This window comes from Manis javanica, chromosome 2 (genome assembly GCF_040802235.1).
Source record: "Manis javanica isolate MJ-LG chromosome 2, MJ_LKY, whole genome shotgun sequence".
Classification (NCBI taxonomy): domain Eukaryota; kingdom Metazoa; phylum Chordata; class Mammalia; order Pholidota; family Manidae; genus Manis; species Manis javanica.
Window position 1 is genome coordinate 67,362,102 of NC_133157.1, and position 72,089 is coordinate 67,434,190.

Sequence of the window (72,089 nt, forward strand, 5' to 3'; positions counted from 1 at the left end):
GATAAATACAAATGATAAAAGGTTTATTACATTTAAAACTTTTAATTAGCTACTATACCACCCTGCCTGTTACTGTAAATCTTTCATTTCAAGAAGCAACCTTTTAAGCAAAGAATTTTCCAGGAAAGCACTTTGCTAATATTAATTGTTGTCAAACTTCTTATATAATCTGTTTAGTAATTCTAATCAAGACTGTCTTTTAGTAAGCTAGTTCCCTTCCCTAGAGTATCAAAGTAAAATACTGGTTTGAGACACCGTTTGTGGTACTTCAGGATAGTGCAAAATAAATTTTGTGTCTTGTTTCCTACCAAAAATAGACATAGATAACAGTACTGCATTATTTAAAATATAATCCTAAATAGTCATGGGACAAAGTAATAAAGGCCTTTCCCATCAAATATTCTTTTGAAATACTTAAATTTGAGTAAAAAAGTGTCCGCTTTATCAGTCAGTCTACTTATGTATTATACCATTTAGTAACTCTGCTCTACCTGGCTGATTAATATACAGAAGTGAGACTCAAGCTTAAGAAAACAAGCGATAAAACACTGAAATAACCAAGGAATTCCCTGCTTGGGGAATTTATTTGAAATATATGGGAAAAGCTTTTATCTAGTCAAAATGACTTTCATACATCAGACAGTCATTGCTAATGCACTCTAACGACAACCGTGAGTTTCTCTAATTTGTTGACTTTTTTTTCCTACAAATCTAGGTAATCAAATCATTGGTTTCACTTAGACAATACCTCTCACCTCCACCCCACTACCACCATCACAGCAATTAAACAGAACAGCTTGGCAGATTGGAGCTGGCTGAGTTTAAAATCACCACAGCAAAAATAAATTCACACTTCCTTAACAGTCATTGTAGGAAATGAAAAGTTTACTTAGAAACTGCAAACATTTAGCAAAGACATAAACATTATTTTCCATATTATACAGTAATACAGTAATTTATAGCTAGCTTGGTCCATGGTCACATGATAAAAACAAATCTAATGGAAAAAAGAATGGTCCATTATACTTTCTGCCACATCTTAGTAAGTGCACCAGTAAGTTCTGGAAACAGCTGCATAGGAAGATTAGAATCCTAGGATTGTTAATACATGTTATTATTATCATAATGTAAAAAACAAAATAGGTACAGATAGGCAAATAACATGCAATTTAAGTTATTATTTTGAAAAAATGGGAAAGAATTTAGTGAACACATTGAACAATGTGTTGTTGGTAATGTGTCGGTATAACCAGTTTATCATGGTATCTTATGCCATGGAATTTCTTCCTCCTCTAAAAATGCTTGGCAAATTAGAACAGGTTGAGCCTACTTCTAGAACAAATTTAAAATGAAAACAAAGGAAAATGAGTGGATAATTCTATCAGTTATTTTTCTAAGTATACTAAATAATAAAGTACAATAATTTCATGCTTACCTCACTCATTTCCCAGTTTAAAATAAGTCATACTTTGTACCCTATGAATTTGCAGTCCAATACAGGCATACCTCATTTTATTACACTTCACGTCATTGCACTTTGCAGATACTGCATTTTTAGCAAATTGAAGGTTTCTGGCATCTCTGCATCAAGCAAGTATATTGGGGCAGTTTCCAATAGCATTTGCTCATTTTGTGTCTCTGTGTCACATTTTGCTGATTCTTACAATATTTCAAAGTTTTTAAAAATTATATTTGTTATGGTGATCTGTGATCAGTGATTATGACTCATTGAAAGCTCAAATGATGGTTAGCACTTTTTAGCAAAGTATTTTTTAATTAAGGTAGGTATAGATATAGTGCTATCACTATCATACACTTAATATACCATGCTATTGGGTAAACAAACATACTTTTACATGCACTGGGAAAGCAAAAAACTCACTCGACTGTCTTTGTTGTGATATTCACTTAATTGTAGCACCCTGGGACTGAACCTACAATATCTCCTTAGTATCCCTGTATAGCAGCCATCAGTCACATGGTTATTTGAGCACTTGGAATGTTGCTAGTCAGAATTGACTGAGATGCACTCTAAGTGCAAAATACACACTGAATTTTGAAATCTTACTATGGGAAAAAAAGTAAAATATAGCTATAATTCTGTATATTAGAAATGGTATTTTTAATATATATGGTTAACTAAAATTTATTACTAAAGTTAACTTCACTTTTTTTTAATGTGACTACTAGAGAATTAAATTACATCTGTAGCTCACATTTATTCTTTATTATTACTAGACAGTGCTGATATAGGAAGTCTATAGTCATTATATTAGCCTTAGAATTGAGCATCATACTTTAAGCATTCTTGGAGTACTAACTCCTAGAACACCACAGCCCACTCTGCACATTACTTACTGCAAAATTTATTTTTATCCCTCTGCAAAGTATACATTTTAAATGTAAGAAGAATTCACAATGTATTTAATCCTTAAAAAATATCAATTAGTAAATAGTAAGAATGAAAGGAACTTCAATGCAGACTGTTACACTGGGGCAGGCAGTTTAAGAAAAACAGCAGTGTAATCAGAGTGAAGACAATTAGTATCTTCAGTAAAATAAGTTAGCCAAACTTGTCTTTAATGTCTAGGATCTGACCCTTGCATCACAGTTCATGTATGGAACTTTTCCATTTAACCATAACCTACAAGAAAATCTTAAAACGACACTGACTTAAATACTCCATTTTTGGGGAAATTTTCAAGCCATGTAAAATTAACACACATGTAAATTCTAACAGTAGAATATATATCTGAGAACTATCCCTTAAACTAGTCTCTCAGTGTTAAAGTATGCAACTTCCTAGTGTCTAAGAGACTTAGATTTTAAAACAAATTTTTTAGAAGCTATTAAAAAAATTACTGACTTTTAATGATCTTCCCTTCCTCCTTTTCTCTGTTTTGGTAGTAAATATCTGGCATACTTATAATACCTCATCTTTTATTTTGTCCAACTCAAAACCAAGGTAATCTAGTACACTGCTGTTCTCCTGGGAACAACACACACTAAAATACAGTGCTGATGGTGGGCACCTCAGTCAGCAGCCAACATCATAGTCATGCATCAAGCACCTCGCCAGGAGACCATGCCTAATTACACGTGTACTACACAATCTGCTCCTCACAGGTTGGAATGTTTGTTTTTAAACTGTTTAAATCTTTTTACATTAGGTAAACTGTCAAAAATAAAAGCCACAAATTAACAGATTCTGAACCTACCATATCATTCAGAAAATTTTTTCCTCACATTAAAGATGTTCTGAGAAAACAAGTAAATGTAAGTTATTTAATTAACTTCATATTATGTTATTACCACCTTTAAGACACTAGAAAACAACCAAGATTTATGGAGAAATAAACAGAACATAAGCAGGATAACATGAGATATACCAACATAGAAACTGATGGCAGAAAATTACAGCAGTTCTCTCTAGAGTTCAGCAGCCTATTAAGACATTTAATTACATTTATAATGTGCTTTGCACAAAAAAATGCTTAAACTTCTCACATCTCCTATCTTCATACCATGTTCTACGTAAATATTTTATTGTTACAAACTCCAGCCTAATAAAGTTAATAATTCAAGTGTTACAATTTCTCAGTTTCAAACACATATTACTCAAAAAAGATACTCCTCAGTGAAAAGATGAGAACAGTCTCCTTTCTGATAGCTGTTAGTTTGATGTTATATCAAAAATCAATTAAGTATTTATTGAGCACCTACCATGACTGCACTCAGTCTACACTCATTCTTTAACCAATAAGAAAAAACACCTGCTTCAAATGGAAGATGACATTTGTGAGAGAGAGGATAATCGATGAGCATTAGCATAGAATGCTGATTCATGAGTTAATATCTGGACATGTGAAATTGTTCATCCCCACGATGTTAAAAGAAATCTCAAATTTATTACTGATCATTTTATAAAGATAAACATTTGAAGTATGCTGCATAGTACTTTGAGGAAAGTAATTACCACACATAAAATTAAGGCTGATTCTCTCAGCTATGGAAGAAAAGCCAGAATGTTATGGTTCATAAGCAACCAAAAACTTAACAGTTTACACAAGTATCTGGTTAATTCAGGAAAGTGGGCACTTGTGTTAGGTTTCCAACTTTGCTTGAGGGGGTTGCTTTAACAAAGAAAACTGCCTTTAAATAGGAGCAATTGAAGCAAATATGAAAATAAAAATCCTCTAGATAAAATTCCTTGTAAAAACACTATATAAATCCAAGTCCCAAATCTAATTGAAATGTATATACATGCATATATGTGAATACAGACATATATATATGCCTTAAAAGTATCTAAACTTCACCTAGTGTTGTACAGTTACAGATCTTTGCCTTGTATGTTTGAATCTGATTATGTATCTTATGCACAATACTGCATTTCATTTGAAGCTAAGCATGTGGACAACAATGGTGGTAAGAAAGACAGAGATAAGCTAGTTTTCACTTTCTAGACTTTAAGAACCCTGATCTCTTGGTCAAGGTACAAGGCATTATGCAAAGCACTGAATATGTACAGGACAGGCACATAAAACCTTCAGGGAAACTGAAATTTTAAGAAGCCAAAACAGTTGTTTGAAAACTGACAGTTATCATTTTTTCAATAGGATTTCCAAAAACAGAATGATGTCAACTAAAACACCCCCTCCTCTGCCAAACACGGAAAATACACTGTCGAAATAATTTCCAGAGAAGATGTATGTGAGAGAACATTCCTAATAGAGCCATACGGGGATTGAAGCAGCAGAGTGAACAGAGGCAGACACAGAGCACCTACAAGCTACTGCACTGGTAGTGGTTTATAAAAAATATTATCTATACTAAAATCTTAAGAGCTAGTAATATATTTAGAATATTTGCCTTTTCTTTTTTGCCACTGACTATAAAATTTTGTCCTAATTTTACTAAATCTTTTACACCCTGAGGAATAACAACAGATTAATAAAAGAAATACCAGGATTAGCTTTGTGGACTGTATTATTGTCCAGAAAGCACCAACTGTATAAAGCTAATATTTTGGAAGCACATGTTTCATTAGCAGACTAAGCTACTAATCTCTCTCTCTTTTTTTTAAAGCAATTTGGTTTTACAATGTTAAAAGAACAACAGTCAAAAGTTGGGAGTCAGAGGTTCTCCCTACCCTTACCCCAGATCCACAAGTGACACAATGGTTTTCTGTCTTCACTATGAATAGGACATATTGCAGCTGTTTAGGAATATATTATTTGACAGTCCTCTGAAAAGCATTTTGGAATCTTTATGTATTTTTATGAAATTACAGTAAAAAAATTGTTTGCCATTTTCAAATCTGGAATGTCTGTCCTTCCCTTTTCTACACCCAAATACATAAAATGCCACATTCAGAATTTCATTTCACTGTTTACTTCTTTTCCTCCAATTCTAAACTTGGGAGGCAATTCTTAAGGTCCTTAAAGTGAGACAAAGAATTCATTTAGGACAACCACGTGGTCTTTCTGTTAGGCAGACTGCAAGTCTTGCCCTTTGAATATGTGCAGAGGTTCCAGGTTCATCTTTAATTATGCAATGCTACCCTCCAAAGATGATGCCTCCAACCCCAAAAAGTTGTCACAGAGAAAGAACTAAATCTTCTTGGTGGGGTGCTTAAAAATGATAACTAATGAAATGCAAATTAAAGTGTCCTATGTGCTTCTATCAGTATCTCATTAAAGGGTAAAATACTCCATGAGACTGCCTAGCAATTGGAATAAAATAATGAGTCACAATCAACTGATAAAACTCTCATCCTGTTTTCTACCTAAACATTAATCTTGTTCTCCAAAAGCGTAAGAAAGGCACTCGAATTAACACAGCATGTAGTTATTTTTTAAAGCCACTGTGTGATGGTAAGCAGAATTCTCAGGGTTGATTTCTTCCTGCTCATTGCCTTCATGACACTGAATGTGCCTAAACTTCCTGTGTCTGCATGTCCTTCTCCACTAAGCAGGAACACATGACAGAGTGTATCCAGGCAAGGGGAGGTCAGCATGTAAAGTGCTTGCTTGGGTCTGCAAGTTCTACTAAAAAATGTACTCAGAAGACAAAGGTTCAGTTATTACAATGCTGCTTAAATTTGCTAGCATACTTTAAATATTTTTAAGTTCTAAAATATAATTTCCTGGTTAACAACATAACTATAACCTTATAAAAGTTTCTGAAAAAAACAAAATCCTTTTATAATGAAATCTTTAGTATATTCTGTAACTCAGAGAGCCTAAGGCAGAGATTAGCATGTTGTATGTCAAGTGGTAGTTATACACCTAAATTATATTTATGTAGCCCCTGTGTCAGGTATCATCTTGTGTCATGTAAGAGAAAATCACTAGACTGACAATTTATTCTCAACAATATTAAAAGTTGCCTTTATACACATGTGTGCCTCACTAAGCATGGCTGACATGACCTGAATGTATCTAAGTCACAGTTTACCACCATATACACTTTCCTATAAACTGCCACATTAAAAAATCCAAGAACTTGTTTCTACATCTTGCGTCACGTAAGCCTTTACCTGAAGATTTAAGTGGCTTTTAGTGATAATCTGTATACATTTAATTTTATTAATAATGAAGTCTTTAATTTAAATGAGGACCATACCAGAAGAGTAAGAAATCTGACCAAGTCTGGAGCCAGAGTTTCCAAAGAGGTAATAAAATGCTAAAACTAAGAAAATAAAAAGGGGACATTAATATGTATCAAATTCTTCAGTTCAAAAAAATGATTCACATAGGTTTTAAGGAATATCTAAAAGGTCCACAATTCAAGTTAGGGAGGAGAAAAGGAGGAGCAAAGAATGACCATGTACAGATATAGAACAAGTCTTTGAAATCTTAGTTTCTTCAAATGTCCCAAAGTAGTTCTGGCTCTGTTAGCAAGATCTGTACTCCAACATCATAAATGAACAGAAAGTTTTCTTAATGCAAATAGGCTTCATTTCATTAGTTTTTATGAATTTTTAATATATATTAAAGTACAGTTAATAGATAATTATAAATCTGCATTCTTTGGCGGGGATTTAGCAAGCCTAAACAAGGTAGTTAAATGAAGAAAAAAAATCTAAGTTATTCTATATGCAATTAGTTCCCCTAGAGTATCAAGCTAGAATACATCATTCAATCACAATCCACTGCTCTAATCTATCAATTTCTTAATCATAACTCATTCTATCCATCATTCATGATCAATCTTTCCCTTCTTCAAACAGTTAACATTCATTAAATATTTAATGAGTCCTCTCTATAAGCAAGGCACACAGTAGAATCTGGGAATACCATATTACCAGAATAGGTACACTAAAAAAAAAGTGGGGGGGAGATATATACAGATATTATTGCTTTTTTGTTTGTCAGTAGCATTCTTGATCCACAGGATTGTATGACGATCTACTATTCTTCCAGTGAAGGCTTTTTTTTTTTTTGTGTTAATCTCTTTTCTTTTTAACAACATACTTATAGAAAAATACACGAAGACTAACAAGTACCTGAAAAAACACTCATCTTTTCCACTGCATGAGCTTGTTCAGAGAGATTATCATGCTACAGCTAGTGAGTTTAGATGCCAACCATTTAGGAAGAAAACACAACCATATAGGGCAATACTAGATGTTTCTGTAAATGAACACTTGAAAAATGCAAATTTTAGAAATAATGTACCACACAAAAGTCACATACAAAGAGTAACCTTTGGATATTTGCATTTTCACTTCCCCCTTAGAACTTTATTAGAAAGACAGGAGGCCAAGATATATTAAAGGATTATATGGCTTCAGCAAGGGGGTGGGTTAAGGGTAGACCTTAAAACACATAAAAAGTTAACATCCAAGATGGGCAAGATATACTCTGTTGAAGGTATAAAAGGCTGGAGGACTAAAAAATTTAGCAGTTTCACAGGGCATCATGTACACTCATGTCCTGACACTCCCACATCCAAGCACAAGCTTTATTATCTGGGATACTTAAATGATGCTTGAAAAAAGGTAATACTTAGTGGGGCCAGAATTTGGCAACAATCTCCCCTGTCATTTGTGTAGTTTTCCACTCCCCCATCCCAACCACTACAGGTGCTGAAAATCACAAACTAATGGTTTTATTCATAGGGGTCTAGGTAAACCTTGAGGTATTTGATTCAAAATATGCACACAAAGGGCCATGGAATTTGTTCATAACAGCAATTTTTTTCTTACCTAAATACCATAAAAACTGTAAAACAAACTGTTGCTCTCAGAGAAGTGTAGCTTCTATCTACAGGAGCCAGGCTGGACAATTTTTCTGGTGTTCTTAAGCATCACTGGACAATTTGCCACTCAACAAAATCATGATGCACAAGAAAAAGCCCTGATCTTTACTGTTAAAGCAGTGCACCTTAGTCAAGTCCAGGGTTTCCTTAACAGTGAGATGCAGATGTCTGCCTTTCCCTACATCTGTCTCCTCACCCTATAGGTGGCCTAGCAAGTGAAAAGGACAACATGAAAAGTATGGTGGTCATACTTGTTTCTGCCACTGCTACTCACATTCTGCACACGTAGGACAACAACTAGGAACTTTCAGAGGGGCAGCTCATATGCAAATTTCCATTGTGTATGTGTGTGCGTTTAATGGGGTATGAAATTCACTGGAAATAAGGAGGAGAATATTTTCAGTACACATCCCTGAAATAAGACAGTTAAGGAAAAATACACAAAAGTGAAAGCGGCAAGTATGGAACAGATTGGGAAAACAGAGAAAGATACATGGGAAGAAGAGACACAGACCATTTATGAAGGGGGAAATATATAAAAAGGTAAATATTACCTGATGCTTTCCCCACCCCTACTTCGTCAAGCTGAAAAACCCAGCCCTTGTTATTGAAAAGATACAGCTATGAGGTGGATACTTTGGTACCTCATCCCTGATAAGTTTAGTATCAAAGTTTTAAAATTGTTTTGTTTTTTAAAATAAAGATTGGAGAAATAACCTTCAAAACTATTCTTTCCCCCTAGCTTTTGCCATTACATTTCTAATAGTCACTTCATAAAAATCTTGTAGATTATTGAGTGTATCCTCAAAACTTAAATTTTTAAAATTCAAGCTTTTAATGGATACAATTCCATGCCTATTTCTCCCATTTTTCATGGTGAATTTGGAAGGAACGTAAGTAGCAATAACTAAAAATGGCATTCCAGGTTCTTTTTATAAAAAATGATTTTTGTAAGGGCTGACTTGAATGGTTTTGGCATATACCAAATTTGAGGTAAAAACAATCTATCAAAACTAGTGATAAAAATGTTCCAGTACTGCAATTATATGAACACTTAAAATTAATATTTTTCCCAAATTACCATTTTGAAAATGGGTGACATGTTGGAAGCATGTTTTTCATACAAATTGTAATTCTTCTGACTTTGGTTATGTTGGTCTGTACCTTGAGTAAAAACATGCTAGAGAATGAGAAATGATTTGTATTTTCACATATCCATCTGGCCATTTGATTCTCAAAACAACAATTAGGTTGAGTAATTTTGTATTTGTATTATTAAGCTGAGCTACAACATAAATGTTTAATTAAAAAAAAAATCAGCCTATGCAGCAATTGCACTGAGGTGGGTGGAGGTATGTGAACAATTAGGAAAACTGTATGAGAGTAAGTCTCATGTTCAGAAATATAAAGGATGAGAAGTTCAAAAGAAAAAATTAAGACTCACTATCAGGAAGGAACTACACAATTATCTTATCCCCAAAGGAATGCCAGTTCTTAACCAAATAAATAAAATGATTTACTATGGACTTTTCACCTAAAAGTGAAGAACATGTAGTTAGCAAATACCAAACAGTTCATGCAACTATGTAAAAAAGAAAGGAAAGCAATATTGCACTAAAGGGCAAGCTTGCAGGACTGATCCACCTTTCACTGACTCAATGTAACCAGCCATTTCCTGTATGCATTGGCAAACCGGGCTTGCTCTACGTTCCGGCAGGTGGACAATACTTGATCGATGAACTTGTGCTCCATCTCCAGGCCTAGGGAGTCTGCAGCTGGGGTCCGCTTCAGGCGTTTGGTTTCCTGGGAATAATAGCCTTGCTTGCCAGAGTCACTGAGTCCCTCTATCTCCATTGCCTGAGATGTGTGGGGGCCTGCTGGGATGAGGTGCAAGTCACTCAAAGTCCCCCCAGGGCTGTCTGCAGGTGACACCTGGGTCATGCTGTGAGGAAACCGACCATTTAAGTGATGCTGAAGGTAAAAAACATGCCGCCTGTGAAAGAGGGGGAGAAGAGAATACAGAGAAGAAAAACACATCACAAAATCAGACTTTCCAGAGAAACAAAAAATAAGTTGATAATTTAAAATCATACAGTACTTAGTTCATGGCCTCCTTCCCAACACAGAGTTACCTGGAGAAGGGGAAGAACAGTTATGATGAAGTCTCTGGGTGTTTGAACAGATCCTATGAGCCCAGATTACTGGTTTGTTTGTGAGAAACAATGCTACCCCACAGGTTTTTTAATAGAGTGAGATGATGAAAATCACTTGAAAATGTTACTCTTTGTAATTATAATATGAAATAGAAATAGGTCAGCCCTATCTGTGCCATAAATTAAAATATAAAAACAAAAATTAACCTCACTGATATCCTAAAAGACAAGTGATTCAGAAACAAGGGGACTGTGCTCTCTTCGGCAGCATATACACTAAAACTGGAACGATAGAGATTAGCATGGCCCCTACACAAGGATGACATGTAAATTCATGAAGTGTTCCGTATTTTTGAAAATATAATGCACGCCTATATTTACTGCTGCATTATGTACAATAGCCAACGTACAGAATCAACCAGAGTGTCCATCAACAGATGAATGGATAAAGATGTAGGACATACACACAGTGGAATACTATTCAGCCACAAAAAGGGAAGGAATCCTGCCATTTGCAACAACAATAGAGGATATTATGTTACGTGAATAAGCCAGGCAGAGAAAGACAAGTAACATGACTTTACTTATTTGTGGAATATAAAGACAAAATGAAATGAACAAAATAGCATAGACTCATAGACACTCAGAAGGGATTGGTGGTTACCATGGGAGGAGTTGGGATGAGTAGGTAGGGAGGGTGAGGTGGATAAAGAGGCACAAAAATTCTCAATCATAATGTAAGTTGGTCATTGGGATAGTAGCAGGGCATGGAGAATAGAGGCAATGATTCTATAACATCTTTCTATGTCAACAGATAGTAACTGCACTAGTTGGAGTGAGGATTTAATAATGTGGGTAAGTGTTAAACCACTGTGTTGTGTGAAAACAATATAAGACTGTGTATCAACTATAGTTCAATTTAAAAAAAGAAAAGAAACAAGGGGATTAAATAGCTCTTCTTAATGCTTGGTCCATGGCCTCTATCCAATACTATCTTTAATAAGAGTAGATCTGCTTCAGTTTCTCTTATCTAGAAACCAACTGAACTTTTCCCTAAGTTCATCACTATGGTTTTATTAAATACTCACATGTAGTAGGGATGTACTGGGCTCTGAGCAAAGCATGTTTCAAGATACAATTCCTGTTCTTCCTCTAAGGAGTTCTCCTGTCCTTAGAATCATCTGGGATTATTTGTTAAAAATATTTGTGTCCAATCTCCAAAAGTTCTGACTCAGTGGGATGTGCATCTACTGCCCACTATATATGGTAAACTACACAGGTTCTAGGTTGTTATATCTTATTCATATTAGCAACTCTTAGACCTTAAAATACAATTCTATTCATTTTCCCAGCATATTCTAGAGGAGACAGGGAACATGTAACACATTCATTTAATAGAGGATGAAACTTAAAGGACAGATAAGCTGCCTAAGTGCAATCAATAAGCACACTGGCCTGTATAATATACAGGTCATTCCAATTGTCTGCTCCCTACTCCCCACCTCAAACTCCAATTACTCTTTATACAAAGAAATTATATGCTCCATTAATCTAGCTATCTCTCAATACAAATATAATTTTTGAATTCTCAGACTTGGTATTAAAGTGCCTAAAAATAAAATAGCAACAAAAATCTGTAACACCAAAACATGCAAGATAAGACCTATCTTCTCTCTTGAAAATGTGGAATGAGAGCTTATTGTTTTCAAGAGAAAAAGATAAATCTGTATTTGGAAGGTCCAAAAAATGGAGATTGTTTTCCATCTTCTAAATGTACTTAGTGTGGAATAGCAGTTTTGAACAACTTTCAACAGCCTACAAGAATAGGCTGATAAAAGGGGGCAAATCTCAGTAACTTTAAAAATATACAAATATTTAAAATGCCTACGTTCTGCCTAGCACGTAGCAAGTACACCTTACTTTGAAAAAATTAAGTGTCAAGAGATTTAAAGGTGAGTTAATTTGCTGCAGACCTTCCTGGTTGGAAGAACAATAAACTTAACTACTTTCAGGGTCTAATCAATGGTTTCAACACTGACTGTGCATCAAATTTACCTGTTAGGGTTTTTTCTGTTTTTTTAAAAAACAGATGGCAGTGTCCCATCCCAGATATGTTAAATATCAGTACCCCTAAGAAGGGAGTCCAGAAACTTTTGTTTTTAGTTTGGAAGTAACACAGGTTACTCTGTTGCTCAGTCAAGGTTCAATACCACCATCCTAAGCATTAGGCAAAGACCTGCATGACGAATCTCATGCTAATGATCATGAGGAGGAGGAGGAAATGGTAACACAAATTCATCTGAACTCACTCAGGCAAAGCTACACAGTCAGATTGCTGGATTTACCCAAGCAGGCAGAAATCAGATGTAAGACCTGTAGCTCTCATAAGGATATGAAATTTCATGCAGAAAATGAATTTTCCCTTTTCTTACCTGTGACACCAGAGGGTTTCATGTCCTGGGTAGGAATCAATAAGATCGGTACTGAATTCAACTTCTTCTTCTAGAAGACGCGGAAGATTTATCCTTGGTTCCTCTGTTGAGGCTGCCGCTGCTTCATCTTTTGGAAGAACAAGGGCTGGCTCACTTCGCAAAGAGTTTTGCTCCAATACAGAACCGTCTATCACAGTTTGGCTAATCAAAGACTTTAACAAAAACTGGCGGTAGTGAAATCCACTGTGGTCTGAAACATGCATGGATGCCCAGTGTTTCATAGATGATAGTTCATCAAGAAGAACCTTGTAGGAAGGAAAAAGGGAAGTCAGAAAAGGTATTACCAAAGGCTTTTCATTCTCCATTAATGCCTTGGATGTCTCTTTGATTTGTGTCCCTTGTTTGTTTTTTTTGACACCATTTCTGCCAATATTTTGTGTAATCCAACACACTGCTGTCACTTAGTAAAAGCTTAGTGATTGCTAATCTCCCCTTTCCCTTATAAAGAGGTTTTTTTTTTTATTAAATTACAGAATTTAAGGACTTATTTATCATTCTTTCCCTGGACTATAATCAACCACATTATGATTGGCATACACATAGAAAAGTCATATTCTAAAATAATGATGAACATTAGGATGTTCATTTACAAATAATGCTGATGTTGAAGGGAAAATAAAAATATAAATTCAGAGGTTACTATGATGTAAACTTCATTTTATATTCAAGGAATATGTATCATGTCTAACTTATCTAACTGTTCAACAATAGACTCAATGGAATTGTTTTCACTCTAGTGCCCTGAGGCCAGAGACAATGTCTCTTTTATTCACTATTTAATTCTAAGTTTTAGTACAAAAACATGATGCATGAATAACAGGAATTTTTAAGAACTAATGACTTTCACTATTAATTCTCTAACTCAACATCAATGATAAATGGATTTTTTAAATAGATGAGACAAAATTCAGCATTAGTTGTTTAAATCTTTGTCTTAACCCTGCAACTAAAGAATTTCAAATGGAATGATAAAATGAAAAGAAGTATCAGTATTTATGAAGAAATTAATTATTTTGCAGTGTCTTGGACAGGTAGCTAACACAAATTAATCAGTGAAAGGTGTATCGAAGGCCATGTTCCATCAGAGGATTTTTCAGACCAGCCAAGGAAAAAAGACATATACTTGTCAATAGTGAACAATTTTGACAGCACAATGCCAGAGGCTCCTTTATCTGCTTTTCAAGGCTCCCAACCAAATGCCTTCTTCTATAACATGACCTGCTCTCCACTTCTCAGTCCCTTTCCTTCCCTAGAAGAAATTGTCCCTCTTCTGAACTTCATGGTTCTCATGTGTTCTATCATGTATACTACAAAATTTTCTCTGTATCTTTTTATTCCCATTAAGCTCTACATCTTCTTTAAGGTACTTACTCATTCCTAGTTCCCCTCACCCTGTACCCACTGGCATCACGGTGGACAGGTTAAGTATTTTATGAATGAATGAATGAACAATTTAATGAATGAAGAGAATAGTACAGGCATACCTTGTTTTATTGCACTTCACCTTATTGTGTATTGTGCTTCACAGATACTGGGTTTTTACAAATTGAAGGTCTGTGGCAACCCTGTGTCAAGCAAGCCTATTGGTGCCATTTTTCCAACAGCATTTGCTCACTGTGTTTCTGTGTCACAGGCGGCAATTCTCACAGTATTTCAAACTTCTCATTATTATTATTATATTTGAAATTTAATCTGTAATCAGTGATTATGACTCACTGAAACCTCAGATGATGGTTAGCATTTTTTAGCAATAAAGTATTTTTAAATTAATGTATGTACATTCTTTTTAGACATAATGCTATTGCACACTTAACAGACAAAAATGTAGTGTAATAGTAACTTTTATATGCACTGGGAAGGCAAAAAATCCGTTTGATTCATGTTTCACTGCGATATTCGCTTTACTGCGGTGGTCTGAAATCAAACCACAGTATCTCCGAAGTCTGCCTGAACTGCTAGAGAGATTACTCCCAGATACAATGGTCAAGATATGTCAGTGAAATGTTTTAAACGCCTCTTTAAATTCTGAGTTTATTCATAGCCACATAAATTTATCCTAGAAGCTGTAGCTGGTGAGTCTGAGAAATGGAAAACAAGATTGTTTTTCTGAAAATAGCACCTGATAAGCTTTTACCAGAAAACAAAAGAAAACCTAATTTTAAGATTATTATATTTTTGAAGAATTAACCTGCAGGACACTTAGGTATAATACAGCAGTTTTTAAATTTATGTTCAGCTTATTAATATAGATTGAAGAGAGTATGAAAAATGTTTAAATGGAATTTTAATATCATGAAAAAATACTAGATTATTTCTTACTGCATTTTTCTACATATAAAAATTGGAATTCATTGTAATAGAGGCAAAAAATAGCACATATATGAAGTTTTCAACAAAATTTTTCTCAAACTTTTATTTATCTATCTATTTATTTATTTTTATTAAGGTATTGATACACACTCTTACGAAGGTTTCACATGAAAAACAATGTGGTTACTACATTCACCCATGTTATCATGCGCCCCCATCCCCCATTGCAGTCACTGCCCAACAGTATAGTAAGGTGCCACAGAATCACTATTTGCCTTCTCTGTGCTACACTGTCTTCCCCATGATCTCCCCCACACCATGTATGCCAATCATAATACCCCTCAATCCCCTTCTCCCTCCCTTCCCACCAGTCCTCCCCCACCCCTCCCCTTTGGAAACCACTAGTCTCTTCTTGGAGTCTGTGAGTCCGCTGCTGTTTTGTTCCTTCAGTTTTGCTTCATTCTTATACTCCACAAATGAAAGATATCATTTGGTACTTGTCTTTCTCTGCCTGGCTTATTTCACTGAGCATAATATCCTCCAGCTCCATTCATGCTGTTGCAAATGGTAGGATGTGTTTCTTTCTTATGGCTGAATAGTATTCCATTGTGTATATGTCTTCTTTATCCATTCATCTACTAATGGACACTTCGATTGCTTCCATATCTTGGCTATTGTAAATAGTGCTGCGATAAACATAGGGGTGCATATGTCTTTTGCAATCAGAGAAATTATATTCTTTGGGTAAATTCCTAGGAGTGGAATTCCTGGGTCAAATGGTGTTCCTATTTTTAGTTTCTTGAGGAACCTCCATACTGCTTTCCACAATGGTTGAACTAACTTACATTCCCACCAGTAATGTCGGAGGGGTCCCCTTTCTCCACATCCTAGCCAGCATTTGCTGTTCTTAGTATTTTCGATACTGGCCATCCTAACTGGTATGAGGTGATATCTCATTGTGGTTTTTATTTTAATTTTTCTGATAATTAGTGATGTGGATTATCTTTTCATGTGCCTGGTGGCAACCTGAATTTCTTCTTTGGAGAATTGTCTCTTCTTATCCTCTGCCCATTTTTTAATTGGGTTATTTGCTTCTTGGGTGTTGAGGTATGTGAGTTCTTTATGTATTTCAGATGTTAACCCCTTGTTGGATGTCGTTTACAAATATATCATCCCATACTGTAGGATGCCTTTTTGTTCTGTTGATGGTATCCATTGCTGTACAGAAGCTTTTTTTTTAAATTTTATTTTGGTATCATTAATCTACAACTGCACGAAGGACATTATGTTTACTAGGCTCCCCCCTTGCACAGAAGCTTTTTAGTTTGATGTGGTCCCATGTGTTCATTTTTGCTTTTGTTTCCCTTACTCGAGGAGATGCATTCAGGAAAAAGTTGATCACGTTTATATTCAGGAGATTTTTGCCTATGTTGTGTTCTAAGAGTTTTATGGTTTCATGACTTACATTCAGGTCTTTGATCCATTTCCAGTTTACTTTTGTGTATGGGGTTAGACAGTAATCCACTTTCAATCTCTTGGATGTACTGTCCAGTTTTGCCAATACCAGTTGTTGAAGAGACTGTCATTTCCCCATTGTATGTCCATGGCTCATTTACCGTATATTAATTGACCATATATGCTTGGGTTTATATGTGGGCACTCTAGTCTCTTCCATTGGCCTATGGATCTGTTCTTGTGCCAGTACCAAATTGTCTTGATTACTGGGCTTTGTAGTAGAGCTTGAAGTTGGGAATTGAGATCCCTCCTGCTTTATTCTTCCTTCTCAGGACTGCTTTGGTTATTTGGGCCTTTTGTGGTTCCACTGAATTTTAGAACTATTTTCTCTAATTCATTGAAGAATGCTGTTGGTATTTTGATAGGGATTGCATTGAATCTGTAGATTGTTTTAGGCAGGATGGCCATTTTGACAATATTAATTCTTCCTATCCACAAGCACGTGATGTGTTTCCATTTATTGGCGTCTTCTTTAATTTCGCTCATGAGTGTCTTGTAGTTTTCAGGATACAGGTCTTTCACTTCCTTGGTTAGGTTTATTCCTAGATATTTTATTCTTTTTGATGCAACTGTGATTTGAATTTTTTTCCTGATTTTTCTTTCTGCTAGTTCATCGTTAGTGTATAGGAATGCAACAGATTTCTGTGTACTAAATTTTGTATCTTGCAACTTTGCTGAATTCAGATATTAGATCTAGTAGTTTTGGAGTGGTTTCTTTAGGGTTTTTTTATGTACAATATCATGTCATCTGCAAACAGTGACAGTTTTGATTTCTTCTTTACCAATCTGGAAGCCTTTTATTTCTTTGTGCTTTCTGATTGCCGTGGCAAGGACCTCCAGAACTATGTTGAAAGAAGTGGGGAGAGTGGGCATCCTTGTCTTGTTCCTCATCTTAAAGGAAAACTTTCAGCTTCTCGCTGTTAAGTATGATGTTGGCTGTGGGTTTGTCATATATGGCCTTCGTTATGTTGAGGTACTTGCCCTCTATACCCATTTTGTTGAGAGTTTTTATCATAAATGGATTTTGAATTTTGTCAAATGCTTTTTCAGCATCTATGGAGATGATCATGTGGTTTTTGTCCTCCTTTTCGTCAATGTGGTGAATGATATTGACGGATTTTCGAATGCTGTACCATCCTTGCATTGCTGGGATGAATCCCACTTGATCATGATGGATGATATTTTTGAAGTATTTTTGAATTCAGTTTGCTAATATTTTGTTGAGTATTTTTGCATCTATGTTCATCAGGGATATTGGTCATTTTCTTTTTTTGTGGTGTCTTTAACTGGTTTTGGTAGTAGAGTGATGCTGACCTCATAGAATGAGTTTGAAGTATTTCATCGTCTTCTACTTTTTGGAAAACTTTAAGGAGAATGGGTATTAGGTCTTCACTAAATGTTTGACAGAATTCTGCAGTGAAGCCATCTGGTCCACGGGTTTTGTTCATAGGTAGTTTTTTGATTACCAATTCAATTTCATTGCTTGTAATTGGTCTGTTCAGATTTTCTGTTTTTCTGGGTCAGCCTTGGAAGGGTTGTATTTTTCTAGAAAGTTGTCCATTTCTTCTAGGTTATCCAGTTTGTTAGCATATAATTTTTCATAGTATTCTCTATTCTTTGTGTTTCTGTGGTGTGTGTAGTGATTTTTCCTTTACACTTTTGATTCTGTTTATGTGTATAGACTCTCTTTGTTCTTGATAAGTCTGGCTAGGGGTTTATGCATTTTGTTTTTCTCGAATAACCAGCTCCTGGTTTCATTGATTCTACTGTTTTATTCTTCTTGATTTTATTTATTTCTGCTCGAATCTCTTTATGTCCCTCCTCCTACTGACTTTGGGCCTCATTTGTTCTTCTTTTTCTAGTTTTGTTAATTGTGAGTTTAGACTGTTCATATGGTATTGCTCTTCTTTCCTGAGGTAGGCCTGTATTGCAATATATTTCCCTCTTAGCATGGTCTTTGCTGCGTCCCACATATTTTGTGGTGTTGAATTATTGTTGTCATTTGTCTCCATATATTGCTTAATCTGTGTTTCTATTTGGTCATTGGTCCACTAATTGTTTAGGAACATGTTGTTAAGCCTCCCTTGTGTTTGTGGGCTTTTTCCTTTTCTTTGCATTATTTATTTCTAGTTTCATACCTTTGTGGTCTGAGAAGCTGGTTGGTACAATTTCAATTTTTCTGAATTTACTGAGGCTCTTTTTTTGGATCTATTCTTGAAAATGTTCCATGTGCACTTGAGAAGAATGTGTATACTGCTGCTTTTGGGTGGAGAGTTCTGTAGATGTCTGTTAGGTCCATCTTCTAATGTGTTGTTCAATGCCTCTGTCTCTTTACTTATTTTATCTGGTTGATCTGTCCTTTGGAGTGAGTGGACTGTTGAAGTCTCCTGGAATGAATGCATTGCATTCTATTTCCCCTTTTAATTCTGTTAGTATTTGTTTCACAAATATAGGTGCTCCTCTGCTGGGTGCATAGATGTTTATAATGGTTATATCCTTTTGCTAGATTGACCCCTTTATCGTTATGTAATGTCCTTGTCTCATGACTTTGTTTTGAAATCTATTTTGTCTGATACAAGTACTGTAATACCTGCTTTTTTCTCAATATTAGTTGCATGAAGTATCTTTTCCATCTCTTCACTTTTAGTCTGTGTGTGTCTTTGGGTATGAAGTGAGTCTCTTGTAGGCAGCATATATTTGGGTATTGTTTTTTTCCCTTCAGCAATTCTATGTCTTCTGACTGCTGCATTCAGAACATTTACATTTAGGGTGATTATCGATAGGTATGTACTTATTGCCACTGTAGGCTTTAGATTTGTGATTATCAATGGTTCAAGGGTAACCTCCTTACTATCTAAGAGTCTAACTTAGCTCACTTCATATGCTATTAAAATACAATATAAAGGTTCTTTTTTTATTCCCCTCCTTTTCTTTGTCCTCCATTCTTTATATATTAGGTATCATATTCTGTACTCTTTGTCTATCCCTTTCTATTACCTCTGGTGACAGCTATTTAACCTTAGGAACACTTCCATCCATAGCAGTCCTTCCAAAATACACTGTATAGATAGTTTGTGGGAGCCAAATTCTCTTAGCTGTTGCTTATCTCAAAATTGTTTAATCCCTCTTTCAAATTTAAATGATAATCTTGCTGGACAGAGTATTCTTGGTTTGAGGCCCTTCTGCTTCATTGCATTAAATGCATCATGCCACCCCCTTCTGGCCTGTAAGGATTCTGCTGAGAAGTCTGATGACAGTCTGATGGGTTTTCCTTTTATGTGATCTTATTTCTCTCTCTGGCTGCTTTTGATAGTCTGTCCTTATCCTTGATCTTTGCCATTTTAATTATTGTATGTCTTGCTGTTGTCCTCTTTGGGTGCCTTGTGTTGGGAGATGTGTGCACCTCCATGGCTTGAGAGACTATCACTTTCCCCAGACTGGGAAAGTTTTCAGCAATTACCTCCTCAATGACTCTTTCTATCCCTTTTTCTCTCTCTTGCTCTTCTGGTACCCCTATAATATGGATATTTTTCTGTTTGTATTGGTCACACAGTTCTCTTGTATTTTTTTCATTCCTAGAGATCCTTTTTTCCCTCTGTGCTTCAGCTTCTTTGTATTTCTCATCTCTAATTTCTATTTCATTTATTGTCTCCTCCACCATATCTAATCTGCTTTTGATACCTTCCATTGTGTTCCTCAACAATTGGATCTCCGTCCTAAATTCGTTCCTGAGTTCTTGAATATTTTTCTGTACCTCCTGGAGCATGTTTATGATTTTTATTTTGAAATCTCTTTCAGGAATATTTATTAGTTCAGTCTTACTCTATCCTTATCTGGTGTTGTGATTTTGCTTTGAACTAGGTTCCTTAGACATTTCATATTTGCATGTGGTGCCTTCTAGTGCCCAGAAGCTCTACTCTCTGGAGGTGTTCTGTCGCTGGAGTGATGTTGGGGGTTGTAGTGGAGTGGTGCTGGTGCGAGGAAAGAGCGGTTTTCTGCTTCCCGGCTGCTATGCCTATCTCCACTGCTAGAACCAGTTGGCTGAACACACAAGTATAAGCTTCTATGCTTTGTGTTTGTAGCTGCTGTAGGCAGGGCTTTCTTCTAGCTGGCCTGACGCCAGAGCAGGGTTTACTGGTTTGGAAGCTAGGTGCGGACTGGCCAGGAGGAAGGCGCAGCAGAATGTGTATCATGGTGGGTGGCCTTGGAGCTGCGTAGCCAGCCTGAAGCTGGAGCACCTGAAGATTGTGGAAATTCCCAACCTGCTGGGCAGAGTGCACCCGGACAATTTTGTCTACCTGTCCTTTCTCTTGAGCAGAAAGCTCTTATGCAGTCCTTGCAGCCCTCTCACTTTTAGGAAGTTTCTCAGACTGCCACCCAGATCAGCTGGATATGAATCCATGTTTTCCACAAGCAGCTGCAATCTCAGTCTCTCCAGGTATTCTGACAGTCTTAGCTTTCCAACCCCACTAATTACCAGAGCACCATGCAATGTAGGTTCGTGCTCCTAGAGAAGATCTCCAGGGCTAGGTGTTCAGCAATCCCAGGCCTCCACTCCCTCCCCACTCTATTTCTCTTCCTCCAGCCAGTGAATTGACATGGAAGAGGGGCTTGGTTCCTGCTGGGTCACAGCTTTGGCACATAGCCCTGTTCCGTGAGGTCTGTTCTTGCCTCCAGGTTTATGCAGTCTGGCGCAGCCTTCTTTCCTGTTGTTCTTTAAGGATTAGTTGTATTAATTATATTTTCATATTATATGTGGTTTTAGGAGGAGGTCTCTGTCTCATATCTCATGCTGCCATCTTTAATCCTTCCTCTCAAAATGTTAAAGAGAATATTCCACTATATTCTTTTCTTCAAGACATAAGAAGCATACTAAAGAAGTAACTTTAATAAGAATCTCAGGACATTTTCTTATAGGTACTGATTTTTTTAAAAGATAGCAATTAATTTTAAATGATCTTAAAGAAAATAAAGATGTGACTTGAATGTGAAGTCCTGGACACAATCAGTCACCTTTATATGATTTATCTTAAATGTCATTATTCTTTTCCAACACTCCACTTAAAAACTGAATGAGTGAATAAATAAATTAGAAGGAAACTACAGAAGCAGAACTATGACACAGAAGGATAACAGGCTGAAAATGAAAGACTAATGAATATGCTCATTCTTATATACATATGCCATCAGTCTTATAAATCTTTAAAAATTACATGTTTTTTTCTGATTATGAAAGTGATACAAAATGACAATTATAGAAAATTCCAAAAATACTGTCTATAAAAAGCTCAAAATCACCCATTATTCTCTTGATCACAGGTAACTACTGCTAACATTCTGGCATATAAATAAATCTTTCAGTTTTTTTTCTAGGCATGCAAGTGCACAGTTTACTTTTAATACAAATTTGGGATACTCTTTTATACTGATCTTATTCCACTTAAATTATAAATATATTACCATGTTATTATATATTATTTTATAACATAAACTTCTTCATATTTCATCCTAAAGATTATCACAATTTAACCATTCTCTCATTTTGTTTCTACTCCTGTGTAAGTAACATTCTTATGAACACACATATATAAACCTATGTGCATACTTATTACTTACTTAGGAGAAATTTCTACAAGTATATAGTGAGAAAAATTTTGTAAAGTTCTTGATATACAAGAAGTCTTTCCAGAAAGGCTATATGATTTATACTCCTACTGGAAGAACATACTAATATACTAAATTACTCACCAATACTTTACTAGTTTAGTAATGGAAATTCATGTCATTTTAATTTGCATTTTTTTAATTATCATTAAGACTGAATACTTGTTATTCACTTAATTTTCCTTTGTTCTGTCATTGACGAGTTGCCTCTTTTACCTAATTCTCATCCTTTATGAATTGCCTAATTTACTATTTGCTATAGTCATTAATTTTTCCTATGAGTTTGTAAGAGATCTTTACCTATTAAAGATAGCAAGTCTCCATGTTGTAAAATTAACATATTACTATAACTAATTTTTTAATTCCTTTTACTCTTTAGTATGCTTTTATTTCATCTGCAGTTCAGTGTGGTATAGGAGATTAAAACCTAATTACTTTCTTAAAAAGTCAATCAATCTTATCAGTATCACAAACTTAATGAAGAATCCTTTCTCTAATTATGTGAATTGTCATATTTATCAACAATGAAATATGTACATATCATGTATTAGAATCTGTTTCTAGGCTTTACATTCTCTTCCATTACTACATCTATTTTTGAGCCATACCAGAGTTACTTTAAAAACATTTAAATATATGGCAGTATAGGCAGTATACAGTTACTTATTTTTATTTCCCAAAAATTTCTTCACTACTCTTGAAGGTTTATTCTTTCTAACGAACCTTATAATCAGTTTTGAAGCTGAAAATGAATGAGTGAGTGGTTTTTAGTATAATCAGAGTTGTGTAGCCATTGCTACCTAATTTAGAACCTTTTCATCAACAACCCCTATCTATTAGGAGTACCTTAATTTCCCATTCCTTCCAGCTACTGGCACTCACAAATCTGCTTTGCCTACTCTGATTGTTGTATAAATAAAATCATGATACGTTGTCCTTGGATCTATTTTTATAAGCATATTGTTTTCAAAGTTCATCCACATTATAGCATACATCAGGGCTTCATTTCTTTTTTATGGCAAATAATATTCCTTTCTTTGGATATATCACTTTAGTTTATCTATTGCTCAGATACTGAACACACCTGGGTTGTTATTACTTTTTTTGGCTATTGTGAATATGCTGCCATGCACATTGTCATATGAGTTTTGGTATGAACATATGTTTTTTATTTTTTTGGGTTCATACCCAGGAAGCTGCAGTTATATATGGTAATTCTATGTTTAATTTTTTTGGGGAAATGCCAAACTGTTATCTGCAGTGGCCTCTCTGCTCACCTGTACTCTGCCCTCCTCTTTATCTTCAGCCTTTCCCATGTCCCTCCCTACCCACTACATACTGCAGCTGAGATGACTGGCTCTAAAGCACTTCATATACTCCACAACCCACCAGATAACCTGTACTCATTCTTCCAGACTCCTGACAATGTAGCATCCTTCCCTCTGGTGCTGTTTCCAAGAGCCCAGCCTGGTTGAGGAGCCATTTCTGTAATCCCATTGTACCCATAGCTTCTCAGTTCCTGCAAGTGTCACACTGCTTTGAGAGAGCCAGTTCTTTGTCTTTATGCCACACTCAGTTTACAGGATAGTGTCTGGAAATGATAGACTCACTGCTTTTTCATGAATTGCACTGAGTTGACCTAAAAAACTGGTAGTCAGTTTCACCTAAACTATCTATGGGAAGCAGAGAAAGGAATTAAAATTTAGTAAGTCTCTATTAGGTGCCCAGTACTTTACACTCATTAACTCAAGTAATTCTCACAATAATCCACTAAGGCAGGCAACAGAGCCTCCATTTTATAGATTAAAACATTAAAGACTTACTTTGCACACCAAGCAAGTGGGACCAGAACCTGAGCCCAGGTCATTGTGATTCTGTCTTTGCTCTTCCCACTATATTTGGTTGCCTCCCCTCCTGAAACACAAAGCCATATAAACTGGAAGGAAAGGCTATTCTTCCAGAATTACTGGCTTAAAATCCCCCTGAAATGAAATTATTTATTCTGGAGCAATCTCTGGTTGGTAAGCAGGGAGGAGAGAGAGGACCTGGGAAGGAAGATGTAGGAAGGAGCAAAAACTGGAGAATGTTTTCCATTATCCCAAAAGCTCTACTTGAGGCATTTTGACCCCTTTAAATTGTCTGAAGCCTGGAAAGCTTTTGGAATAATACCTTAGATTCTAATGGCACTGAGATCACAGGAAGTGAAGAAAAAAATAGACAAGTTATAGTATGTAAAGAGGACTACAAGGATACCTGGTTCCCACTCTGATGAAGTCAATGCTGCAACTGTGGCTGAGTCTAAGCCATTAAATTCTCTAGAAACTTCTATCTCCTTATTTCTAAATAGAAAGGATTAGGCCATGAGTTTCCAACCTAGCTCTGCATCCAAATAACCCCCTGAGCCTGTGAAAAAAATCTCTCTAAATCCTACCCTCATTCCAATTTAGTAGGCATTGGGTGGGACTTAGGAATCCTCAGGTAATCTGTAGATTCAGCCTAGTTTGGGAACACCTGGGTGAGATCTTCTGTACCCTCCCCAGGAGAGGAACTGTGAATAAGCAGCCAGCTGATTCAGCACTTTAGCTACATAATCAAAGACTGTCAAGGAAGAACAATTTCATTTCTGTAAAGCTGAATAATCCCTACCTGTCTCATGGCACAGTGAGTTATTCTCAGTCTTCCTTATTGCTGAAACCCACCTTTGTTCTACCAGTACACTAGCCTTAAGAGTGACAAAAACTTCACTGGTGAGGAATATGAACTTTTCTTTCATTGCAAGGGTTTCCCTGGAGGTATCAGCTGTCAGATCCCCTTGGGGTTGCTAAGCCATTAGTTCCTCTCTGTTAAAGCTCCGCTGGGGAGAAACTACTACCAGAAGACTTAAAGAGCAGATGGGGAGTATGCCTAGGGAGAGAGAGTAACAGCCCTACCTTGACGTCTAGCTTGGCCAGGTGTTGTAAAACCCAGATACGATGGGACCAGGCATTATAGTTGCTTGGGTATCTCCCTGCCGCTTCACCACAGACCTCCATCTCTTCTTGTATTAGTCTCTGTGTCCTTTCTGCAGGAATTGTTCCCAAATTTCCTTTAGTCATAAAGGAAGGCAAGGAGGTTTCCTGAATTAGCTGTTGTAACACCCATCGCCTGTTAAGGTAGCATGTGGTAAAGAGAATAAGGAAAGAACATTGACCAAGGAGTAAAACAACCAGAATTTTCTTTGTTCTTAATTTAGTTTTCATTCACAGACAATGCAAATAATATGTCTGAGCCCAGTTTTCTTTTTTTGGGGGGGAGTGGGGGAAGGATTGTTGTTTTGTTGTTTTTGTTTTTAATGACAATTTAACTTTAATAGTATGGAGGGGGCAGGAGAAAGGACAAAGAGGAAAAAAAACTTTCTAAAATACTAACATTTGCAAAGTAAGAATGCCATCAGTTTCAACAAGACAACTCCAAAACTCCATATGGCCACAAGAATCAAAGGCAGCTGATGTGTATGTGTGCATGTAGTGGTAGGGGTGGTAATGGTGGGAAGGGGATGTTAATGGCTGGTAAATACTAGAAGAAGAGTCATGGTTCACATCTTTAATTATATGTGCATGCCTCTCTCTGTTTGCAAATAAATTATATTATGACAGATTTCATTAGGCAAAATTTCTATATTATAGCATAGAATCTGGAAGGAAACAAATACAGTATAATCAGTTAAACCATCAAGGAGGTTTCAAAATGTTGTTATCCACAGAATTCCCCCTTGTCTATTTAAGATTTTCATTAGCATATATTTAAATGAAAAGCACTAAAAAAGGCCTCTAACCACTTAATATCTTCGGTTTTTACAAATATTTTCTCCTAAGAGAGCACTCCTTGGACTAAAAATTTCCAACTCAACAGCTAACTGAGTAAAAACTTCATGTCGTCACTTTTAAATATTAGGTTTTTTTATTAACAAAAACCTTGCTTTATAAAACATTAGAGCCAAAAAATTGATCAATGCATATTTAATAATTCCCTTCCCCTGCCACCAACCCTTTCCAAACATCTATTCATAAAATCATAAAATCTCTTTCAAGTCTGTTATCCCAATTTCTACTAAGGAAGAACATACAACTGACTATATGATTTGGAGGTAACCGATATGCAATGCTAGCCAAAGGCAAGATTACAGCTAACACCTTAAACTGACTTTAAGATCTTAACAATACTCGGGATTTAAGAAAAGTTAAGTGGCTTAATACACTGAGAACAGACTTCTTCAAAGAATTTCCCCACTGACAGCAACTAGCATTCCCATAACCACCCCATTTTAGTCCAAATAGAGCAGTTACATGGAGCCCAAGAGTAAGATGCTTCCCGAGAGCCCAAATTTTGAGAAGAGTTCCTACGTACATTTTGGCTATCTGACTTAGGCCTTAAACCTAAAAAAAATATTTTTTGCATTTATGGTCTTCACAATCTTTAGCTCAACATATACACCATTCACTTTAGCTGCCCTTATTCCCCTTATTTGGTTAATTATAATAACCATCACTACAGCCATCTTTACCTGAATCAATTATAAAACCCCAGTTGCTCATTATAGTTGAATATCTAAATGCAATCTCCATGACTGCTCTAGATGGCTAACAATAACATCTAAAACTTACTGGGTATTTAATAGTGACAGGCACCGTGGTAGTATTTACATGCATTGTCTAATGTAAAGTCAACCACTAACTCTGAGGTAGGGTTATTATTCCCATTTTATAATGAGAAAACTGAGGCTTGAACAGGTTAAGTGATATCTGAGTATCACACAGGTAGCAAGTAATGGCATCTAGATTTAAATGTAGGTAACTAGGTTTTAGATTTCACCGTCTGAACAAATAATGTGACCCTGCTTCACATTCTGTGTTTTTCTTCTCCAGATAATTATGAATGCTAAGTAAGAATCCTATGGTATAATTTAACCATACCTATGAATCCATGTTTCTGGACTCTTTGGAAACTTAGTTAAGGCCAGTTTTCCCAGATGTAAGTCCTTAATTGGATTTAAAGTGCCAGAGAGGATAAGTTCTTTTCTGTAAAGGTAAGAAAAAAAAAAAAACCCATTATCTTTCTTTTCAAACATATTACATAAAATTTAACCTATGAACTGAATTCCAAAAATTAAAAAAACATGAAACTCTTATGTTACACAGTAATCAAGAATAATATATAATAATCAAGAATATATTCTTGTATCAAAATGAACTAATAACCAGAAACAGAAGCTGTTAAGTCAACAGTGGAACTATCTGGGAGAGGGCAAGGGGGTTTTCTGGCTTGTCTCATTTCCAAAACTTGTAAGGCCTAACATCAGATTCTGTAGGACAAATCCAGTTCTAGTCAAGAATTGCTTTTGCTTCCTAAGTAAAATTTGGTATGATCTAGTTCATTACTAAGAAATACAAATATAACAACAAATGCAGTATGACTGAGATGTAAAGAAATCATTCAATCACTATCCTAACAAAATACAGAATTTTTATTTTTGAATTTTCCCTTCTGCCTTTCCTCATGTGCATACATATTTTAACATATAATTTCATATTCTGCTCTTAAATTTTGAGAATTATCCATGGTTCTACATCTTTAAAATGAACATTTTAAATGATCAAACTGTTTTCACTCAGTGGCTATGCTATATTGTAATGACCTTCCTCCCTACGGTTAGACATTTACGTTGCTTCTAAGTTTTTGCTATCTAAAAGAATTCTGAAACAAAGAGCTTTGTGCTAATGACATCTTTAGTTTGTACTTCTAGATAAGTTTCCAAAAAATGTATTACCATGTGAAATACCCACATGGCACTTGACATATCATTCTTTTTTGAAATATAAATAGAAGTAATAGCAATGTGAGGCTTTTGTTGTTGTTTCAAAGCTGTTCAAAGCATCAATGCAATTTAAAAAAATGTCATGCAAGAGTTCTCCACCTATTTCTTAGGTAAATATAAGTTAGGTATAAATTTAATTTCTCAGATAAGTTTTTGATAAGCTCTGAAATTACTGATTATATTCTCAATGTATTTATTTTATAATAAATTAGGTCATTAGCTGGTATTTAATAATCTTAAAATGTCCTTCTGTAGTACAGCTGATTATTCACTTATTTTAGAGAAGTTTAATTTCAACAAAACCAGAGCCCAGCTTACCTGGACTTACCTCACCTTAGATGGATTTAGCTCCTAAATACCGTAACACATTTTCTTTTTAACAGAAGTGTACTGCTTCTAAATTTTTATTTGATAAGGAAAATAATTTTTTTAATGAAAATATTAAACAGAAACAATAATTATTTGCATTCTACAATCATTTTTAGGTCAGTAACTTTATCTTTAAAATAATTTGAAGTGATACTAAGAAGGTTTATGGCTGCTTTAACAAGTAGATTTATTGACTATTTTTCTTTAAATGTACAGGAAATCTATGTGTCATTAAAAGAATACTTAATGCAACAGCCAATTACTTGCAGTCTTAGATCCTTTTTCTTCTGAAATCAGTAACATTTTGTTCATACAGTAAGTCTGGATACCTACAGTGTAAAAGGAGGCAAAATATTGCTCTATGTAATTTTAACTACGTTGTAGAGGAGTATTTCTCAAAGAAGTGTCTCCAACTGCTACATCATCACCACCATCATCTGGAACTTCTCAGAAATACAGATTCTCTGGCGTCACCCCAGACCCACTCAATCAAAAACTCCAGTGGGGCAAAGCAATGTGTTCTAACAGGCCCTCCAGGTGACGCACTCTAAAGGTTAAAAACTACTACAGAGATTTATTGTATTAAGCCTAATTTTCATTTACTAAATTTAAAATTTCTTACTTACAACTGTCTGTCTATATTCTATATAAAAGAAGAAATAGTTTTCTTCAGAAAAAAGAAAATCACTTTATAAATGAATCTTTACAAAGTTTCTTAAATTAGTAATGCTCTTTTTATTTCTTTATTTTGAACAGCAAAATAGTATTTGGAAAGACCTTTTAGCCTAGAACAACCTCAATGAATGGTATATATGGCTGTTCAAGATCAGCTGATGGAACTGTAAGGAAGAAAAAATTTTAAGATCAATTTAAAAACCATTCCTGGGGAAAAGATTGAACATTACATGTGTTGGATATTGTCATACACAAGTTTTTACAAAATCACTTAAGAAATGTAAGTGGTTTAAGTTATGACTATCATATAACCTGGAGATACAATAAAAAATCAACTGCTTTCCTGTATTCAAGTACAACTACAACTTGAGATAAAATTTTCAGTCACATGCAGGTTCAAAAAGTGCTGAATCTCAGCTTAGACATAACTAAACATATGCTCTGGAAATCTGTGATACATAACTCAAAAATCAGTTCTTGTGATGACAAAGTCACTGATGTCAAAAGCCACAAGAGGAGTCTGAATTAAATTGTTTAATAGAATGTGAGTAGGAAAATGAGGCATTTGTAAATTGAAGTATTTCACACTATTTTAAAGGTGCGTAACCAAACTGATAATTTAAATATAGGAAGACATTTGTTTATTTCATATACATCCTTTGAAGTTTACATAGATATCAGCCTTAAAAAAATTTGTTTTTGACTTTTCTTATTGAGGAAAGGAGTATTGTCTTAAATGTGATGATGTGGCTTTATTTTCAGGCATATTGAATATGCTGGGCTTCTATTTCATTCCAAAAGCCTTAGGTGCTGCACTGCTAACAGAAGAAGGAATGAAGTGAGAGTTATCAAGGAAATGTGGAGAAACCTGACTAGGAAAGGAAAACACATCTGTGTTATTCTGGAAGGTGAAAGGAGGGATGGTAGTAAACAATGCTACACTACACATGCAAGCTTGTTATGGGATGAAATTATCTAAGGGCTGACATTTTTGAAAAGGTGGAAAAAGAGTAGACTGAACAAGTTTTAAGAAACAATAAAAAGTACAATTATAAAAGGAGTGAGGTTTTTCCACACAGCAGACTTTTCAAATAAAAGTTACTCCTTTAAAAATTTTGCTACAAAAAGATGGCAGTGTAAGAGGTGAGACAGAAGCCTCCTCCCAAAACCACATATAATATGAAAATATAATTAATACAACTAATTCTGAAAGAGCAGCAGGAAAGAAGGCTGCACCAGAGTGCATACAGAACAGAAAAGACCTCATGGAACAGGGTAATGTACCAAAGCCGTGATCCAATGGGACCCAAGATGTTCCCCCACCCCACCTCACCACCAGGAGGAAGAGAAACAGAGAGTGGGAGGGAGTGGAGGCCTAGGACTGCTGAACACCCAGCCCAGGAATCTGCTCTGGGTGCACGAACCTACATTGCATGGTGCTCTGGAGATTAGTGGGGTTGGAAAGCTAAGACTGACTGAATACCTGGAGAGACTGAGATTCCAGCTGCTTATGGAAAACAGGGATCCACATCCGGCTGCTCTGGAACAAAAGAAAGGCAGGCAGTCTGAGAGACTACCTAACAGCAGGAAGGCAGCTAAAGGGTCAAGGAATGCACAGAGCTAACTGCTCAGGAGAAAGGACAGGTGGACAAAATTGTTCTGGCACACTCTGCCCAGCAGGTTGGGAACTTTCAGGAGCTTCAGGGGCTCCAACCCACCGGCTGGCTAAGCAGCTCCAAGGCCCCCCATGGTAATGCACAGCCTGATGCACCTTCCTCCCAGCCAGCTCACACCGGCCTGCAAACTGGCAGCCCATGCACTGGCGTCAGGCCACCCAGAGGGAAGCCCCGCTTATGGTAGCTACAAATGAAAAACACAGAGGCTTACACCTGTGGGCTCAGGCCACTCCAGTGGAGGCAGGCACAGCAGCCAAGAAGCAGGAAACAGCTTTTTCCTTACCCCAGGCAACAGTGCTGCTGCCCCACAACCCCTGATATAGCTCCAGGTACAGAGCAGTTCCAGAGAGTAGAGCTTCTGGGCACTAGAGGGCGCCACATACAAATATGAAACATCAAAGGAACATGATTCAAACCAAAACCCCATAAACACCAGAAAAAGGGTCAAGTGAAGCTGAACTGATCAATCTTCCTGAAAGAGAGTTCAAAATAAAAATCATAAACATCCTCATGGAGGTAGAGAAAAATATTCAAGAACTCAGGGAAGAATTCTGGATGGAGATCCCATCATTACGGAACACAGTATTAAAAATGAAACACAATGGAGGGATTTAAAAGTAGACTGGATCTGGTGGAGGAACAGACTAGAGAGCCCAGATATAAACCCAACCATATTATGGTCAATTAATATATGATAAAGGAGCTATGGACGTACAATGGGGAAATGACAGCTTCTTCAACAACTGGTGTTGGCAAAACTGGAAAGCTACATGAAAGAGAATGAAAGTGAATTATTGTTAAACACCATACACAAAAGTAAACTGGGAATGGATCAAAGACCTGAATGTAAGTCATGAAACCATAACTCTTAGAAACACAACCTAGGCGAAAATCTCCTGAATATAAACATGATCAACTTCTTCCTGAATGCATCTCCTCAAGCAATGGAAACAAAAGCAAAAATGAACACATGGGACTACAGTAAACTAAAAAGCTTCTGTACGGCAAAGGATACCATCAACAGAAAAAAAAGGCATCCTACAGTATGAGAAAATATATTTGTAAATGGCATATCTGACAAGGGGTTAACATCCAAAATATATGAAGAACTCACACACCTCAACAACCAAAAAGCAAATAACCCAATTAAAAAATTGGTGGGGATATGAAGAGACAATTCTCCAAAGAAATTCAGATGGCCAACAGGCACATGAAAAGATCCTCCACATCACTAATCATCAGAGAAATGCAAATTAAAACTACAATGAGATACCTCTCACCAGTAATGATGGCCACCATTGAAAAGACTAAGAAAAACAAATGCTGGCAAAGATGCAGAGAAAGGGGAACCTTCCTACACTGCTGGTGGGAATGTAAGTTGGTTTAACTATTGTGGAAAGCAATGTTGAGGTTCCTCAAAAGACTAAAAATAGAAATACCATTTGACCCAGGAATTCCACTCCTAGGAATTTACCCAAAGGATACAAGTTCTCAGATTAAAAAAGACATATGCACCCCTATGTTTATTGCAGCACTACTTACAATAGCCAAGATATGGAAGCAATCTTAGTGTCCCACCAGTAGATGAATGCATAAAGAAGAGGTGGTATATATACACAATGGAATACTATTAAGCCATAAGAAAGTATCACATCCTACCATTTGCAACAACATGGATGGAGGTGGAGGGTATTATGCTCAGTGAAACAAGCCACACAGAGAAAGACAAGTACCAAATGATTTCACTCATCTATGGAGTATAACAACAAAGCAAAACTGAAGGAACAAAGCAGCAGACTCACAAACTCCAAGAAGGGACTAGGGGTTACCAAAGGGGAGGAATGGGGAAGGGCTGGGAGGGAGGGAGGGAGGGAAGGAGAAGGGGATTGAGACTTATTATGATTAGTACACATGGTGTGGGGGGATCATGTGGAGGAGAGTGCAGCAGAGAGAAGACAAGAAGTGACTCTGTGGCATCTTACTACACTGATGGACAAGGACTGCAATGGGATATTGGGGGGACTTGATAATATGGGTGAATGTAGTAACCAGATTGTTTTTCATGTGAAACCTTCATAAGAGTGTATATCAATAGTACCTTAATAAAGAAAATTTTAATATAAAAAAATTTTGCTACATATTTCACTTACCAGTTTAACAAAATACATGAAAACTCTCAATAGTTTTCCTTGAAGACTCCAGTTTATTACGAAAATGGCTTAAGTATACCCACAGGAGCCTCCAGGGATGACTGAGCTAAGTAGTGTTTTCTTCTTCTATGAGTTACTGTGCTTTAATGTTTCTGCAAAGTTTATTTTTTAAGTTTTTCCGTCTTCTGTCTGTGGCTCTCTCTGCTGTCACTGTATTCAAGATTTGTAGGAGAGACCAGGACCATGTGTATCTTGTCCATGGCCAAATCTCCAGTGGTTACCTCAGTACTTGCCATGTAGTAAATATTGATTAATATTGAATAAACATAAACAAATGCCAACTTCCCCCTCCCAATCTTCAGGGATTCTGTCTGAAATAACAATAATGATAAAAGAAAAGTCATCCTCATAAAAACTACCATTTTTCAAATAGTTCTCCTAAGTCAGGCACTGTTAAATAATTTACATATATTATATAATTTCTCACAAGAGTTCTGTATTAGGTTGAACCATATGAAATTGCCAATATTTAGTTTTTTTATTTTTTAAAATAACTTTTTATTTTAGAATTGTTTTAAATTTATAGAAAGGTTGTAAGAACAGTACAAAGAACTCCTGAATACCCAGTACAAGTTTCCCTTATGATTAACATTTTAAATTATTATAGAACATTTATCATAATTGATAAACCAGTATTGATAGACTACTATTGGAAGTCCATACCTTATTCGGAATTCCTTAGTTTTACCAAATGTCCCTTTTCTATTCCAAGGTCCTATCCGGGATATCATATTGCATTTGGTTGTTAGGTCTCCTCAGTCTCAAAATACCTTGTTTTTGATGGCTCTGACAGTTTTGAGGAATACTGTTCAGGTGTTATGTATGCTTTTCTCATGGTTAGACTAGGATTATTATGAGTTTTGAGGAGGAGGAAGAGACAGACAACAGAGGTAAAGTGCCTTCTCATCCCCCTATATCAGGGGCAGATAAGCATGACTTGTACTGCTGATGTGGACCTTGCTGAACTGGCTGATGTAGTGTATGTCAGGTTTCTCCACTGTAGTTTTTGAAAGGATGTCACACTTAAAGAGTAGGGAGTTACATTCCATCTCCTTGAGAGGGGGTTATTTAGATAAATTATTTGGAATTCTAAATGGGAGATAAATTCATTGTCTATTTATTTGGTGCTTATTGATTCAATAATTTATGTCAGTATGGACTTATTGATACCTACCTTATACTCTAAGGTTCAGTTCAATAGTGTGTTATTTTACTGCTCAAACTGTTCCAGTTTTGGTGACTAGGAACCCTCTGACATAGCCCTAGCATATTGTTTTTGAGCACTTCCTTACTTTCTGACTCTGTAAAATATTCCAGGCTCATCTTGTGTATTTCCTGCCCTGGTCTAAAATCAGCCATTTCTTCATAAGGCGCAGTTCCTTTTATTAGAGAATGGTGTTAGAAACAAGGATCTGGATGCTTGGATTTAACCATTTTTTATCTATTACAACAACAATTTCATATGGTACAACTTAATATTATGTCAATTTTACAGATGAGGAAACTGAAGTTGGGAGAGCTTTAGTGACTTGCTCAAGGTTTCTGAGCTTAGAGTCAGAACAAAATATCAAATCTGCATAAAGCAATCAATTTAAATTAACAGGCTATGCTTAAAAGGACATGAACTATTACAGCTTGGTGTCAGCTATTCTAGTTGCTCAAAGACATTTTGCTTTTTCTGTTCATAGGCTGATGGAAAATAGGGTATTATTAGGAAGTCAACCTCTCATCAATAACCAAGTTCAGCAAAAAAAAAAAGCACTATCAGTCATTTTTTCTAGAAACAGCTGGATTTTTAAACTATATACATCACTCACTGAATTCACAGGAATCAGCTCAAAAACTTAGTCTTGCCCTATTTTTGTCCTAAGACTGCAACACCTATTAACTGAGCTGCTGATGTATTAATATCATTTATAAATCATTTAGCAATTTATAAAATACAGTAAAAATCATTCAATACTTCCCAGAATTAATGCAGAAGAAATACACCAACAGTAAAACATCATGTTGAACATTTGATCTGCAAGAGATCTTACAGGGTTAGATCAATTTACTTCCAAAGCTGGTTGTTTCTTGTTCAAAATGTACATGAGTCTATGTCTTTATATGACAATCAATGTTACTAATACAAATTAAAATTTATTAGCATACATATCCAACAACAAATTTTCTTAAAAATCAAGATTTCCTTTCTATTCATCTAGCACAAAACTTTACTAATCATCTTACTAGAATAACTTTCAAGATGAACTGCTATTAACATCACTGAAATTAGATTTATGAAGCAATTTTCCCTTTATGAGACCAAACTCACATAATTAGAAATCAGTTTCAAAAGAATCATTAAAAAATTCTTGTTCAAATTTTTCATTTCACAGGAACTAAAACACTTGCAAAGTTAAAAGTTTTGCCCAAAGTCAAGTGCCAGTTAATTGATGAAACAGGACTAAGACCCATATATCCTAAGACTAGGTTCTTTCTCCTCCACTTAATTGCCCTGTAGAATATACAGTAAATGAGGTACACACACATACACATATGTATATAAATTGTTAGTAAGAATCTTTTTTGTTGAAAGATTTTTCAATTTCCCCCATTGAGAATAAAAATGGTATTTCTACTTCTCTATTACCCTCATTTCTTTTTCACTTAATTTAATTATTTTCAGTACCCAGTCTGTAAACTGAGTATCTATTATATACCAGGCACTAGAGTATTAGATGGTAAGGAAAGTGGAGGAAAAAAAAAAAAGACATGGTCCCTACCCTTAAGAAAGCTCTCAGTTGTAAGTTTAAAGTACCTTCCTAAGTCTCCTTTGCTGATTCTTCCTCATCTCGCAAATTCTAGAAACAGCTCTGTCCAATAGAAATATAATGTGAGTCACAAACTTGAGCCATATATATAATTTATAATTTTCTAACAGCTACATTAAAAAGAAGCATCAAGTAACATATTTAATTTAACTCAATATATCCAAAACATTACAAGTTCAACATGTAATCAATATAAAATTTACTTAAAAGACATTTATTTTTTTGGGTACTTAAGTCTTTGAAATCTGATATGTAGTTTACACTTATAGTACATCTCAGTTGAGACTAGTCACATTTCAAGACTCAACAGCCAAGTGCGGCTAGAGCTATTATACTGGACTGTACAACCCTAGAAACCTGTAGTGTCCTAGTGCTCAGTCTTTGCATAGGTTCTCCTTTCCACCTATACCTACTCATTTGGGTACTTCAAACAATCTCATGGCTTTAAATACCATCCATTTTCTAGTGACTTCCAAGTTTCTATGTGGACCAGAATTCTCATTTGAACTTTAACACACAACTACCGGGACACAAATCGAGTATGTCCCAAGCTAAACTCTTCACTTCCAATCAGCAACCCCACCCTAAATCTGCTCCTCATTTAGACATCCCCATTTCAGTAAATGCAATTCCATCCTTTTCAGTTGCAGACCCAAAACCTGGGTGGCGCTTGACCCTCTTCCTTCTCTCATACCCAATTTACCATCTGTGTCTTTAAACCAGCTGGTTAAACACAGTCAAAGCTTACACAGTTTATAAAATACAGTGGGAATCTTAACAACTACTCAGCACTTCTGCTGCTCAGCTCTCTACGTGAAGGCACCTGAATCTCTCGCCTGAGTTACTGCAGCCACTTCCTAATCACTCTCTGCACTACTACAGTCTACTTTTCACACTGGAGCAAGAGTTTTAAAACCTAGGTAAGATACTGTCCCTCCTGAGCTTGAAAGCCTTCAGTGACTTTCTATCTTACGCAGAGTAAAAGTCAAAGTTCTACATTAGCTTACAAAGATCTATAAAGCCCTATGAGATCAGGTCCATTACTCTCTGGTCTCATCTCCTGTTACTCTCCCTTTCATTCATGCTACTCCAGCTACACTGGCTTCCTCGCTGTCCCCAAATTCCCAGGAACATGCTAGGCATCACCAAGAGCTTTTCTACTTGTTCTTTCTACTTGGAATGCACTGAACCTAGAATCTACAAATGATTCCCAACTTCATGCTGGTCTTTGCTCAAATGTCCACTATTTAAAACTGTAACATCATTCTTCCCATCCTCTTTTATCTCTACTTTCTTATCTCACTCTTTCTCCACAAGATTCACCACCACTCGATAAATGTGTACTTTACTGCCTTTTTACCCCACTAAGGAATAAAAATTTCACAAGAATAGGGTTTTGTTTTATTCTCTATTTATGGCTCTATTCTCAGTGCCTAGAACCTAGGACATAGTAGTTAATAAGTAGATATTTAATAAATGAATGAACAAATATTGGCAAGGATTATGTGGACTAAATGAGATAATGTATAAGTTGTGGTATGGTCCTTGGAATATAGCAGCCACTCATAGACATCAGTCTATTCCTTAACCACTATGGTGCTTTCCATAAAATAAAATTGGAATTCTAAAATTCTGTAAATTTTTAAAGCCTGATACTATACTTTCTATACTAAATATCTTATTCTATACTTTCCTTATTCTTTAAATATCTGATCATTAATTATTCAAAATAATTTAAAGACATATAATAGAAACTTCAGTAGGCATTATAAAATATTCAGAATATAATCTTATATAAAATACACAGAAAAATTATTATTTAAGGCCTCTTTTCAAGAACAAAGGCTATAATCTATGGCTCTTTCCTATAAGAAAATTTAAAATGTATTCACAATGTCTAATGCGACTTCACTTTTATTTATCTATAACTGTATCCTGCTTTGCTCTAAGAGAATTTATGTTAGTCTAAGGGACCACCAATTTTTAAAAACCATACATATTGTTTACCTGGAAAAACCTCAATGAAAAAAAGGAACCTGGTCTGAACTTCAATATTTTTATAAAGAATTTGTGTTTAAAGCTAAAATAATCAAGATTAAAGAATTTAAAGATATTTATGGAATGTGATCTCTTTACAGAATACTAAGTGCTGCAGACTTCTAGTAACTTGCCACAGAGGTCTCAATGTTAAAAACTAAACTTGGACTAAAAGTTCATGGCCTTGAATCCTCACCCTACATGCTTTCCACTGCACTGCAGTGCTGCTCAAACATACTAACAAATGCCTTACAAATCAACCAATTATGCCAACTGTGCCTACCCCCTAAAATGGGACACTGTAATTCACCATTACAATTTACATTTCAGACATGAATGTGTATAGAGAAAAGGCAAAAACATGCAAAAAAGGGGGGGTCAAAGTATATGTTAGAATTGTCACAGAGATGCCACAAGATGTCACAAAGAATGGTATAAGAGGTAAGTGTAAGATGCCATGGATACATAGTTTATATTTCATTTTTCAAAAAGCTAGTAACTCATGGGGTTTATATATGTCTTCAGAAATTTGGACAATTTCATTTTATCACTGAGAGAATGACATACCTCACGTTCCATGCAGTGGTAAAGTCTGGGTTTAGAAGCAGCAGGGTGCATGTGACATCTATCAATTCTAAAATAAAGAGAAGTCATATTAAAAACAAATAGTCCTGCCCTTTAAAGGTTGGCTTCTCTTTCTTTTAAGGTCCTTTTTATTTATATATATATATCTTTATAACTCACGGTATACTAATATATATCCCATGTCATAGCAATTTTAATGATATCCTGCTCTAAGCTATCAGAGATATGAAGATTATCTTCAATATTTCTTTCTACTTATGATAAATATAAGTCTTTTAAAAGCTGACACTGAAATAATTTTCTAATACCATATGCCTATAAAGAATAGTAGTTTTTGGCAATTTATTTCTACCAAGGAAAATAAATGTAATTTCTATACCACTATTCATTTAATTCCACAAATATTTTAAGAATTGTGCACATTTTTTTAGAAGGGAAAAAAAATCACTTATAATTAAAACAATTCATTAACATTCCCTGCAAAGATTATCCTTTCTTACATACATTTTTACATAGCTATAGCAAGAGTGCCAAGAGTTAACATGAATGTACTTCTGTCCCTGTCACTGATCTATATAACTACTTAAAAAAATGCAGCAGACAAAAAATTGTACTTTGTTTTCATTTACATTATTAACTTACAACTATTAATATAAACATTTTATATTTTTGTTTACTAAATGCTATTTTCATCTTACAAAGAGCCTACTCACATTCATTAGCCATTTAGCTACATTGATCTTGACAGAATTCCTGGATGCTCAAATAAAGCTCCATAAGGTTAATATAATACAACAAAATAAGTGATATTTAGACATTTTATCTTCATTTACTAACACTGAATAGAGAATTTTAGGATTAAATGATCAACCCAGGGGCATAATTCTAAACTCAGGAAACCTCTACTAAGCTCATACTAAATGCTAAGTAAGTAAAATAATAAAAATAATTATAATTATTTAGTATTGTTTACTAACCATAGTATTAAGTACCTTATTTACATTTTTTAACTGAATTCTCATGATCAGAGTTCAAGATCTTATTTCATTTTACAGGGAAACTGATATTTGCATAGTTTAAGCAGTTTTTTCCCATGGTCACCTAATTAGTGTGTGGCAAGGTCAGTATCAGAATTTTTTAGTAACAATTATACTGCCAATGAAATACATGTCTACAACGAACTTGGACATTCTCAGTGTTTAAGTAAAAGATAAACTTTTAAAAATCTGAAACGCACACACATAAATATATACCTATAGTCATTTAAAAATAGTCTATAGAACATGAAAATTAATTATTCCATTCTCACCCATTTTAATAAGAGATTAGCATTTACTGTGAGCTTATGATTTCATTACTCTAAATATATTATAAAATTCAATAAATGAGCAACAAGGTAGAATTAGCACATTTTTTACCTCTACCTCATTACAAGTCACTGCATGCATAAACACAATACGTCTATAAGGAATAATCTAATCTCTTCATTCTTTTACTTTTAGTAGCTCTCAGCACTAATATATACCAAGGAAAATAAATGTAATTTTCTATATCATTATTCATTTCATTTCACAAATATTCCAAGTATTGACTCTGTGCAAAGATTCAACTGGGCCCTTAGGATTGACAGACTGGATGTAATTATAAGTAAGACCTGATCTTGCCCTCTAGATGGTTACCCTTTAGTTAGAGAGAACATATAAATAAGTAATTATATAAGACAAAATGAGTAATTGTGAAATAGAAACATATACCACATTTTGGGGACCACCAAAGCAGCTGCAATTCTCCCTGGAATACCTTGGAAAGGTAAACTGGCACTTAGTAAACTAATACTTAGTTTCTTGGAGTCTCCCAGCCCTTAAAAAAAAAGTGACCAATGATAGTGGCTATTTGTTTGTATTTCTAATGCAACTCTCCGCCCCCCCCATAAATGAACACAAATTTATCCTCCATGAGAGGTACTTCTATATAATAGCACAAGGCAGAAACAAATAAACACAGAAAGTACCTAAGTCCCCACTTTTCATTTTGTGGCTATGTGTAGAGAGAGGAAATCTAATCCAAGAAATGCTTCCTGGAGAGTTTCCCCCTAGGAGGGTAGCAACAGCAGCTGTTAGTTAGGCTCACAGCCCAGCTCTACCACCTACTGGGCAGTTCCTGGGCAAGCCACTTAATCTCTCTTTCCCTTGAATCCTCCTCCTATTAGTACTACCTCATGATTCATACTTACAAAGTGTCAGGACAGTAGCTGACAACAGTAGTCCTCACTGATTGTTCCTGTCACCGAGCCTGTACCTCCTAGTCCAGTTCCACAAACAACACTGGGGCTGAATGCCACCAGAGGAAGAAAGCAATCTCCTAAACAGCCCAAGCACTGACTGCTGAGCAGAAGGATACTTTTTAACTTCTAAGAGTCCCAGGATTTAAAACATCAGTAGCCTCAACCAAACATCAGTGGTGCCTAGCACGCACTCAGCCGCAGGCTTTTCTCCCTCCTCTCCGACAAACTGCTAACTCCTGATTTTAGGACTCAAATTCAGCCGGGACCTCCTCCAGGAAACATTACAGTAAGATCCTACATGTGGGAGTGAAGTGCAATGTCAGGAATCTGAAAGGGCCAACGACTAGGTTAGAAATACTGGAAAAAAATTAAAGAATCAGTCCTAAATTACACATATTTTTCTGCTCTTCCTCCCCACTGGCTCTGACTGAATGAGAGAAAAGAAAGTAGTGTTTCTTGAGAGCCTATACATGCCAGGCACCTTGCTGGGTGTTTTATGCATACTACTTCATGTGATCTTCACAACACCCCTTTGAGACCTATTAGAATTCCCTCCCTTTGGTGTGGAAATAGGAAAAGATTAAGTAATTTGTCTGTATGTTAACGAACTGAATCTAAATCCAGGTCTGTTTTTCTGCAAAGCAGATGTTTTTTCCACTCTAGCACACTATCTACAAGTACTCTGCCTCTTCAAGTAGGGACTGAACCAGAAATCTAAAGATAAACATGTATAATCAACAGCTGATGACAACTATTTCACTCTCTACATTTCATCAACTATATGCCATTTCCTCTGCAGTTTTACCCAGCAGATGTGAGCTACTGACATACCTATAGTCTCCTGAAATTAAACAGGTCTTTCTCCAAAGACCAGAACATACATACCAGCAAATGAATGTTTCTGCTACACACACTTTAATATATGACTAACTCATTATATGACAATGAGAAAATTAATCAAGATATATTGTACACAAGAAAGAAGCCAAATTCTATCTGTGACAAGGAGAGGACAAAAGGATGGGAGAGGGAAGTAAGAGAAAAATCAATATGCTTTCTTTCCTGCTCTGTATTCTAGAAATGGCCTAAAGTCAGCAGTCACTGCATTTGACAACTCTCTGATAAGGATGCTTTCATGCATCTAGAAATAAATCCAAGGTCAACTTGGATTGGTTAATCTCTTCTTTTTAAATACATTCAGGTTACCACAGAAGAGAGGCTTGAGGTAAAACTATGTGGTAAACACCAAATAGGGCCCTGTTTATTACAGAATACAGTCACTGAATCAATAGCCACACTAAGCTAAAACTTCATTTATAACTCTTGATACCTACTTGACAAATGTCTGTTGAACATATAAAGGTGCTGAGTAAATAAAGACAGATAAACCATAGTCCTACTCTCTAACAAACTGACAATCTAGCTGGGAAAAATGCTTAAATAATCAAGTACAATAAAGTGTGCTAAGCGCTACCATGCAAGCAGTCCGAATAAAGGAATTCCACACTGCTGCAGAGAGATAACTACTGTGTCTTGGAGAAAAGAGCCCCCACAGGAACAGGAGTGTGTGTTTGCTGGCCACCACAGCAATGGTGACACCGTGACACATGAACCCGGCCTCCACAGAGGCGTCAAGGTAAGGTAGCAGCACCCAGCAAAGTCCAAGAAAGGAACAGTGTATGTTGTGGCTGGAATGTATATCAAATGGCTACAAACTCAAAGACTTCGAGGGTTCAAATGAATGTCAAGAAACTAGCAAAGTGAACCTGATGATAAGTAGCAAAACTGAAACTCTACCTGTGTCTGAAGGACATGAAGAGGTTTTAGTAAACTGGAACAGTCAAGAAAAGCAGAAGCTAATTGAGCCCAGCCAATTTTTGCTGTACAGAAATTTACATACCTTCTGATTTTTCAAGTGAACATAGAAGTTCAGATTTCCATCCTAATTTGAAAAGTTAATCCTGATTTTTAAATGTTTAACTTACTATTTAAAAACAATTTTAGAAACATTACACAAACCAAAACAATATGTATCTGCCGGCTGGCTTCAGCCTGGAAGCTGAGAATCTACAACTTCTGATGCTGAATATAAAATAGAGAAAAAGGGTGGTAATGAAGTCTAGGAACAGACTGTGAATACCCTTCAATACCATGTCAAGGATTTCAACAGTACCTTGACCTTGCAGGCAAAATGAAATAAGATGACCAGATACATTATTTCAGAAAAGCATCTCTCAAACTGTGTTTCTAAAAAGTGACGCTGGGAATTGTTGTTTAAAATGACTGGCTAGTGGCATGATGGACATGAAGCACAGGAGACTGAAAATGGAATAGACCAGCTATGAGGTGAGTAACATTTGTCCGAATGAGAAAATAAGAAAAGGAGAGGAGAAGATGACTTTTAAAGAGATAGCTCAGCTATAATACTGAGGTTGTAAGAAAGAGGGAGGAACAAAGGAAGATAATAGAAGGGTACACTTTGAGATGGTCAAGTGCAGGACAGGGCTCTGCCCAGTCAGGATTCTAAATTGAGGAATTCTCTCTTGCTTTTTGTTTGTCATGGATTTCTCAAGATTCAGAATTACAGTGTCATTCGTCTCCTGAATTAAATACAGCTACTATAGCAGCACAGGTTTTAAAAAATACCAGTCTCTCTCTAAGTAATTAAACAGGAATGCTGTGTTCCCTAATTGTAGTTAAAGTATGGTTAAACTTGACTGGTTATGGGGTGTCCAGATTAAATCTTATTGAGCATTATTTCTGAGTATGTGTGTAGGTGTTTCCAGATGCGAATAGCATGGGGATTGGTAGACTCAGTAAAGTAGACTGCCCTCCCCAACATGGTAAGCACTATCCAATCTGTTGAGGGAGTGCACAGAACACAAGGAGGAAGGAGGAGGAATTCACCCCTTTTTTGCTTCCTTTGAGTAAGGACAGCTTATCTTCTCTGGCATTTGGACTGGTATTTACACCACTGGCTCCCCTGGTTCTCAGGCCTTCAAACTCAAACTAAATTACAGTTCATAATCTACTTTAGACCCAGCTTTCCTGGGTCTCCAGCTTGCAGAGCAGTCTGTGGGACTTCTCAGCCTCCCTAACTATGTAAGCCAATTGGCCCTAATAAACCTTCATCACTCTCTCTCTCTCCTCTTGCTCTTTGTGTGTGTATTTATATTTTTATATATATAATATATCTCCATATATAGGTGCACACATACACACCTCCACGCATCTCTCTCTATATATATATTATACACACACACACACACACACACACACACATACACACAATTTTCTACAGGTAGTTCTCTAGAGAATCCTAATACAGATGCTTTCTACACATCTTTGGAATTCAGCATATTAATAAAAGCATTAATTCAGTTTGTTTAAAGAGAAAAAAACCTATCCCAAAATAAAGGTCACAGTTATAGAATACACTTTTAGGGGATGCCCAGGATTTTGCCATGACCAATCACAAAGACGCTCACATTTCTAAAGTTGTTCTTAAATTGTCAGCTTTCTTAACTTGACTCTTCATATAATACATATTCTACAAAAAGGGTTTTAAAGGCATTTTTTTGAAATAACTGCTTTTTCCTAATGTTTACAGTTTTTTCCTTAGCAAGATTCACCTGTATTCTAACTGGTTTGGTTCACAAGTTTGGCAGAATGCTTTTATGTTGGCCAGTCAGCATTTTCAGGTATCTTCTCTCAAATCAGAAAGTTACCTCCATATTTTTACTAGTAACATGCTATACAGCCTGAGCAATATGTGACATCACAATAAACTATGCTGTCCTTGCCCATCAAAAAAGTAAAATTGAAAACTGCTTCCATGAGGATATATGTTAGGATAAAATCAAGTTGCTTCTGTACACATGCATGGTTACATCAGAATTCAAAGATGCTAGCTATTCATATAGTGAGCTTAACCATATGATCTTCTGCTTGGGTCCTCCTGGGCTTATCAAGACTAAATCTTGGAGATTTACCAAAGCCTGAAGTGCAGTGTCCAGAAAGACAAGAAACAGGGAAATGGAGAGAAGGACTTGGTAGGTTACAGAGAGAAAGAGGGTTGGGCTACTATATATGAATGGGGCAGAGGGTAGGGGAAAGATCTCAAACAATAGCCTTTGATTTTTAAAAATTCATACTGTTTCTTCTCTTCAAGAGAAGAAATTATGTCTCGCTCCTCCCCAGTAGTTAGTTACATATTGGCTCAATTATACATTTCTGCACTCCAATGCAGCTTTGTCTGGGAAAAAAATAACTTGGTGGATTTATATGGTGTTATCTTGTACCTTAATGTTACTGAAACCTACAACAGAGAGATGGAATGGAGAACAAGAGGGACTAACAATAGATAAATACCCTTACCTTTAAGTTTATACTTAAACTTATACATTAAAGTTTATGCCACAAACTTGAGCTATGCCATAAACTTAGGCATAGCCTTATAATTAAGAAATATGTCATAGGACTAAGTGGGTAAAACACACAGGAAATAGAAACTACTTAACATTAAACCTTCAAGTCAGACTCTTTCTATGGGTCTAAACAGAAAAGTGCTGTCAACCTTTTATGATGGTAGATTGAAGGCAATGCTAAAAGGAAAAAAATATACTTTTGGCAACACTTCACAGGGAGCCTGTTTTTCAGTCAAATGTATTATTCATCTTGTTATCCTCCACAGTACTTAGAACAGCTTCTGGTAAGAACAGGCCATTGGTAATGGCTATTGAACTGGTAATTAAAATTCTCTAGGAAACAAACTTCTCATTCGAAATTAGCCCCAGGCATACTAAGCACTTTTGAAGGTAGTGCTGTCTGTGGGCAGAAGCTTTACAAAAACAGTTAAGAACACAGTGTTGCGTTAGTACTCTTCAAAAAAATGAGATCTCATGTCTCACTATCACCTAAAAAGTAAAAAGAATTTCTGCACATGGAGGCAGGCTTACTATCTATCACATAAGGGGGAAAAAAAAGAAGAGACTAAGAAGGATGAATAGGTATTGTCTGACGCAGCTGAGAACTGTCTCAAAGGAGTGGAAGAAGTGAATGCTAAGACTGTTTTCTTTGGCTCCTATCAGCTTAGGAATGGCACCAAGGGCCACAGCTCAGCTGGGAGTCACAGAACAGCAGCATTTGGTTAACCAGAGCTGGTTCACGGTATAACTACCTCCATCTCACCTCCATTACGTCACCTGGGCTGCTACAAATGTGTTCCAAGTTCATAACATGGTAAATTAGGATTAGAAATTGGAGAATCTGAACTTGTAGGGACTAGAGCCCTCTTCAGTGATTTTTGAATTTTCTTTTAGCCATTGGGAGTTTTCTTCACACAAAATTTTATAATTACCCCAATACATAAAAAGATAATATCAGAATTGCTGTTTAACTGCTCAGGTTGCAGGAGGTGGCTTGGCACCCTGCTTGAGATACCTCCCACAGAACCATTGTGGATACAAAGTTTGAAAACTACTAGTAAGTCCAAACTCCTCACTTGAGAGGTTAAACACACAGGCAATGAATGAAAGAGCCAGAAGGAATGCCAACATCCTTGAGGAGGGTTCCTTCCACTAAATTCCATGCTACTTCTAAAAACCAGAGGAGGACAGAATGCAGACTTACCGTCTTTGTTCAGCCATTGCTTTCTCATTCTGTACAAAAGGAGCTTGTTGTGGACATACGGTAGGAGGAACTTGACACACCAGCTCTCCACACCAAGTTTGTTTTCAACCAGGACTATGGGACTCCTGTTATACCTAGCTTCAGGACATGGGATCAGGCCAATTTCATCTCTTAATATGTAAAACATAAAAAAGAAGTAAAGATAAGAATACTAGCCTTTTCAAAAGTCTTCAAATCCTACGGCGTATTTTTTTTCAAAAAAACAACCCCACATATTTTCTTCTTAAAAGTTATATTTAGCTCACCTACTGGATTGGTAGAATTTTTTTTTAATACCAGTTTTTAATCTGACAAGAGTACTGGAATATTAGTATGCTTTACTCCCTGTTGAAGGGAATGAAAATTGATCTGATCTTTGGATGGAAATTTGAAAATGTCTTTCAAAAAATTTAAATGCACATCCTCTGTGACCCAGCAATTCCACTGCTCAGAGATTATCCTATGCCAAATAACTGGAAACAGTATAAAGTATATTAATGTAAGACTGGTAATATTATCTATGGCTTTAACCATAGATGTGTTAAAAGATGAAGTACATCTGCAAATGATGGTATAGAAAGGGTGCCAAGATAAATAATAAAAAAAGCAACATCCAAACACAGTATATAGCACAAAGCATATAGCCTTATATTTTTAATGTATACATGGATTCTTTACAGATTTCTTGGAAGGATACCAACAAACTTTGCAGGAGAGGAAGGATTTTATTTTTATAGAGTTTACATTTCCTTAAAAATGTCAACAAATGTATTAATGCTTGCCTGCTAAAAGGTATGTGGATCAGGAATAAATCATCAATAAAAGTTATCCTGTCAATGAAACTGAGCGTTATTTTTTTTCTTTCCTTTTTTATAATCCTTTATACTTTTCGAATTAAAGAAAACCAAATAAATGTTGTTAAACCACAAAATACATTTCAAAATTTGATCATTTTCATCTAAGGCAGCATCTGTATCCCTCAATCCACCTCAACTTAAAATGAAAATGTCCATTACAGACCAAGATTAAAAAAAAACATGTAGGGCTATTGACTCTCCTAGTAAATGAATCAGCAAGCCTAAAAATGTTTTTTTGCAAAACCTGTACACATGCCTTTGAACTATAAAGAAGTTACAATTCCTGACTAGATGAAGCATTCTTTCTCAAATATTATGTATGCCCTTCCCTTAATTAATGAATAACAAGAAACCGTTTAACAACGGCAGTCGATATAAATAACACTATTTTTAAAATGTCTAAATAAATTTTAAAATGTGTTTAAAAACAAAATAAAGAACTGGTTTTCAGAGCTAGTGTGTGATTTATCTATTATGTTCCTGATTTCGCTGCCGAGAAGACAGTAAGTAGTTTGATAGTTGCAAAGAGGAGAAATTGTGTTCAATTACAGGTTTTAAGAAAAGCCGTCGTTTTTTGTTAGTCTACCATCATAAATTGGTGGGAGGCTCTGGAACTAAAAATCCCTTGTGGAAAACTCTAAAATCTACTTGCACGTTAAATCAGCTTTGAAGAATGGCTAGTGATTTGTAACCCCTACGGTACGCGTGTTTATTGATACGTATCTGTGTATTACTAATGAAGTGTGCAAGGGGACACTTTTCAAATTTTAAGACTTAAGGCTTTTTGTTCCAACAACTGGCTCACTCAGGTGTTGCAGAGGTATTTTGATACACTATGTCCATACTATCCAAATATTTTCTGAGTACTACAACATGCTGAGTACTGTGTTAGGCTCTGAAATTACAAAAATGAATAAAACAAGGTGGTCCCAAACTTACAGAGCTGATAGTTTTGCTAGGGAGTTGTGCCAATATCTATAACAAAATGTGACACCACCATTCCAGTAATATAAAGAAAGTTCTAGAGGAAGAATAGGGCAATCTAAGTGAGCATTTGAGGTCAACATCCAGTACCTCAAAATATGATTTTGCCTTTGTAGTTGGAGGTATTAACTTGAAATCTGTCTAATTCACTATTAGGACAACTAGCCGCATCTATATTATACCTGACTAATATGTCTCAATCTCTGATATTTTCTGGTGTTCAGGTTTTATTATATAAAGTAGAACACTTAAAAAATAAACTAGAATTACAGTAAAAAAATAAACTCAGTATAATTATTTCAAGAAAGTCTGTTCCCTAAGATCTAATATACACATTTCAAAGAACTGCAAATATCAGTATGAATGTCAGTGCAACAAAAATAAAAGAATCCTAACTTTTGAGTATAGTTTATTTGGGGGGAATTTTTTATGTAAATTCACAATGTGAAAATCTGCGCTGCTCACTATTTATATTAAAAATAAAAGGTCCACCTACTATTTGGTTCCTAAATAAAAGGACAGAGCCATATGGGCAAATAAACATACTGCTTTATTTGGGACCATTCTTCCAGGAAATAACTTAAAAAAATAAGAATGCCTTGATATAACAGGTGCTCAAAAGCTGATAGTGAATGGCTGATTACCACTGCACTTCAGTGGACAGATTTTCCAAAGATTATCAATTTTCAAAGAGTATCAGTTCTTATTCTCCAGAAGAACATGACTTAGATTTCCTTTGGGCCCTACCTCAGTCAAGGAAAGAAGCACACGCAAGCGCGCATGTGTGTGTGTGTGCATTTTGTATTTATAAGTAAATAAAATGTCACTTGGTCTCTATAAAACTCACTTTCCTCATCTGTGAAATGGTGGAATTGCATTATATCTCTAAGTATGTATATGTGTGTGTGTGTATATGCATTGTGCCTCTAAAGAGGGAAGCATGCTACTAGGTCTCATGAGCTTTCATATTTTGACTGAGAAACCTAATAGCTATTCTCATGTGAGGAGAATGAAAATGGTAATTTCAGTGAATGTAAAGCAACAGGAAAAAAATAAAGACATTAAAAAAGAGGTAGTAGGATGTAAAGGCAAAATCATTCAATCTTCTGAGGTTCAGTACTTGAGCTAGTCTTTCTTCTGCCACTGACAGTCAAAAAATGTGAATTCTGGCAAGTCACTACGATATGCATGCTCACCTGAAATACAGGAATAATAATTCATTTCCTGCCTGTTATGAAGAGCAAATAATACAATGTAAATAAATAATGTGGTAAGCTATAAAGTGCCAGGCAAAGATGAAGTTTATTATTGTTAATTCAACTAAGAGTCCAAGGTCAACCTGAAAAATTCCTTGATGAACAGTTAATGGGAGGCTGAGGCCAAGAAAGTTAAGCCTTTGTTGAGTTACTTGACCTTGAGATACAGTGCTTTGTGCTTCTTAAAAATGTAACATGTACTTTACAAAGATAGGTAGGTCAGTGAGCTTCCAAATAACAGGATGTTTGACTTTCCTATGCCTAGTCCTTTAGATCACAGTCCATTTTTTTCAGACAATTTTGAATAGTATTGCAGAATCATTTTAAGATTGGAAGGGACCTCATTCCTCCAGTCTCTCATTTTATCAGACAAGGAAACTAAGGTTAAGATGACTACCCAAGGTCACACTGCTAGTGACTAAGTTAAAAATCTGGACCTTCTAATACTTAGCCAAAACCCCTTAATGCTCAAGTGAAGATAAAGACATCAATGACAGCAAGAAGGATTTAGATTCCTTCCAGATCACTGGTTGTTTAAATTCTAATTTCATACTCAAGAAAAGTGAGAAAACTCAGACATTAAAAAAACTAAAAGTCGTTTGTCATCCCTCTGCCACTACTGTGTTTGGGTATGCATCCTTTTTTCCTAAGTATTTTACAAAAATGGGATCATATTGGACAAACTCTTCCATAACCCATTTTTTAAAATTTAACAATTCACACGAAACAGTTTCCTTGTAATTGTTTTAACAGGTTTCAATGAATGTTATGAATGTCAAATGTATCTCCAGTTACTTCTTTATGAAACAGTCTTAGAAATTTGACTTTTTCATTGTCACCAAATTCTATTCTTTTATATTTTTTTTCTGGCAATTTAGATTCCTGGTATTTAATAAAGATACTCAAGTGAATACCTGCATTAACAAAGTCACAGGATTTTTAAAGAAAAAGTTTGGGGATGGTGATCAATTTCTAATCTTCTCAAAGAGATACCATAGTGCTCACTTTTTAGGTTACCTTCAATGACTGTTCGAAAGGATGAGCAACATGAAATGAATCAACACATTCACTTAAAGATCATACACAACATAGTACATCTCTCTGAGTGCTTCACTTCACAATGGGGAGCCACTGGCTTCAAGATGAAATTCAAGGTTCATGTAACACTGATATTGACTTTGTTCCTCATGTTTAAATACCTTCTCTTGTCTGCACTTTTCAGAAACATCATCAAATAGAGTAATCCCACATATTATTTACAGATGTATTAATCAATCAGCTTCCCTTTTGCTGAACGCATGCATACAATGAACGAAATTAAGCCAGATAGTCAAGGTCTTCCAAAATCTGGCCCTACTGTAACTTTTCAATCACATTTTGCTACTTTGGGTTAATTTACTGTTTCCTGTGGAAGTTTTTGGTTCCTTAAGACTGTAAATCCTATCTAGCCTTCAATTCAGCTCAAAACCCACTTTCCCTAAGAGCTCTGGCCCAGACACACACAGCCTCCCTTCTACTAGACTCACAGTCCAAGCCTTTATCATAAACTGCTTTGCAAGGTTAATTTACTGTTCATGCAGGTAGGTCTTATGTCTCCATCTAGGCCTGCACTCTGCAATACAATTGTCACTAGGCACATGTAGCCATATGTTTAAATCAATGAAAATTTAATAAAATTTAAAATTCAGTTCCTCATTCACATTAACCACATTTTAAGCACTCAATAGCTTTACATGGCTAGTGACTATCACACCAGACAAGACAGATGCAGAACATTTCCATCATCATAGATATTTCTGAGTGCCTGAGCTATAAGTACTGTGTTTTATACTTCTATTCCATTCTGTGAAGATGATACCTACAGTACCTCAGAAACAGTGGGAATTTCACAGATATTTAGATAAGTAATAAAAAATAGTAACTTGCTGGATAGAGACCTTTGACCTTAATTACACTGTAAATAGTTGTCCTCAACATTAAACAAACAGGGTCTATACATTAAGTTAATGCCAGTCCCTGGATCAAAAACTTCAGTTATCTTTCCAATAGTATTCTCTAAGAGTCAACCACACAGACATTTGTGTGATTATTTTTCAGTTTATAAAGTGCTTATTTATTATTCAGTTGGCCAATACATTTTCCAAGGAACACATGGATTCAGGTTAAGTCTAATATTTACAACTAAATGCCAGACACTATGTGAGGTGATTTTTCTGTGTTCTTATCAATCTTACTAGATCAAGAGGAAACTGAGGCTGAGAGAAGGTAACCTATCCACACCCTCCAGTAACAAAACCCCCATTGTGACCACTTTATCTTCCATTCCTCCTGGATTGATATTTCTAGTCAGTTTAGTGGGACAGATGTTCGTTAATAAAATTAAAACTTATCTTGTTTGGAGAAAAAAAAGAATGAAAACTTTTTTATGATACTGAAAAGTATAATTAAGCACTAACTTTCAAGATAAAAGTATGCTTTTTCTCCTTTTAACTATAAACATAACCTATTTATTTTAGAAGTAAAAGGGATGAATTGGGGGAAGACGTATGGACAATTCTGGTAAGTCCAAATTATAAGACACTTGTAATGATGTGTTGTAATATTACTGAAGATATTGTTACTGTAGAGAATATGTACTAAAATACAGCTAAAGATTTAATATTAAACAATGAGTTAAGCTATGTATTTTTTCTGAACTACGTTATGTCATTACTTCAAATGCCCAACTTATTTCAAGCTTTTAAGTCTTGAATGACCCAAATGTTTATAATTATGCATTGATAGCATGAGATTTCACCACAAAAATATGATGGGGGCATGAAAGTCCTTAATGACTTTCAATAAATATGATCCAGAAGAATTGGGTTGTGTTCCAAATTGCACTGTCAACGTGCCAAGCCAAGGAACACTCCATCTCAGATTCTTCAGATATAAAATACTGCTTTTCTAGTCCACCTCAAAGGTGAGAAATTAAGATGATTACTGTATTTATCAGACTTCTAACCTCTGCTATAATTTCTTCAAGAAAAATATCAATAAGGCAACAGGCCTTTCATGTCCAACTTTTTTTTTTTTTGATAATATCTTATTTGTACTACTAATGCTCTCATTGTCAAGAAAGGGATTGAAAGACTGATATAGGACAAGGCATCAAAGCGTTCTTTAGGCCTACTACCCACTATGGTTACTGCCAGGAAATCGTTCCAAACACTCTCATTCTGAAAAAGGCAGCAGTCACAAGGGAAAAGGAAGTGGACGCTTGTCAGAGAATGGCAGGTGTGTTTTGAGGCCAACAATGTTTTGTTTTTTCAAGAGGCATTGTTGCAGGTCTCCAACTGTGTGCCAGATAAGGGAGAAAGACATCTGAGGGCTTACTTCTTTTGTAAGCATCACTTTGAAGGAAAAGAACATTCAGATACAGGTTTGGCACCTTTTAGGCAGAAAAGCTTACGGGGTTAGAATGTTTAAAGAGATACATTCATGTGTCCCAGTTTAAAGAATAAGATATGAAAACAAACTCCATAAACAATTAAAGTGAAAATACTGTAAAACTAGGTTTCATGTTTCTTTCCTCTGGGGGAAGGAGTGAGAAGGGAAGAGTTACACTCTTGCTTCTTCTTTACTCTTTTGTATAATGTTGTAGCTATCTGTCTCCCTTAATAGCTTCCTTTTCACTCGTTACATAAAAGGAGAAGTGTCAGAAAGAATACAGTTTCTCCTGGTATCTTCCCGGAGTACTCCAAGTAAAACTGTGAGGGAGATAACGTGTGTCAGTCCTGTGGTGTCCTACTTAAAGAGGGCAGCAGTGTTTGGATTAAAAAAAAAAAAGGAGTTAATATGCTCCCTGTAACTATGAATCAGCTAATGCTAAAAGAGTGTCGAGTTGTCATGTGCTTTACCCCAGATCCATCCTTTGCCCACAGAAGCTACACTCCGGAGAATGTTCTGTTCACCTTCAGAACACAATGTTTCACTATAGTGCCCCTACAATTTTGGGACAAATGAGGCGGAAGTCAACAGCAGCCTCCTACTACCTTTGGCTACTAAACTGAGGGGGTTTTTTTTGCTCACTGAAAATATGATGACCCGCAATACCCTCTAACCCAGCAAGCGGGAGGAACCTCAAGAGTTGTGCTTACTGAGCACATACAGACCCACACCGCGTGCGTGTCCGTGTACCTTAAACGGATGGGGGATATAGACACCGGGCGAAGTCTTTCGAGTTTTGTGTACTCCTGGGGATGGGGCGGAAGGGAGAGGTAAACAGTCGCTCCGTGTTGTTTTCCCGAGGTCACTTCTGGAGACTCGTCCGCGAGCGCGCTCCGGTAACGGAAAACTGGCCCGGCGTCGGCCGACCACAACCCAGAGCCGACCCCGCTCTGTCCCCCTAGAGAGCAGCGCGCGGGCCAGCACCCCCATCCGGCCCGGGGCCAGAGGTCAGCCGAGGCTGCGCCCGCCCCCCGCGACCCCACGACCCCCGGGGCCGGCGCAGGCCGGGTCGCCTCCGCCGCGCGACTCACATGTGCGGGTTCCTCCTGAAGGCGTTGGTGATGTCCTTCACCACCCGCTGCACCAGCACCGCCACCTCTTCGCTTGTCTCCGCCATGTTGGCGGCGGCCGCAGCGGCTCCGGCGCGCCTCCGGGAGAGCGCCCAGCAGCCGGCGGCAGTCCCGCGGGGAGCGCGCGCGTGTGCGCCGGTTGGCCGCGCCCCCGCCCCCTCCCCTGGTCCTTGCGCTCCCGCACGGCTGCCACCGAGCACTTCCGGGTCAGTCAGCCGGCGGCGAGGGAGTGGCGCTTGGGGCAGCTGCCGCGTCCTGGTTGGCTCCTCAATCCTTTCCGTAACCGAGTTTCTAAGTGACCCAGAAGATACTGCAGGTTCATTTGCAAAATTACCTCGGGTCTCTGTTTTACACTGTTTTAATTTCTAGTCCGCTCTGGGCCGAGGAGGGAAGAATCCTAGTCACTCCTCCAGAGCCAGAGACCGCAGAGTCCCTCCTACCCCAACCCCCGCCACCCATTCTCTGCTGTTCCGGGAACCAGCCAGTCCCTGGGAGCTTCTGGAGGAAAGTTTAACTGAGTGCATATTCTCTTGAACAATTAGTTCATTAGCGTTTTAAGAGTTTGTTCGCTTTATTTTCTCAGCTGGGGAGATGAGGCGGCCCAGAGACAGTGGTGGCGGAGCGAGTCTCAATTGGACCGAGTTGGTGACCTCCTTTTGTACCTATATGCCAATTTCGGCCTCAGAGCAGCCAATTAAAAAAATTAATCTAAGAAAATTAACTAATGCATTAGAGAAGAAAAAAAAGTAAAGGAAAAGTTATTTGCCACTGGATGTAGGGCATAGAAGTACAAAAATATGTCTTAGGTTTTCTACTTCGAATGCATTTAATTTTGCATGTTATATGGTGTCCTTTGAACCTTGTGTGCCAGTTTTGAACTTAAAAGACCAAAGCCCTGACAGTTTGCTCTTAATAGCTATTTACCTTACTACAAATAATTTTTGTAATGAAAACTCATTTTGGATTTTAAAGTACCGTAAATTTTCAAATTTTCGTGTATCAGGTTTTCCTTCATGCTTCTGTGACAGAAAAATCTGGCTGCCTTTGTCTTAGTCTGTTTAATGTGAGCATAATGTGTAGCATTCGAAGTAGAGTTGTTTGTGAAAGTAAAAACCATCTCTTGGCAGCCAAACTATAAAGATTGAATGAGAAATATAAATTAACAATATCCAGTGGTCGCTACTTTCTGTGGGTATGTTTATACAGGCTGGAAATGAAGTATGGGCACTGGCTGCCTGGTTTTAAAAGAAATGAGAAGTTTCAAAAAATACAAAAACAAGATGGGACAGGTTTGAATTTGTAAAGTTAAACAAACCTTAACCTTTTGAATGTGTTCTTGAATGAGGCAGTGAAGTGAGTGAGTGGGTGTTTAGATTCTGAGGACAACTTCAAATATCCTAGTTACTCTAGGAATGTGATAACTAGTTTTCAAATAGTTTGAGTTACAACTGATGTCTTCTTCCTCTTCACTTAATCAGAGCCTTTTATCCTTTCCTAATAATTGTGGGAAATAAATGCTGACTTCTGGGGGCAGAGCTTGAAGCAGTACACTCATATACAGTTTTGTTTTGTTTTTCAAATTGTACCTTAAAAATTAGTGTGGTTTTTGTGTTCCCCTGTAAGATATTTAACAAGAAAACAATCAAACTTTGTTTCTAAATACTGAAATAAAATTGATATTCTAAAAGATGATATCTAAGGACAAAAACAAGTACCAATGAGTGCCAGAACATGAATATAATCACATGTGTATGTAAACACATATGTCAACACATACATAGGCTGGAAGGATATAAACTGAAATTACACAATTATTATCTCTATATGATAGAATTGGAGATAATTAAGACTTATAAATACACATTTTTTATATACTTTTGGATGTTCCAAACTTTCTACAACGAAAAAGCCAATGTATGTTTTGAGGGCCCTGGCTAGAAGGATCGATACAAAGGTGGTTTTATTGACAGGCCTAAAAACTACTTTTGTGAAGAGTTGGAAATGACCTTATAATCTCTTTCCATCTTCACTCTTTCTTATTCTATTTACTCCATTTATTTGGATTTGAAGTCCATTCTCCCATACTAACATTATTCAAGATAGTGTGTAAATAGTACTAAATGTGTTCTTAGTGTATGCTATACTTACAAAACTAACAAGCTTATTTCCTCCATTAAAAAATCTAAATGCTATATATGGTAAAACTGCTTGGGTCCTGCCCATGAGAGGCAGTGCCCTGAACCTAGGCAAGGCAGAGTTGGGATGGGAGGAGAGAGCAAAATTGAAAGGGGGCTGGCAGGTAGATTTGAACAGAGCCCAGTGACTGGCTGAATGTGAAGAAAAGGAGTGATGGCCACTGGGTTTTGGCTCCCAAGTGGAGCCATTCATGGGAGCGGAGTCATGGGAGAACCAGCCACTGTGAAGACAGATGTTCGGTCAGTTTGGGATCTGTAGAGTCTTTGGTGTCTGGAGGTCATCAAATCCAGAGCTCAAAACAGTGTTCAAGTTGAAGATAGACATTTGAATTTCCATGGCACCACAGCAAGGTTGGGGATCTCGCAAACCACCAGCAGTGCCACCACCACCTATTGGGCCCCAGCACTCCCCACTCCTTGCTTTCCCAATTTGGCTCTGGAAACAGACTAAGCACAGCAAAGTGCAGGGCTCCACACTTCATAAATGTCCATATTGTTGGAGTTTTTGAATGATCATATATTTTGTTTTATAAGGTTTTTTAGGGGTTGGAATTAGTTTTTATTGAAATGATAGTCTTTATACTGTTGCAGTCTTTTATAAGACATTGTTATTGTCCTTAATAACATGTTGTGCTTTTATAACACATACATTGAAACTCTTCTACTGAAAAAAAAAATCTAAATGCTCAGTTTTAAACACTCCATTAAAATATTGCCATTGTGACTAACTGTATACTTATATTATGCCAAACCTCAACCTTATCACTATCCTAAATTTAAAATCCAAGAACTTACTGACAACGAAATAGGAGAAAGGAAATATAATATTAGTCAAGAAGCTACAATATCAATGTCTTTTTATGAATTCTTAAGAAAAACCAACAGGAGTAATGTCATCTTTAAAGCTTTTATTAAACACCATTTCAAGAAAAGGTATAGAAATTAATAAATGAATTTAAAATGATATGTATATTAAACTCAAAAGAGTTTTGGTATACACTTTCCCTTGATGTGTAGATTTATTTTCCCAGATACAAAACTTCATATATAATCAAGAACTATTTTTTTAAGACATAAAACCATGAATGTAAATGCCATCTAATTTTATACAGGGATACTTCATCTTATTGCACATTACTTTATTACACTTTGCAGATACAGCATTTTTTACAAATTGAAGGTTTGGCAACCCTGCATTGAACAAGTCTATTAATACCATTTTTCTAACAGTATTTCCTCACTTTGTGTATCTCTGTCACATTTTGGTAATTCTCAATATCTCAAACTTTTCAATTATTATTATTTTTGTTACAGTGAACTGCGACCAGTGATCTTTGATATTACTATTGTAATTGTTTGGGGCACCACAGTTGCACCTATGTAAGATGGTGGACTCAATCAATAAATGTTATGTGTGTTCTTACTGTACCATTGACTGACTTACCCATCCTTCTCCCCCTCCTTGGGCCTCCCTATTCCCTAAGACACAACAATATTGAAATCAGGCCAATTAATAACCCTACTATGGCCTTTAAGTGAGAGAAAGTTACAGATCTCTCATTTTAAATCAAAAGCTAGAAATGACTAAGCTTAATGAGGAAGACATGTCAAAAACAGGATGAAAGCTAGGCCTCTTGTGCCAGTTAGGCAAGTTATGAATGCAAAGGAAAAGTTCTTGAAAGTAATTAAAAGTGCTACTCCAGTAAACCCATGAATGATAAAAAAGTGAAACAACCTTACTGCTAATATGGAGAAGATTTTGTGGTCTGGATAGAAGATTAAACCATATTAATCCAGAGCAAGGCCCAATTCTCTTCAATTCTAGGGAGGCTGGAAGAGGTAAAAAAGCCGTACAAGAATATTTTGAAGCTAGCAGAGGTTAGTTAATAGGGTATAAGGAAAGAAGCCATCTCCGTAACATAAAAGTGCAAGGTGAAGCAGCAAGGGTTGATATAGAAGTTGCAGCAACTTATCCAGAATATCTAGCTAAGGTAATTCATGAAGGTGGCTACATTAAGCAACAGATTTTCAGTGTAGATAAAAGCCTTCAATTGGAAGAAAATGTCATCTAGGACTTTGATAATCAGAGATGAGAAGTCAATGCCTGGCTTTATAGTTTCCAAAGACAGGCTAACTCTTATTAGGGGCTAATGCAGCTGATGACTTTAAATTGAACCCAGTGCTCCATGACCATTCTAAAAATCCTAGGGCCCTTAAGAATTATGCCAAATCTTCTCTGCCTCTGCTTTATAAATGGAACAACAAAGCCTGAATGACAGCATATCTGTTCACAACGTAGTTTACTGAACATTTTAAGCCTAGTGTTCATATCTACTGCTCGGAATAAAAAAGATTCTTCTTAAAATACTACTGCTCATTGGCAATTCATGTAGTTACCCACGAGCTCTGAGGGAGATGGACAAGAAGGTTAATGTTTTTATGTCTGCTAATACCTGTTTTGCAATCTCTGGATCAAGGAGTAATTTCAGTTGTCAATTCTTATTATTTAAGAAATACATTTCATAAGGCTATAGATCCCATAGTAATGATTTCTCTGATAGATCTGGGCAAAATAATTTGGAAACTTTCTGGAAAGGAATTACCATTCTGGATGCCATTGAGAACATTCATGATTCATGGAACTAGGTCAAAATGTCAACATAACAGGAGTTTGGAAGAAGTTGATTCCAATCCTTCTAGATGACTTTGAGGGGTTCAGGATTTCAGGGAGGAAGTAATTGCAGATGTGGTAGAAATATCAAGAGAACTAGAATTAGGAGTGGAGCCTGAAGATGTGACTGAATTGCTGGAAACTCAACACAAAACTTTAATGGATGAAGAGCTGCTTCTCATGGATGAAAAAGTTGTTCCTTGGGACAGAATCTATTCCTGGTGAAGATGCTCTGAAAATGAATAACAATAGAGGATGTAGAATGTTTCATAAACTTATTTGATAAAGCAGGAGCAGGGTTTGAGAGGACTGACTTCAATTTTGAAAGTTCTGCTGTGGATAAAATGCTCTCCAACAACGTCACATGCTACAGAGAAATCGTTAATTGAAAGAAGAGTCCATCAATGTGGCAAACTTCACTGTTGTCTTATTTTTAGAAAACGCCACAACCACCCCAACCTTCAGCAACCACCACCCTACCCTGATCTGTCAGGAGCCATGAACATCTAGGCAAGACCATCCACCAGCAAAAAGATTAGGGCACACTAAAAGCTCAGGATATCATTTGCATTTTTTTAGCAGTATTTTAAAATTAAGGTATGTACATTGTTTTTCAGACACAGTGGTATTGCTTACATAATAGAGTACAATATAATGTAAACATTTATATGCACTGGGAAACCAAAAAAATTGACTCCCTTTTTTGTACTATTTGTACTTTGTGGTGTTCTGGAACCAAACCCACAATATCTCCAAGGTATGTCTGTACTTAGTTGATATCTCCACACTTGATTTTTCTAGTTGTTAAGATAAAAATAAGGAAATTCATGTAATAGCATCTTCAAACTGTGAAGCGCTGTACAAATTATTACTTACTTCTCTGAATAAAGAAAGCATCATTATGAGGAAATCAATATTAAAACACAATAGTAAATTAAGACAAAGCTAAATACTTGCAATATGAAACTGTTAACATTCCTAAAGAGAATTACTATACTATGGTTATAATTAGTGAAAACATGACCTTTTCTTAACCTGATAATGCAGGTAAATGTTATCAAGATGCTAATCATGAAAATGACTTTAAATGACTAGTTAATGCTGATTTTAGAATCCATGAGGTTATAGGAGTGAGGATAGTAATTACATAATCTGCTTTTGTTGAGTAACTGAGTAAATGATGTTCTATTTTTCTTGACAGTGATAGTTCCAAAATGCCATCTCTTTCTTTTATCCTCCTCTTTTCTACCACAGAATCCCAGGAGACCCATGATGTAATCTTCAGAGAAAAACAGGAGAAAATATCTGGGGAGAAAAAGATCCAATTCAGGGCCTGCATGCAAACATCTAGGGAAATGGGTATGTCTCCATGAGAAAATGGATTTTTCTCAGATACTGAACATGTCAAATTGTTGGAGAAATTTTTTTAATAATATGCCTTTTAATGTATGATGAGATGAAAAAAGTACCAATATAAGTATATTTTTAGTTTTTATCCATTGTATGTTTTAGTCATTCTTCAGTGTAAAAATGACAATAATGAAAACCATAGACTTAGGTTAAAAAATCGTAACTGAGAATTTAGAAAGATAGTGAAAGCTTCATTTTGGCTATAGAAGAGGTTCAGTCTCAGATTTGAGTAACTACCTAAAAGTAAGACAAGGCTATTCCTTCTCTTCTTTCATCTCACTTCTTAAGTTAATTTTTCAACTCAGAAATTTCATAATAAAAATAAACTTTATTTCTCAGTTTCTTCCTATTTCCATGATTTAAGCCATCTCTGAGACTTGTTAAAGTTAAAATCAGGCTAAAATCACCCAGAGTAAGTGATTAATTTTCTTTGTTAAATGTTGAATTTTGATCTAACTTGTAGTATTATAATACAGACACTGGTACTCTGGGTTTCAGGAAGGAATGCCAAAGAGTAACTGCCCAGTTAATGTCTTCCGACTTTAAGCACTTTAATTGCTATGGTAAGTTACCCAAATCATTGTCAGCATGCAAAAAGGATAGTGCAAAAGATGGTGTATTGTGTTCATAGGAGGAAAAGGCTAAATACCACTCCAAGCAATTTTTGGAGTAGATGAGACTCCAGGCAATTTTTAAATTGAAAATTTTTTTTTAAAGTTTTAAATAAGTAAAAACATTTTACTTATTTATTCCTCAAATTTTTGTGAGTATTACTGTGTATGAGACATGGTACCACCTGCTGGGTATATTGTGGTGAGAAAGGCAGAATCTTGTCTTCTTGTGGGATTTACAGTCTGGTGGAATAGATACACAATATTCAAGTAAACAGTCAAATATATAGTGAAAAATTGTAATACATGACACAAAGGGAAAAAGCAGGGTACCATGACAGATGATAACAGTGTGGTGTATGGCATAGCTTTAGACAGTGTCAGCAGGAAAGCCTATTCCAGGTGGTGATGTTTAAGCTGAGACTTGAAAAATGAGAAGGAACCAGCCCTGTGCAAAGCAGAAGAGCCTTACCAGTAGTGGAAACAGTATTGTGTGAAGGCTCTAAGAAGAAAAGAGCCTATGTAGCGTGTCTAGGAATTGAAAGAAGACCAAACTAGTAACTTTTACTGGACTAACAGTGTTTCTAAAGTGATGTAAGATTCAATATTGCTGTCACCTGAATGTCAACTGTGAGCATGATTGCCTAGCTCCAGTATTTTTTTCTTTTCTGTATCCTCTGTGTTCTTTATTGTGCTACACTGAACAGCTCACCATGGACAGCTCATGTCACATGGTTGCATGGCATTCCGTGTCTGGTGTTTAGTCCTGAGAGCCCAGTAGCAAGCTCTGAACTGTTTCTCAACGAGATAATATTTATCAATAGAAGAGGATAGGCTTTTTTCTAAACTTGAAGGTATTGCCATGACATTTTTTTAAAAATATGCAGCCATTGGTTCTTCTTGCCTTGAAGCTCTGGGATCCATTCACAGCTATGAGTTACTCAGTAAATTACTCAAACTAGAACATTCAAATAGACTACATGTTGCTTCCTGAATCCTAAGTGGCCCATGTGTCTTTTTCTCACACTCAGTGGTAGAGTGTACAAGATAAAGCAACCTGCCTTTCACTTGGTAGAAATATTATGACCTGCCCCAGACTAAACTGGACTCTTACAAACTTCACTATTGTGGCAGGCCTCTGAATGTTTTAATGGTTTATCTTCCATCCTCTGTCATATGTGTGTTTTATCAAGGCAGGTAGAGTATTTGCTACTTACTGCACATGATGTCAAGTACCTCAAAGGAAAAAAAAGGACTAAAACTTCTTTATACCCCTACAGAATCCTTTATATTTTCCTTGTAGCATATATCAAATGTAATTAAGTTGTTTAATTAGTTCAATATGTTTATCCTTTTATAAAATATAAATGCCACAAGAGCTAGAACTCTGCTTGTCTTGTGCAGTGCTATATGCCTGTGCCTTGCCTTACATGTAGTGGGCTCTCAGTACTTACATGGATGGAAAGGATGAGAAAAAATAGAGAAGGATAGAATAGCCAACATGTAGTATAGATGTAACAAAGAATCAGTAGAAGAAGTCACCATTTAGTTAGAGGCCAAATCCTGAGGAACTTGAGGCCATAGTTTTGCAGTTGAAATTTTTCTGAAAGGTTGCAGGGAGCCATTAAGGACTTTATGCTGCTTTGTTGAAATCTCTTCATTCTTCAAGGATGCTTTCATTGTTTTATACTTTGTTTACTTATACATGCATACAAATGAGCACGCACATTTATCTATACATACACACTTTTGAGTTTTGTCATGTAATAAAATGAGAGAATCCATTTCATTTTTAACTTTGTTTTCCTAGCATCTGGCATATTACCTGAACATAGTAAGCGTTTAAACATTCATCAAATGAACAAATAAAGGTCCAATTAAAAACCACCTCTACCATGAAGCCTTCTTTGATCACTCAAGATGGAAATACTCTCCTATATTCTTGAACTTCATTGTATTCTGAATAGTCTTTGCTTGCCACTTTTCATACACTGCCCTTTTTTATAGTTACTTATGTAATTCTTTTACTAAATTGGAAGAGATTGTTAATTTGTTTTTTGTATTCTGACAACATAGTACAGTTTCTTATATGAGCCAGATATTAAGTATATATTTATTAGATGGATAAAAGAGAAAACATATTTACTCTTATTAATGTTATGGATAGCAAAGAATTATGCAATGGGAATCATAATTTAAAAAATTTATCACCCAGTTATTATAACTTATGTAGATGTATTTTATTCTATAATTTGATTTTATTCTCACAAATTGTGTGGGTGTGGATAGTTCAGGAAACTTGTTTTGGAAAAAGTTTTATATCATGTAAGTGTTTTTTAAAATGATTTTTGAGATATTTGCATACTAAAAAATTCACAATTTCAAGGTGTAAAATTTAGATGTTTTTAGTATATTTACCAGGTCATGACAACATCACTTCTATCTAATTTCAGAACATTTTCATCATACCTGAATATGGTTTTAATCCTAGCTTTGTCACTTCAGAATTTGTTTCTTTTTTGTTCCCCTTTCTTTTTAGCATGGCTTGTAATTTTTTGTTGAAAACTGGACATGACACATGGGATAATAGAAGCTGAAGTAAATAACATTTAGTAAGAGGTTGTCTGTTAATCTCTTAGGAGCTGGGCTGTACTTAATGTTTGCTAGCTGTAGGTGCCACCAGATTCAGTTTCCTTGGATGTACTTGTAGTTTTTCTCCCTTTTTGTTAGGTTTCCCTAAGAATTCATTCTTAAATAGAATCTGTTTTTCTACTCTTTCACTGTAATATGCTTATTATTACTGGCACCCTATTGATGTGGTAGTAAGGTGTTGTAGGAGAGGAATTGTTACATAATTTTATGATTAACTCTCAGTCTTTTAGTGAGCCTGAGTCCTTGGGCTGTAAGAAGTGCTTCTTAGCTTTTTATTTTTCTCCTCTTAGGTGAAATAGGGAGGAGAGATGGTGGTCTGGCATTGGCTAAGTGCGCTGCCTTTGGTCATAAAAGGTTCTAGTAACATCATTTCACCTGGAGCACTGGCCCTTATTACATAGAATGCCTTTTAGTGTATTTCAAAATGGTTACTTAACCCCTCTATCTGACTAAGATGGGAGGGCATTGTTTTGGGTGATCACTGTGAGAACCTGGTGAGGTTTCTTGAGGTAAAACCCATAAAAGTGTTTGGAGTTCCCTAAGATTGGGTCCTCAAGAAGTTTCTCAATTTTGAACTAGTATACACTCAGTATCCAGCATTTTCTCAAGATTATAACAGTGTTCATAGCAGTTGAAGGCTCCAGCATCTTTTGCTCTAGGTAAACTGATCTCAGCTGTGATTCTTGATATTTACCTGTCTCTTAAATTTCTGGATGACAGTTTGCTTTGTGATCTTAATTCCTTGATGAGTCAGAGAAAAGTAATTTGTTTTCAGTTTGTTTCTTTTGTCTTGTAAAGATGGGAATGAAGACTTCCAAGCTCTGTACATGTTGGAGCTGAAACCTGAAGTTTTCCAGACATTTTTAAAGGCCTAATTTGGACATATTTTAGACTTTGCAGATTGTGCTCTGTCTGTTGCAGTTACTTAGCTCTACTGTTGTAGCATGAAGGCAGCCATAGACAATACATAAATGAATAAGAAACTCTGTATTGTTTCCTATTATTTCATTTGTTTCTGCTCTAATCTTTACTATTTCCTTCCTTCTGCTTACTTTGGGTTTACATTTACCTACTTCTTCTAACTTCTTTTTTTTTTTTTTTGAGAGGGCATCTCTCATATTTATTGATCAAATGGTTGTTAACAACAATAAAATTCTGTATAGGGGGGTCAATGCTCAATGCACAATCATTAATCCATCTCAAGCCTAATTCTTGTCAGTCTCCAATCTTCTGAAGCATAACGAACAAGTTCTTACATGGTGAACGAATTCTTACATAGTGAATAAGTTCTTACATGGTGAACAGTACAAGGGCATTCATCACAGGAACTTTCGGTTTTGATCACGCATTATGAATTATAAACAATCAGGTCAAATATGAATATTCATTTGATTTTTATACTTGATTTATATGTGGATCCCACTTTCTCCCTTTATTATTATTTTTATTTTCATTTTTAATAAAATGCTGAAGTGGTAGGTAGAAGCAAGATAAAGGTAGAAAACATAGTTTAGTGTTGTAAGAGAGCAATTGCAGATGATCAGGTGTGTGCCTGTAGACTATGTGTTAATCCAAGCTAGACAAGGGCATTAAAACATCCACGGATGCAGAAGATTTCTCTCAAAACAGGGGGGGGTGAGGTTCTAAGCCTCACCACTGTTGATCCCCAATTTCTCACCTGATGGCCCCCCTGCGACTGTGCCTGTCTTAGGTTGTTCCTCCCTTGAGGAATCTTACCCGTCTCTGGCTAACCAGTCATCTTCCGGGGCCATACAGGGAGATGTAAAGTTGGTAAGTGAGAGAGAAGCCATATTGTTTGAAAAGGTTAGCTTTTTACTTCTTTGCAGATTTGTGCCCTGTGGCTTCTATGCCCAGCACTTGTCTCGAGGTATCTTTACCACCTGGAGGAATTATGATACCGGTAAATTCGATATGAGGCATGAATTCTATTTAAGGGTTGTAATTAGGAAGGAAGAAGAAAAGCTATAGAGGTAGCAGACAGAAGAAAACATGGGAGGATTGATTATTTCTTTGACATATCTTCTTGTAGAGTACCTTAAGCATGTATAGGTTTTAAACTACTAACTAACTTGCACACACATATTAACATAATAGGAATACGGTGATATAAACTAAGCAAATCTATAATTACCAGCCATCTCCAGTGAAGCCAAGAAAACCAGTTAGGCACCCTAGGCATTTGTGAGAATTTGTCTATGATATGATGGATATTGTCCAACTGTACTTGAACAGTCTGAGAGAAATCAGACAAATTAAAGCAACCCATTTCTGGGATCTGTTCACATCCCATATGTTCTTTTAACCGTAGATAGTCTATAGTCGTAAGATTTTGGAGCGCTACAACTTGCACCCCTCCCAACTCCTGGTTGAGTTCCAACAGTACAAATCCACTCAAATTCGTTGTCTCACTGTATGCACATGCCAGCCTAGACATCTCCCTCCTCATTCCAGTGGCAAGTCCAGGAAACGGTGGCTTCTAACTTCTTAAGGTCAAGTCTAGATTATTGTTTTGAGATCCTTCTTCTTTGTTTATAGGTATTTACAGATATACAGCTCTCTCTAAGCACTTAGTTGAATCCCATAAACTTTGATATGTTATGTTTTCATTTCATTTATCTCCAGATATTTTCTAATTTCCCTTGTGATATTTTCCTTGACCTATCAATTATTTAAGAATGTGTTGTTTAATTTTCATGTATTTCTGAATTCCCCTAATTTCTGTCTGTTACTTATGTCTTATTCCATTTTAGCCATAGAATATACTTTGTATGATTTCAGTTTTAATTTTATTGAGGATGCTTTTATGGCTTAATATAATGGTCTGTTCTGGAGAATGTTCCATGTCCTCTTGAGAAGGTAATGGAAATGGTGCACTCTATCTATTTAATATAAAATAAGGCAGTAATGGAAGAACAGAGGAACAAAAAAATATAAGACATTTAGAAAACAATAGCAAAATGCAGATGTAAATCATTCCTTACCAGTCATTACATCAAATGGAAGTAGATTAATATGTCCAAGTAAATGGCAGAGTTTAGAAGAATGGATTTTATAAAGAAAAAAGACATAATCCAAGTATATGGTATCTACCAGACATAGTTTAGATTAAAAATCATAAATAGCTTCAAAGGAAAAAGATGAGAATAGATACACCACCTAATGATTTCTAGAAGAGAACTGGAGTAGCCATACTAATAGAAAAAATGAATTTTAAGACAAAATGTGTTACTAGAGAGAAAGAAGTATATTTTACAATGATAAAAGGATTGATCCATTTATAATTTATAACATTTATAAGTACATATGTATCTATCAACAAAGCCCCAAATTACATGAGACAAAAATGGACAGAATTCAGAGAAACTGACAACTCAACAATAAATTTGGAGAATTCATTATCCCACTTTCAATAATGAAAGGAACAAGCAGAAAGACCAGCAAGGAAACTGAAGATTTGCACAACACTATAAACCAATTGGACAATCAATTACTGGTAAGCAATGATTTACATCTGCATTTTGCTATTTGTTTTCTAAATGTCATATGTTTTTTTGTTCCTCGATTCCTCCATTACTGCATTATTTTATCTTAAATAAATATAGTGTACCATTCAATTACTTTGTCATTTCTTCTATGTATTTCTTTTTCAAGTTATATTTTTATTGGTTTTCCTAGGGATAACAATGAAAATTTTACCTTATAACAATCTAGTTCAAAATAAAAACAACTTAATTACAATACCAAACAAAAATTGCTCCTAGGTATTTTCATTCCCTCCTTCCTCCTTTGTTCTATTATTGTCATATGTTCTGTATCATTATATATTGTATGTTCATCAACACTGATTATAACCATTCCTTTATGCAGTTGTTTTTAGGATCATATAGGATATACAAAAATGTTCCACACAGAAAAATACATTTATACTGCTTTTTATATTTACCTATTTAGTTACCTTTACTACTGTTCTTTATTTCTTCATGTGCATGTGAGTTTACCATTTAGTGTCTTTTCATTCACCCATTTAAAATTTCTTGCATGGCAGGTCTACTTATAATAAATTCTTACAGTTTCTATTATCTCATAATATCTTTATTTTTTTCCTTTTTTAAGGATAGTTTGTTGAATGTAAGACTCTTGATTAATAGCCTTTCAGCACTTTGGATATGTCACTCTACTGGCTTCTGACCTGTTATGTGTTTGTTTTGTTTTATTTTGTTTTTTGTCTCAGTAATACTTTTGTTCCCAAATAATTCTTTCAGATGATTAATAGCTTAAAAAACCAACCTTAGGATGAGAGAGCTCTCACTTGGCTTTTCTTTTTTCCTTTCTTGTCTTTCTTTTTTTTTTATTGAAGTATCATTGATATACAATCTTTTTTTTATTATGGTATCGTTAATATACAATCACATGAGCAAACAGATTCCCCCCATTATCAAGTCTCCACCACATACCCCATTACAGTCATTGTCCATCAGCATAGGAAGATGCTATAGAGTCACTACTTGTCTTCTCTGTGCTATACAGCCTTCCCCATGCCCCCCCTACATTATGTGTGCTAATCGTAATGCCCCTTAATCCCCTTATCCCTCCCTTCCCACCCACCCTCCCCAGTCCCTTTCCATTTGGTAACTGTTAGTCCATTCTTGGATTCTGTGAGTCTGCTGCTGTTTTGTTCCTCAGTTTTTGCTTTGTTGTTATACTTCACAGATGAGTAAAATCATTTGGTACTTGTCTTTTTCCACCTGACTTATTTAACTGAGAGTAATACCCTCTAGCTCCATCCATGTTGTTACAAATGGTAGGATGATATACAGTCTTATATGAGTTTTAAATGTACAACACAGTGGTTTAATAGTTACCACATTATTAAATCCTCACCTCTCTAATACAGTTACTCTCTATCAATGTCGAAAGATGTTACAGAATCATTGACTGTATTCTCCATGCTGTACTACCATCCCTGTGACTAACTTATATTGTGATTATGAATTGTTTTGCCCCTTTATTCCCCCCACCCCACCCCACCCCAACCCCTTCCCCTTAATAACTCCTAGTCACTCTTGTTGTCTATGAGTCTACTGCTGTTTTGTTCCTCCTGTTTTGCTTTGTTTTTATACTCCACAATTAAGTGAAATCATATGTGTCTTTCTCTGCCTAGTTTATTTCAGTGAGGATAATACCTTCTAAATCCGTCCATGTTGTTTCAAATGGCAGGATTTTTTTCTTTTTATGGCTGAATAATATTCCATTGTGAATAAATAGTGAAGTGATAAACAGGGATGCATAAATCTTTTTGAATCAAGAACTTTGTTTTCTTTGGGTAAATTCCTGTAAGTGGAATTATGGGATGGAATGGTATTTCTATTTTTAGTTTTTTTGAGAAAACTCCATACTGCCTTCCACAGCAGTTGCACCAACTTATACTTCCACCAACAGTTTAGGAGGGTTCACATTTCTTCACATCCTCACCAACATCTGTTATTTCTTGACTTTTATATAATAGCCTTTCTAACTGGTGTGAGGTGATATCTTATTATGGTTTTGACTTCCATGTCCCTGATGATTAGCAGTGTGGAATATCTTTTCATGTGCCTATTGGCCATCTGTATTTCTTCTTTGGAGAAATGTCTGTTCAGGTCTCTTGCCCATTTTTTAATTGGATTATTTGATTTTTGGATATTGAGGCATATGAGTACTTTATATATTTTGGATGTAAAAACCTTATCAGATGAGTTTGTTTATAAATATAGTTTCCCATACTATAGGTTACCTTTTTGTTCTGCTGATAGTGTCCTTTACTGTACAGAAGGAAGCTTTTTAGTGTGATGTAGGCGCATTGTTCATTTTTTATTTTGTATCCCTTGCCCAAGTAGATGTGTCCAGGAACAAATTGCTTGTATTTATGTTCAAGAGATTTTTGCCCATGTTTTCTTACAAGGGTTTTCTGGCTTCATGTCTTACATTCAGGTCTTTGATTCATTTCAAATATACTCCTGTGTATGGAGTTAGGCAGCAATTCATTTTCATTTTCGTGCATGTAGCTGTCCAGTTTTCCCAACACCAGTTGTTGAAGAGGCTGTTGTTTCTCTGTTGTATATTCATGGTCCCTTTATTATATATTAATTGATCATATATGTGTGGGTTTATATCTGGGCTCTCTATTCTGTTCCATTGACCTATGAGTCTGATCTTGTGCCAGTACCATATTGTTTTGATCACTGTAGCTTTGTAGTATAGCCTGAAGTCAGGGAACCAGCTTTGTTCTTTCACAGGATTGCTTTGGCTATTCAGGGTCTATTGAGGTTCCATATGAATTTTAGAAATATATTTTCTCATTCATTGAAAAATGCTGTTGGTTTTTTGATAAGGATTGCATTGAATATGTAAACTGCTTTGGGCAGGATAATCATTTTGACAATATTAATTCTTCCTATCCATGAGCACAGGATAGATTTCCATTTATTGGTGTTTCATTTAATTTCTCTCATGAGTGTCTTACAGTTTTCAGAGTATAGGTCTTTTGCACCTCCTTGATTGTATTTATTCCTAGATATTTTATTCTCTTTGGTTCAATTATAAATGGAGTTGTTTTCCTGATTTCTCTTTCTGCTAGTTCATTGCTAGTATATAGGAATGCGATAGACTTCTGTGTATTAATTTTGTATCCTGTAACTTTGCAGTATCAAGTTATTAGTTCTAATAGTTTTTTGGTGGATTCTTTAGGGTTCTCTCTATATAATATAATGTCATCTGCAAATAGTAACAGTTTAACTTCTTCCTTACCAATCTGGATGCCTTTTATCTCTTTGTGTTGTATGATTGTCATGGCTAGTACCTCCAGGACTATGTTGAATTAAAGTGGTAACAGTGGGCATCCTTGTCTTGTTCCCAATCCTAGAGGAAAAGCTGAAAGCTTTTTGCTATTAAGTATGGTGTTGGTTGTGGGTTTGTTGTATATGGCCTTCATTATGTTGAGGTACTTGCCCTCTATACCCATTTTCCTGAGAGCTTTTATCATGAATGGATGTTGAATTTTGTCAAATGCTTTTTCAGCATCTATGGAGATGACCATGTGGTTTTAATACTTCTTTTTGTTAATGTGGTATATGTATTGATGGATTTACAACATTGCACCATCCTTGCATCCCTAGAATAAATCTCACTGGATTATGATGGATGATCTTTTTATGTATTTTTGAATTCAGTTTCCCAATATTTTGTTGAGGATTTTTGCATCTATTTTGATCAGGGATATTGGTCTGTAATTTTCTTTTTTTGTGGTGTCCTAGCCTGGTTTTGGTATTAGAGTGCTGTTGGCCTTATAGAATGAGTTTGGAAGTATTCTCTCCTCTTCTGCTTTCTGTAGTACTTTAAGAAGGATGGTTATTAGGTCTTCTTTAAATGTTTGGTAGAATTTAGCAATGAAGCTACCTGGACATGGAAGTTTGATTTGGGGAGGTTTTTCAATTACCAATTCAATTTCATTGCTGATAATTGGTCTGTTGAGATTTCTATTTCTTTCTGGGTCATTCTTGGAAGGTTGTATTTTTCTAGAAAGTTGTTCATTTCTTCTAGGTTGTCCAACGTATAGGCAGATCATTTTTCATAGTATTCTCTAATAATTCTTTGTATTTCAGTGGTATCTGTTATGATTATTCCTTCTTCATATTTGTTTATATATGTACACACTTTTTTCCTTGACAAGTCTGGCTAGGGGGTTATCTATTTTGTTTATTTTCTTGAACAACCAGCTCCTGGTTTCATTGTTTTCTTTTCTTGTTTTATTCTTATTTTATTTATTTCTGCTCTTATCTTTATTATGTGCTTCCTATTAACTTGGGGCTTCATTTGTTCTTCTTTTTCTAGTTTATTTAGTTGTGAGTTTAGACTGTTTATTTGAGATTATTCTTGTTTCTTGAGTTAAGCCTGTACTGCTATGCACATTTCTCTTAGGACTGCCTTTGCCACCTCCCACAGATTTTGGGCTATTGTGTTTTTGTTTTCATTTGTCTCCATGTATTACTTGATTTCTGTTTAAATTTGTTCATTGGTCCATTCATTATTTAGAAGTAGGTTGTTTAGCCTCCATGTGTTTGTAGTCTTTTCTGGGTTTTTTTGTATAGTTTATTTCTAGTTTCATACCACTGTGGTTTGATAAATTGCTTGATATAATTTCAGTCTCCTTGAATTTGTTGAGGCTCTTCTTGTGGGCTAGTATGTGATCTATTCTGAAAAACATTACATGTGCACTTGAGAAGAATGTATATCCTGCTTCTTATGGGTGTAGTGTTTTGT

General features: G+C 35.9%; 1 protein-coding gene and 1 non-coding gene across 2 annotated transcripts; one reads left to right on the plus strand and one right to left on the minus strand.

Annotated features, from left to right (window-relative positions):
* Positions 1 to 867: 867 nt before the first annotated feature.
* Positions 868 to 54,403, minus strand: PTAR1 (protein prenyltransferase alpha subunit repeat containing 1). Its single transcript, XM_036991164.2, has 7 exons — positions 54,193 to 54,403; positions 46,537 to 46,706; positions 38,604 to 38,670; positions 27,352 to 27,456; positions 25,330 to 25,543; positions 12,851 to 13,155; positions 868 to 10,258 (listed from the first exon to the last, which is right to left on the minus strand). Exons 1-7 carry the CDS (start codon positions 54,276 to 54,278, stop codon positions 9,913 to 9,915), a joined length of 1,293 nt encoding a protein of 430 aa, XP_036847059.1. The 5' UTR covers positions 54,279 to 54,403; the 3' UTR covers positions 868 to 9,912.
* Positions 10,671 to 10,772, plus strand: LOC118967098 (U6 spliceosomal RNA). Its single transcript, XR_005053903.2, has one exon. It is a non-coding gene; the product is annotated as a U6 spliceosomal RNA (small nuclear RNA).
* Positions 54,404 to 72,089: the final 17,686 nt, after the last annotated feature.

Bases quoted from the DNA above. Each gene is read 5' to 3' on its own strand.
- PTAR1 (XM_036991164.2), bottom strand. From the start codon at position 54,278: ATGGCGGAGACAAGCGAAGAGGTGGCGGTGCTGGTGCAGCGGGTGGTG. The intron at 46,707-54,192 runs GTGAGTCGCGCG...TTACATATTAAG, and splicing joins TTCAGGAGGAACCCGCACAT to AGATGAAATTGGCCTGATCC. The intron at 13,156-25,329 runs GTAGGGCTGTTA...CCTTCCTACAAG, and splicing joins TGGCCAAGCTAGACGTCAAG to GTTCTTCTTGATGAACTATC.